The sequence below is a fragment of the Prionailurus bengalensis genome, chromosome D4 (genome assembly GCF_016509475.1).
Source record: "Prionailurus bengalensis isolate Pbe53 chromosome D4, Fcat_Pben_1.1_paternal_pri, whole genome shotgun sequence".
Lineage (NCBI taxonomy): Eukaryota > Metazoa > Chordata > Mammalia > Carnivora > Felidae > Prionailurus > Prionailurus bengalensis.
Genome location: NC_057359.1, coordinates 45740768 through 45811731, shown reverse-complemented (window position 1 = coordinate 45811731; position 70964 = coordinate 45740768). Strand labels below are relative to the sequence as shown.

Below are 70964 nucleotides of genomic sequence, written 5' to 3'. Positions count from 1 at the left end.
ATTTAGAGTTTGCCAAAAGTAATGCCTTACACATAGAGTTGTAGGTGTTAGTTAAATAAAAATTTTATTTAATTTTCATCCAAGTTAGTTAGCATGTAGTGCAATAATGGTAGTTAAATAAAAATTTTAGACAATCATGGGGGTGTTGTCTGCTACTAGAAAGAAAATTCTACCACTAACCAACAGTAAACATACTTGGAGTTCGGAGGACATGCAAACAATTTCTTAACTTTTCCCACTGAGATGCTTTTCAGTTTATAGAGACCATCTTTCATGGTTGTACAGGGTTCCGTCTCTCTCCTCTGCCCTTCATTTTCCCTCTGTCTTAAACTTCTTGTCCCCTCCCTGCCCAATTACCCAGTTCACTCCTGGCTGCGTGATGAAATATTCTCAAAACCATGATGCCCATATTTGCCTGCATCTTTGAAGAGCTTTGGTGTATCTTTTCCTGTTGATCTCCGAAAAGCTTAGGTCTTTTAATTTTGTCAGAACGGATCCTGTGTAGCAAAAATCTTTCTCTTGTTATCTGGACCACTTCTTATGACTTTGATATGTTTGATGTGCTAACAGTCTCTGTTGCTTTACAATATTTTACCGAAGAATCCTGCTGAGGGTTGGGGGTGAGGGGAAGAAAAGAGGAGGTGATAAATTACAAATACATAAAGCTTTACAAGAAGTATTTCATATGTAGTATATATTAAGTAAGTGGATATTGCCATGTGAGTGGATACACAAGTAGCATTGTTATCTAACCAAGTATAAATATGAAGACTAGAGAAAATAGGAAGTCAATTGTGAAGTATGATCAGAGGGGTGTAGGTGGACTATATTGCCCCTGAACTTGATCATTTAGGTATGATCATTTAGGTATAATCCAGACTCGCCTGTAATCAGTTCCAGAATTCAACACTTCCACCGCTCTCTTTCTAGTATCTTAGAGTCCCTTGTTTCATTGTTATTCAGTTGAATACCACCTGGCGAAGTCCCAATCCTGGGTGGACTGTGGACCTTCTCTGCTTCTGTTCAAAGCAAGGTAAATTGATGTCATTATTACCTTAGGGGTGACTAAGCAACTATGCACTATATACCTGGTGACTAACCAGGTATATTAGCCAAGTAATACATGCATATACATTAAATATGAAATATATATGTGAATATAATTTTATATTGACACCTAGTCTTTCTTCCATCCTTCCTGCTACAGACCAAGCCTGCCATGAGTTCCATCTCTTTCTCCTCTCTCCACTGGCCTCATCTAGTCAACAGGTTGCCATTACCACCTCAAAAACCAAAATAAAATATCAAAGCCCTCCAAGATCGAATATTCCATTATTGCTTTCTTTTGGTTTTTCTCCTCCATGTAGTGATCAAACTTTTGTTGGCATCACCTACATTGTTTTTTCCATTTCATCTTAAAAGCAGTGAAATCTGGCTCCCACCCAGACTGCTCTGTTGAAAATTCTGTTTACGAAAGTCACTAATGACTTCCATGTCATTAACACCAATGTCTGCTTTCAAGTACTTTCTTTGCTTATCCACTCAGCAGCATGGGACACTGTTAGACTACCCTTCTTTCTTGAAAGACGCTTTCCCTTCTACTGATCCAGACACTCTATTTCCCTTTGTGGTATCCTTGTCCACTCATTCCTTAGATCCTGGTGTGCCTCAGGGGGTGATCTCAGGCTACCTGGTTTTCTTGTTCTGTATATGGAAGTTCGACAGCCAGGCAGTCCATAAGTAGAAAGAGAAGATGCTCCCAACTGATCTCATTCTGATCTACTTTTATGTCATGCTATACAATTTGATTATACTTCACTGTTTTTCCCTTCTCACCCTACCTAATTCAGTTAAGCTTCATTCCTGGGATCTTTATCACTGGCCCACTGAACAGGCCTAAACAGTGATAAGAAGATAATAAGCAATTAATAAAAATTTGTTGGCTGAATTAATGTCGTGAGGACCACTACATGTTGTCTAAGTGCTTTTAGAGCATGCGCCCTCTTGATCCTTCTTTCTTTGGATTAATTGACATTTACTGGAAAAAAAAAAAACAAAACACTGATGGAAGATAGGCTTCATCTTATTTTCAGCTGTGACTGATTAATAGGGGACTGAGCGGGGACTGAACTTGGAGAGCTATGTTGAATGTACTTGTCCGGGGGTCAATGGAAAAGAGTGTTTCAATCTATTGATACTGTCATACCTCATACAAATAACATACTAATATCATTTATTGAGTGTGGACCATCTGCCAAACACTGTGATAAGCACATTGTTTCAACCAGAAGTCACAACAGCTGCATGAGATACTGTTGTTACCCTTGTCTTTACATTGATGTAATGGAGACGCAGAGATGTTAATCGCTTGGTTAAGAGCACACAGCAAACAGATAGTAAAGCTGGGCTGTCACACTTTAGAGCCCATGAGCTTAAGCATCATGCTATACTCATAATGCAGAGTGGTGGCCTTTTCTTTCCCTGTATTTTTGCCATTCTTGGCCTCAATTAAACTGTGAAGAGGGGACAAAAAAACAGCATAGGCGATGATAGTATGGAGAAAGAAGGGTACTCCGCCCTATGAGGCCTCAGTGATCACATCTCAAAAATGAATAATTTCACTAAAAAAATACATGCACATGCAAACACACACTTTTCCCCCCTTTTGGACTAGTCACAAAATTGCCAATATAAGAGAGAGAATCTTGGTTTTGAAACATTTCAGAGTAACTGCCAGTCTGATGCCCCAATATTCTCACGAACTTTAACGTGTATTTCCTATAAGCAGGAACATTTCTCCTGCATAACCATAATGTCATCATCAAAACTAAGAAATTCACATCATTACATTAGAAGAATGTAATACTCAGCCTTCATGTTTAGATTTGTCCAGTTGTACCAGTAATATCCTTAATAGCAAATTGACACTGGTGAGAATCACACTGTGTTCAGTTGGCATATTCTTTAGTCTCACGGAACCTCTAGCAATCTGCCAATTACAGTTCAGGTTTCCTGCTCCCACACTGTTTCCCACAATAGTTTCTGCTCATGAGCCTCTGCTTCAGTAAACTGTTAGTCCCTGGATTCTCCTGCCTCTCTCTCTCCAATCTGGGGGGCGTTGGTTTGCCCTGTGTCTTCCTCTGTCTTACGGATCCAAAAAGAGTGATTGATTTTTCAGTGTGTTTAGCTTTTTACTTAATAGGACAGAGTGATGCCTCGTAAGCTCCTCATTTGCAGAACTGGAAACCAGAGGTACCTTTAGTCTCCTTTAATCTGGAACGTTTCCTTGGTCTTTCTTTGACTTTCACAGCCTTGAACTGTTACAGGGCAATTATTTTGTAGAATGTTCCTCAATTTTGGTTTAAGTGATATTTCCTCATGATTAAATCCAAGTTATTTACATTGGTGGGAATAGCGCAGAAGGGATGTTATTTTGATTTGCATCTTATGAGATGGTGCATGATTTCAATTTGTCCCATTACTGATGGGGCTCACTTTGATCCTCTGAGTAAGTATGGCATCTAGGCATTTTGATGTGGCTGCCTGGCTATTCCTCTATTTAACTCATTAACACTAGTAAGTATTTACGTAAGCTATACGAACTATATGAGGTATATGTATTTAATGTTTGTTTATTTTTGTGAGAGAGAGAGAGGGAGAGCACACATGTGAGTGGGGAGGAGCAGAGAAAGGGAGGGACAGAGGATCCAAAGTGGGCTCTGTAATGACAGCAGAGAGCCCAATGCAAGGCTCGAACTCACAAACCGTGAAATCACGACGTGAGCAGAAATTAGCTGTTTAACCTACTGAGTCATCCAGGCGCCCCCGTTGAGGTAATAGATACATTAATTAGCTTGATTATAGTGATCATTTCACAATGTACATGTATACCAAAATATCACATTATTTACCTTAAATATATACAACTTTTATAAATAAACGGAGAATAAAGTTGTTGAGTAATTTCTATGGTGGTACTTAGAAACTTTCTCCATAAGAACTTTGCCTTCCTCCATAAGTCACTCGCCTTAGGCTATGGCTCTTTCCAGAAACTGTACCCCCACAGATACTCTACTCTTCTCAGGCTCCAACACCCCATGCTAGGTCAGCTGTCCATATGGAGGCTCGCCTCATCCTCTTTGAGCCCTGGCATCCCTCTGAACTACCATGCATCCCCACCTCTTCTGGCACAATTCTTACCTTTTTTCTGCCCAAATAGTGGTTTTAGGACTGGATTTTTCAGAAAAGGTATACGAAGCAGAGATTATATGTCATTTAAGATCACTTCTAACAGCATCCGATGACAGGTAAATTAATGTGGTTAAATTTTTGTAAATAGATGCTCAGAAAAAAGGGGGCAGAGGTGTGTTGAGATCATTGTGACAAATGACCATGCCCAAAATAATCACTGAGTCCAGGGAAAGTGAGGTAGTGAGTAGCCTGGATGAGGGCTAGATGTGTCAGATGGGGACGCTGGCCAGAAGCACAAGACCCAGGAGCATGCAGAGAAGTCAGGTTGTGCTGACCAACAGCCCTTAGAAAAGGGAGAAGTGATGTCTGTGAATAGTCAGGAAGCAACAAGTGTCCATTAAAGCGATCAAGGCAAGAAAAGGGAAAGACTTCATAATACTAACCAGCAAGTATCTTCATATGACTTAGAGTAATTAATGATCTTATGCATTGTGGGAACTGTTCATTTTGTCAAAGTAATGTGTTGCTGACCACACATTATTAGACCACTAGGTGCCATGAACTTTTGGATTTCTCTTGCCAACAGTGCAAGATGATACCAGGCTCTAAGTAATTGATGTTATGCTGCCATCTTTTGGTTAAATGTAAAATGCTTTTCTTACAGGGGCGCCTGGGTGGCTCAGTTGGTTAAGTGTTCTGGACTTAAGCTCAGGTCATGATCTCACGGTTAGTGGGCTCGAGCCCTGCACCGGGTTCTATGCTGACAGCTTGGAGCCTGGAGCCTGCTTCAGATTCTGTGTCTCCTTCTCTCTCTGCCCCTCCCCTGCTTCTGCTCTGTCTCTATCCCTCAAAAATAAATAAACATTAAAAAAAATTTAATGCCTTTCTTACTAATGAGCTATTGTGGTATGTTTTGAACACAGAGAGGTAATCACGAGGTTTTTTTTTTTTTTTTTTGCAGCATCAATGTTTTTTAGATTGACAATAATGTTAAATAAATTTGTGGGAAAAAAGGTGAATAGATAAAAATGTATATTTGAGCAAATTTAAAAACCACTTACAAAGTCCATGCTAGTGAAAGATAGATTGCCACTGTTAGTTTATTCTATTTTTTCTTTCTTTTTTTAAATTTTCTTTATGTTTATTTATTTTTGAGACAGAGAGAGACAGAGCATGAACGGGGGAGGGTCAGAGAGAGAGGAAGACACAGAATCTGAAGCAGGCTCCAGGCTCCGAGCTGTCAGCACAGAGCCTGACGTGGGGCTCAAACTCATGGACTGTGAGATCATGACCTGAGCCAAAGTTGGATGCTTAACCCACTGAGCCACCCAGGCGCCCCTATTCTATTTTTTTTCAAAGACTTTGTCTTAATCAGTGATACTTAAGACTTAGCACTTTTTTTCATTGTCATACTTTTCCACTGTTTTTCTCTGAAGTATTATAAGCTGGCAGTAGATTCCCTTAATACTATCCTTAGATTTAGACAAAAGGGACCCACACACTAGGCTTTGCCATTTCATGGGCTCCATATGTCGTTCGTGACCCTCTACATGCACATGCATGTGTATAGGCACACACTCAAGTGCATGTACACATACACATGCACACACACGACTCTTTTTTTTTATGTTTTTTACTTATTTTTGAGAGAGAAAGAGACAGAACGTGAGTGGGGGAGGGGCAGAGAGAGAGGGAGACACAGAAACTGAAGCAGGCTCCAGGCTCCGAGCTGTCAGCACAGAGCCCGACGCGGGGCTCGAACTCACCAACCGCGAGATCACGACCTGAGCCGAAGTCAGACGCTTAACCAACTGAGCGACGCACGTGCCCTGCACACACAACTTTTTGTTAAGAATACCTAGTGTCCATGTCACTTAGAATCTCAAGACTGGGGAAAGAATACTCAGGAAGGAATCGGCCTCGGTGCTTGGGTGGCTCAGTGGGCTGAGCGTCAGACTTTGGCTCAGGTCATGATCTCACTGTTCCTGAGTTCGAGCTCCACGTCAGGCTCACTGCCGTCAACCTTTCAGCATAGAACCCACTTTGGATCCTCTGTCCCCCTCTCACTGACCCTCCCCTGCTTGTGCTCTCCCCAAAATAAATAAATAAATATTTTTTAAAAAGGAATGGGCCAACTATCCCCAGGGTGGACACAGGGCTGGGAACATCTCCTGCTTCCATCAGCCAGAGTGCAAAGACTTCCTAGTACAGGGAACAGTGAGTATAGTCCTTATAAGGATGGTCCCTTGGTAGTGAGATGACATTACCCTAGACTACAAAGTCTGCTCCATCCATGCTACCAAAGTTGAATAACAAGCCCCAAACAAATCAAACAGATTCCAAGTAATTCAACTATGTCCTAAAACAAAGCCCGGCGTATATGTAGGGCTTAACAAATCCAGTACCCATGATGTAGAACTTAGAATGTTCTGAATCCAGCCAAAAGCCATCAGGCATACAAAGAAACAGGAAAACAGGACCCATAAGCAGTAGAAAAGATAATCATGAAACAAGGCCCAGAAATGACACAAATGACAGAATTAGCAGAGAAGGAAGCTTAAACACCTATCATAAATAAACCACATAAGCTCAGGAAGATAGGAGAAAAGATGAACGTGATGAGGAAAGAAATGAAAGATATCAAAAAGGAACAAAATAAACTTCTAGAGATGAGAAATATACTACCTAAAGTGATAAATATACTAGATGGGATTAACATTCAGATAAGATAAAGCAGAAGAAATTATCACTGAACCTGAAGACATCGCCATAGAAATGATCAAAAATAAAAGAGAAAAAGCTAAACGAACAAAACATGAGTGGCCTGTATGATCATACTGGATGGTCTGATATATCTGTACTTAAAGTCCCAGAAGGAGATAAAAAATGTTGAAAAAAATAAGGCCTGAAACTTTTCCAATTTAATTAAAATTATCAGGGCGCCTGGGTGGCTCAGTTGGTTAAGCGCCCAACTTCAGCTCAGGTCATGATCTCGCGGTTCGTGAGTTTGAGCCCTGCATCAGGCTCTGTGCTGACAGCTCAGAGCCTAGAGCCTGCTTTAGATCTGTGTCTCTCTGTCTCTGCCTCCTCCCTGCTCATGCTCTGTGTCTCCCTCTCAAAAATAAGTAAATTAAAAAAAATTATAAACTCACAGATTCAAAAAGCTTAGGAAACTCGTAATAGAAGATACAAGAAAATTGCATCAAGGCACATTATCATCAAATTGCTGAAATATAATGGTACAGAGAAAACCTTAAAAGCAGTTGGGGAAAGAGAAGACATATTATGCAAAAGAAATAAAATTAAGATGACAGCAGTCTTCTCTTCAGAAATCGTGCAAGCCAAAAGACAATGGAACAACATCTTTACAGTACTGAGGGAAAAACTATCTCAAATTAGAATTCTATACTCAGCAAAAACATATGTTCAAACTGAAGGCAAAATGCTTTTTCAGACAAACAAAAAGCCAAGAGAATTTGTCACCAGCAGAACTGAGATACAAGAATTATTAAAGGATTTAAGAATAATAATAGTTATTCAAGAAAAATGATAGCAAATAGAAATTTAGATCTACTGAAAGGAAATGAACAGCACCAGAAATGGTATGTTGGTAAATGTATGATAATGAGTAAATATAGAAGAAAGGTTTCTTCATTTAAAAAATCTCTTTAAAATATATAATTGACTATTTAAAATAAATATAGTATCAATGTTTGTGGGGTTTAAAACACATGAAAATGTATAACAACTAGAGCACAAAGGATGAGTGGATGGAGAAGAGTATATTGTGATATCCTTTAAGCCATGTGTAATATTATTTGAAAGTAAATTGTAATATGCTAAATAAAGATATATATTCTAATATTTTTTAAGTTTTTAAATTTATTTTGAGAAAGAGAGAAAGCACTCGAGCATGGGAGGGGCAGAGAGAGAGGGAGGGAGAATCCCAAGCATTCTCCACACTGTCAGCACAAAGTCCCACATGGTGCTTCATGCCATAAACTGACCATGACCTGAGTTGAAATCAAGAGTCAGATACTTCACCGACTGAGCCACCCGGGCACCCCAAAGACATATATTTCACACCCTAGAGAAACTACTATAAAAATAAAGTGGTATAGCTAATAAACCAATAGTGGAGATAAAATGGAATCATGTTTTGTAATCAATCCAAAAGAAGGAAAAAAACCATATGAACAATTAGAAAACAAATAGTAACATGGTTAGATATAACCCTGCTATATGACATTAATCATACTTACATACTCACATAAATGTAAATATGACAAAAATATATAGCCATGCATAAGACAGAACAAGAAAAGTGTTTTTAAAAAGGTATGAAATGCTGTGAGGATCCAGAAGACAGATTATAGCTTCGTAAAAGAAATCTACATCCTAAAGAAGTAACCCTTAGTCCTTGCACAGACACATATTAGAGGTGAAGGAGGTAACACCATGGGTGATATTTCTGAGAGAGAAGACACACACACACACACACACACACACACACCTCTGCTAGGTGTATTAAGGAAATAGTGAGTCATTAACTTTATCTGAAATTCAGTTTCCCTTACCTTATATTTGGAGCAACAGTGGGAGATAAGATTGGAAAGGTAGATTGAGGGCATATTTGGGAGGACTTAAAATGTGGAACTGGGTATTTGTAATTCAAGAGGCATTATTAATGTAAAGAGAGTAGTTTTGGTTTACCATAGTTAGTGGTACCCTAGGGAATGTACACCAGCCAACTGCCCAACCTTTTCACATATAACTTTATCATTTATAATGATTACATGGCATTTAATTATATGGATATACCAACATTTATTTAACCATTTCCCTATTATTGGACCTATAAGCCATTTCTAATATTCTGCAGTTGTAATAACTTTATAATGACCTTCTTTTGCTAATTTTTTTCTCATTCACATTACTTTCATAGGTTAGAAACTTAGATATTGAACTACTTTAGTAAGATATAAAACAATTTGGGATGCCTGGGTGCCTCAGTCTGTTGAGCGTCCGACTCTTGGTTTCTGCTCAGGTCATGATTTCATGGTTTGGGAGTTGGAGCCCCATGTCAGGCTCTGTGCTGACCGTGAGGAGCCTGCTTGGGATTCTCTCTCTGCTCCTCACCTGCTCTCTCTCTCGCTCTCTCTCAAAAATAAATAATGAATAAACATTAAAAAACAATTTTAGATTGCTCATACATATTTTAAGGTTAATTTGCTCAAGCATTTGCACAAATTTACAGTTCTACTTGAGTTTTTAAATTTAGTAGTCTGTATAGATTTTAATTCCCTGCCCCCGCCCCGTCCAAGCACGCTATAGGTGCTGCTAAGCCTCTGATAAATATTACTCCATGAAAGAGTACTCCTTTAAAAAAATACTCTCAATAAAAGAACTTTAATAAGCTTGACTAAATATTTAGAAAGCATATTGTGTTGAGTGAAACTTTGTATCTAATACATAATAAGAGTAATAGAAAATCATATTGGGTGACTAGTCTGTAATTATCCAAGGAACACATACAATGAAACAAGTTCTTTTGGTTACTTCGTTAAACAGCCAACACAATGGGGAAAGTGGAGGAAATGTCCCATAAACACTATGAAAAGGGAACCAGAAAACCCAGTATGTAATCTCGGAGTAATGACAGCATCAGAAAACAAAACCAACAAAAGAGAACACCTTCCAGAACAATCTGAGCTGCATGAAAGGCAAACATTCACTAAAGTTGGAGCTTTCCTAACTAAGTCTGCCCAGAGATAAGTGGCATATTTGACCTTCACCATGATTAACAAGCATTTCTTTGAAATTGTGTCGGTGCTGTTGGCCTCTTCTACTATCTTCTCCCTAGAGTTGAAACTGGCTCTCTTCCAACAAAGAGTAAACAGAGAGAGTTTAAAACTCTTGAGTACATTGCAGAGCTCATCAATTCAGCAGTGTCTGCCACACAGGAAAAACTTCCTGCTTCCCCAGCGTTCTGTGAATCCTCGCCAGTACCAGAAAGGACAAGCACTGGCCATTCTTCACGAGATGCTTCAGCAGATCTTCAACCTCTTCAGGGCAAATACTTCTTCAGATGGTTGGGAGGAAAGCCACGTGGAGAAGTTCCTCACTGAGCTTCATCAACAGCTGGAATACCTAGAAGAACTCACAGGCCCAGAAGCAGAGCAGGACAGCTGCATGTTGGGGAGTGAGAACGTTAGGTTACAGATTAAAATGTACTTCCAAAGGATCCATGATTACCTGGAAAGCCAAGAGTACAGCAGCTGTGCCTGGACCATTGTTCGAGTAGAAATCAACCGGTGTCTCTTCTTTGCACTCCAGCTGATAAGAAAGATAAGCAAACGAGGAATGCATTCCTCGAAGAATGTGGAGCATGAGCCGAGGGCAGACTTTAGAAGCATAGGGTAGGTGGAGGCCCGGGAGGACTGTTCCAGAGACTATTATTTCTTCTTGTCATTAATCGCTTTGGTTTCGTGTGTGTAGATATATGTATATTTACCTGTCCTTTAAGGTTATGCGTAGTGACTACAATGGTCTTTGTTTTGTAATGTCACTTTGTATTTTCCATTCATCTTAAATTTTCATGAGATAAAATAGATTCATCAGTATTTCATACTTGGTTCTTCAAATGGGTTTATTTTCCTCAAAGTAAATGAGGTATGTCTCCACCGAACTTATTTCTTAACTTACCACATCCATTCCAATGATTTCTTTGCCAGAAATTGGTAGAAACATTAAGAAGTACAAGGAATAATGTGCATTGCCAGATTTGAAAATGTCAATACACACTGAATATCTGTTACAGGTGACACAATAGAAATATGGCCAAAGGTCATGAACAGCAGATTGCAGAGGGAAAACAAATGCATGAAAACAGGTTCAACCTCACTTATAATGATAAAAAATACAAATTAAAAGTGAACAGCATGCCATTCATAACAGCTGAAGGCCCACCCTTTTGTGGAGATTTTGGAGAGGGATGCTCCTATAATTTGCCAGAGCACTGGAAATTGGTAGGATCGCTGTAGAGGCAATATATTGATATCTGTTAAAATAACCATCTTTGATCCATAAATTTGAAATTGATCTTATAAAAATGCTTGCATATGTGTCTGATGGCGTGCATACAATACTGTTCACTGCAGCATTATTTATAATATCAAAAGACAGGAAACCACTCAAATTCTTTTAGTTTGAGACAGTTGAAGTATAGTCACACAAAGGAACACCACCCGGCTGGAGAACAGACTGAGGATGCTCTTCCTATACGGAAAGAAAAGAGTAAAAAAAAATAGGCAAGATGAAGAACAGTGTGTATAAAGTGCTGTATTTGACATTAAAATGTAAAACAAGGGGCGCCTGGGTGGCTCACTCGGTTAGGCATCCAATTTGGCTCAGGTCACGATCTTGCGGTTCGTGAGTTCGAGCCCCACGTCGGACTCTGTGCTGACAGCTCGGAGCCTGGAGCCTGCTTCGGATTCTGTGTCTCCCTCTCTGTCTGCCCCTCCCCTGCTCGCACTCTGTCTCTGTCTGTCTCTCAGAAATAAATAAGCACTAAAAAAAATTTTTTTAATAAAATGTAAAACAAATTTTCTACTTGACCTAACTTGTGCATGAACAAATAAAGAATATATAAGAATAAATTACAATGATAACTTGTGTTTTGGGGAAACGAGACTAGGGGAAGAAGCAGGGGGAGGGAGGTTTTCCAGCATATTTTTGTATTTTTAATCGTGTGAACATTACAAATTAAAACAATAAATGAAAATGTACCTAACAAGTCAGAGTTCTTAGAAATACGCATGAAGGAGTCTTGCTGGCAAAAGGAAGTGTTAGTTGAAGGGTAGAAGAAACAGGACTGCTCCAGCCTTCCCCTGGAGGGGAGGGGAGTGGCCAGGAGGAGGAGGAGGGCTGCACAGAAGGGCACTCTGCCAACCAAGGCAGGGGGGTTTCCACTCATGAGAGCTGCTAGGGATGAAGGGATTCCAGCTCTTCCAGCCGGGAGCTCCCCGAAACCATGATGGAACAAATGCGGGGCCAGAGAAACTGAAGTTCAGTTGAGACTTGGTGGCTTTCCCACGGCCACGGTGACCTTCACCCAATGTAAGAAGCAGAGCCATGGTCCAAAATTCTGGGGCTAATTCTGCCACTTTACGTCATGCTCTGTTTTTGACTCATTGTACAATTCGAGATGAAATCTATCACTTAATGCGAAAACTTGCTGAAGAACAAAACACATTTCATTTCGGTTTAATTAGTGTTAGTAAGTGTATTCGTTGTTGGCCTGTGCTTTCGGATTTGGCTTCAGAGGAAGGAGGATGAGCTGAATAGGCTCCTGAGTCTGAGGCAGGGCCAACTGCCAGAGAGGAAAAGGGCAGAGAAGCAGAGGCAGTCTTGGTCAACGTCACCTTTCAACCCCTGTGTACCTTCAAGTTCACCTAGAGGTAGGGAGGTGGAGAGAGGAGAGGCATTTACCACACTTGACTGCAAATACAGGTCATTTGCTTCACATGATCAGTAGAATTTTTGTTTTCTTTAAACCAGGAAGTTTTCAGAAGCAAATCCTTCATTTAACACATTATTCGATTCTCAAGTTAACCTAGCAAGATAGTTTCTGTATTATATTCTTTTCTGAAATGAGAATAACAAGACTTTAAAGGTGAACTAACTTGCTCAAAGGAATGTAGCAAGTCACGGAGCCAGTATATGCCAGAGCGGAGATTCTCCACCAGATCTGTCTGACTCAAAAGAGTTCACTCTGTTCTAGACCCCACAAACCCGAATGGCATTGTGCGAGATCTCTGCGAAATAATAATGATAACAAGCATGACAACAATTTGCTCCTGGCTTTCCTTATTCAAGTTCACATAATGTCCGCAGTCTTGAATTAGAGAAAGAACATTTTCTCCCCCTGGATATTTTTTTCCTAAGAACTGAAGAGAACAGAATGGAGAAGAGGCCAAGTAGAAATTTACAGCAGTTAATATGTACTCCTATCTAGAAGCTAAAAGCAATACTGTACATGCTAATGTTTCCCCAAACATTTAGCTTTATTAGGTTGACATCCTACTTGTATTACTGTCTTAACTGCTTCATACAAAATAAAAATTGCTTGCTTTTAAATATGTGTGCTCTCTTAAAACTTTAAAAGCAGAGTTCTAAACTTGGAGATATTGAGGAAGATACATATTTTATTTTTTTATTTTTTTGTGTGAGCTTTTATTTATTATTTATTTTTTATTTTTTAAATATGAAATTTATTGTCAAATTGGTTCCCATACAACACCCAGTGCTCATCCCAAAAGGTGCCCTCCTCAATACCCATCACCCACCTCCCCTCTCTCCCACCCCCCCATCAACCCTCAGTTTGTTCTGTTTTTTTTTTCTTTTTTTTTTTTTAATTTTTTTTTTCAACGTTTTTTATTTATTTTTGGGACAGAGAGAGACGGAGCATGAACGGGGGAGGGGCAGAGAGAGAGGGAGACACAGAATCGGAAACAGGCTCCAGGCTCTGAGCCATCAGCCCAGAGCCCGACGCGGGGCTCGAACTCACAGACCGCGAGATCGTGACCTGGCTGAAGTCGGACGCTTAACCGACTGCGCCACCCAGGCGCCCCTCTTTTTTTTCAATATATGAAATTTATTGTCAAATTGGTTTCCATACGACACCCAGTGCTCCTCCCAAAAGGTGCCCTCCTCAATGCCCATTACCCACCCTCCCTTCTCACCCACCCTCCATCAACCCTCAGCTTGTTCTCAGTTTTTAAAAGTCTCTTATGCTTTGGCTCTCTCCTACTCTAACCTCTTTTTTTTTTTCCTTCCCCTCCCCCATGGGTTTCTGTTAAGTTTCTCAGGATCCACATAAGAATGAAAGCATATGGTATCTGTCTTTCTCTGTATGGCTTATTTCACTTAGCATAACACTCTCCAGTTCCATCCACGTTGCTACAAAGGGCCATATTTCATTCTTTCTCATTGCCACGTAGTACTCCATTGTATATATAAACCACAATTTCTTTATCCATTCATCAGTTGATGGACAATTTTTTTCCAGAGCGGCTGCACCAGTTTGCATTCCTACCAACAGTGCAAGAGGGTTCCCGTTTCTCCACATCCTCGCCAGCATCTATAGGCTTCTGGTTTGTTCATTTTAGCCACTCTTTCTGGCACAAGGTGGTATCTCAGTGTGGTTTTGATTTGTATTTCCCTGATGAGGAGCGACATTGAGCATCTTTTCATGTGCCTGTTGGCCATCTGGATGTCGTCTTTAGAGAAGTGTCTATTCATGTTTTCTGCCCATTTCTTCACTGGATTACTTGTTTTTCGGGTGTGGAGTTTGGTGAGCTCTTTATAGATTTTGGATACTAGCCCTTTGTCTGATATGTCATTTGCAAATATCTTTTCCCATTCCGTTGGTTGCCTTTTAGTTTGGTTGATTGTTTCCTTTGCAGTGCAGAAGCTTTTTATCTTCATGAGGTCCCAATAGTTCATTTTTGCTTTTAATTCCCTTGCCTTTGGGGACGTGTCAAGTAAGAAATTTCTGCGGCTGAGGTCAGAGAGGTCTTTTCCTGCTTTCTCCTCTAGGGTTTTGATGGTTTCCTGTCTCACATTCAGGTCCTTTATCCATTTTGAGTTTGTTTTTGTGAATGGTGTGAGAAAGTGGTCTAGTTTCAACCTTCTGCATGTTGCTGTCCAGTTCTCCCAGCACCATTTGTTAAAGAGACTGTCTTTTTTCCATTGGCTGTTCTTTCCTGCTTTGTCAAAGATTAGTTGGCCATACGTTTGTGGGTCTAGTTCTGGGGTTTCTATTCTATTCCATTGGTCTATGTGTCTGTTTTTGTGCCAAAACCATGCTGTCTTGATGATTACAGCTTTGTAGTAGAGGCTGGGATTGTGATGCCTCCTGCTTTGGTCTTCTTCTTCAAAATTACTTTGGCTATTTGGGGCCTTTTGTGGTTCCATACAAATTTTAGGATTGCTTGTTCTAGCTTCGAGAAGAATGCTGGTGCAATTTTGATTGGGATTGAATGTGTAGATAGCTTTGGGTAGTATTGACATTTTAACAGTATTTATTCTTCCAATCGATGAGCATGGAATGTTTTTCCATTTCTTTATATCTTCTTCAATTTCCTTCATAAGCTTTCTATAGTTTTCAGCATACAGATCTTTTACATCTTTGGTTAGGTTTATTCCTAGGTATTTTATGCTTCTTGGTGCAATTGTGAATGGGGTCAGTTTCTTTATTTGTCTTTCTGTTGCTTCATTATTAGTGTATAAGAATGCGACTGATTTCTGTACATTGATTTTGAAAAGACAAGGTTGGGGGCTCAGAGTAAAGATAAGCTCATTTGTACTCATAGGCTGGGTCATCTGAGTTATCCTTGTCACATATACATGTATGAGCTAAATAGATTATTAAATCAAAAAGCACGTTACAAAATAACTAGTACGATCATAATTTCTATAAATAAAAATGCCTGTAAAATGTCTGAAAAGAATTGAGCTAAAATGTTCACAGCAGTACTATCTGGGTAATAGAATTTCCATTCTCATATTTTTGAATATTATTTTCTTTTATTAAACTTTATTTATTTTGAGGGAGAGAGCACACATGAGCAGGAGAGGGGCAGAGGGAGAGGGGGAGAGAGAGAATCCCAAGCAGGCTTCACACAGTCAGCCCAGAGCCCAACGCGGGACTTGAACTCACAAACCGTGAGATCATGACCTGAGCTGAAGTCGGGCGCCCCGCCAACTGCACCACCCAGGCTCCCCTAAATATGGCTTCTTGTAGAGATTTGGCTTAGGATACTTATCACCTGCACTAAATGAAGCCCCATCTCCAGTGTGTATCAGAGTCATCTGGAGGGCTTGTTAAAATACAGGGGGCATGGCTTCACCCCAGTGTTTCTGATCCACTAAGTCTTAGAGTGGGGACTGAGTATTTGCATTTCTAACAATTTCTAGATGATTTTGATGCTTTTGGTCCTCGGACTCCACATTACAGCCCATGCCTCTGTTTCTTGATAGCCTTGGTAGACTGTTAACAGCTGAAGACATGGTCTCTTTGAGGTTACTGATCTCATATTTTCCCATAATACCTAGAGAGAAGTGAGCCTCTCAGGTGGGAGATAGTTGGTAAGGATAGTTTTTTTTTCTTTTTTCTATCACTGCCTTTTCACAGCAGCGGATTCAATGGTCTTTCTCCTTCTTAAAGAAGCTGGATGTAAAGACTCTAATACGCCAGGTGACAGTAACTGTCTCTTCAGGAAGATGATCCAACCCAAGTTTTGTTTCTGTAACCGTGTCTGTTCCTCATGCCTATGATCGTGTGACATCAAAACTGCAACCATAACAATATCCGATTGGATGAAGAATATGGTGTGAACACAGGGAAATCAAACTTGTGAAAGACAGAGGATTCCAAGGTGGAAGATGGCAGACGGTTCAGTAATCTCTTCTGTTGAGAAATGTAGATGTTTGGTAAATACAGAGACTTGGGAGTCATTCTTGGAATTGCCTTTGGCTGAAATGAGTCATTTAGCCCCAGTTTTCTCCCCTCTATCCAAGGACTGGATGTGGAGGGATAAAGGCTCAGACCCCTCACTCCACCCCTGAAGGGTCACTGCAGTCTCAGAGCCCCTTCCCCCACCCGGGTTTTGACCGAAGCCACACTGTGACTGCACAGCAGCTCGGGTTTTCCTCCGTTCCTCATCCTGCCTGCTCTTCTCACATGCGTTGAGCCCGTAGCACTCCCTACTAAACTCCTCACATGGCACTTTTTGTCTCAGAGTCTGCTGTCTCAGCACCTGACCTCCGAAAGCATAACACACAGACCTTCCATCTGGGGCCACAGAAAACCCAAACTCACATGCTATTGCCTTGGCCGTGTACAGATTCGCTTCCTACTATGTGCTGATATCTCATTCTTGCTCTTTATGACTCCTTAAAATTTTTCACAGAAAGCCCTCCGAGTCCAATCTGTCTAAATCTATCTGCCCCTCCAGAGCACAACTTCTATCACGTCCCAGACCACACTGTACAATGATGGGTTAGTTCTCTTTCAACTAAGGTATGACCTACTTCATGGCGGGGAAATGGCTTCTGAACTCTTTGCCTAGCACACTCCTGAACACATAAAGGGACAATCTAAGTACTGAATGAGTAAGGAAATTTAAAGTGCAGCATTAACAGAGGGGGGCACCAGGGTGGCTCAGTTGGCTGAGTGTCTGACTCTTGATTTTGGCTCAGGTCATGACCCCAGGGTCACGGGATGGAGCCCTTCATCAGGCTCTGCGCTCAGTGCAGGGCCTGCTTGGGATTATCTCTGTCTCTCCCTCTGCCCCTCTCCCCTGCTTGTGTGTGCTCTCTCTCTCTCAAATAAAAATAAATAAATAAATTTTTTTAGATGCAGCATTAACAAAGAGAGAGGAAGAGAGAGATAAGTACCATATCGTCATGGCCAGTTATACACGTAAGGAGATACTCTACCTACAGGAGAGGAAGTTTTGTTTATGTGTCTGCTAAGAGGTTATATTCTTACTTTTGTTTTTCAGTTTCTCTACTCTTCCGGGATGGACAACTTGGGTAAGTGACTTCGTGCACTAAAAAATGAAGTATCTTTCTTTCTCTAATGACAGGGTGGTTTTTATCCTTGTATGGTAAGAGCACAATAAGACATGACATGTAGGACAGAAGTGCCGGTGGGAGCCCCTCTCGCAACTAATTGTTCTGCTCACCTGAGAAAAATCCTTTCCTGAACCCGCTCTTCATGGCCCTTCAGTCGCTGTCTGCCGGTGACCATTAGTCACACTTTCGACCGCCGAGTAATATAGAAACCACTGACACCAACTTGAGGGTTTCCTATTTTTGGTGCAGTTTAAGAAACACTGAATATAGCAGATATACATAAAACAATACATGAAAATAGCGTAAATGGCTCACTTTTATAGTTGTATGGAGTGTAACACTCCTCCCATTGTTGTATTCAAAAAGCACTTGTCTTGTTACTGTCCAAAGTGGGTGGCCGCTGAATTAGTTTTTCCACCCACTATTAGTAGACATTTGATGGAAAATGTCCTTATGTCTTTGGCTTGTACACTTGAAATATTATGGGTAAGCAGAAGATAGCCAGCAGGTAGTATCTAGAGACAAGTAGCCAGAGTCACATTACAGTGATGCAGGGAAATGATCATAGCACAAAAATGGTCCCATGGTTTTACCTTCAATTCGAGAAGAATCCATCTTCTTGGAAGTACAGAAACCTGGTCAGACACGTTTTAGTCACTGAAGGTGGAGATGTGTACCTGTTGGGAAGGGTGGAGCAAGGTTTGAGGAGAACAAAGAACAAGGTTACCCTTGACCCTCTACATAAGAGATCTAAGTGTACCTTGTTGTAGTGAAATTTATTCCAAGTTTCTGTATTCGCCTTGTAATAAATAAAATATTTCCCTGGGAGAGACTTTAATTATTCCAAATAACAGAAATTCATTTGGGCTCATGCCAGATGAACAAAGTGGTTATCAATGTGGATAAAAATATTTACGATCAAAAGGGAGTTAGTTTGAGAGCACTAAAAATTGGATTCTTAGCTGGTATATTATTCAGTATAGTGGACTTTTTGTAGTAACAGCTCCCCATTTATTCTCATTCCTTGGGAGGAAGGAAAGATGCTCAATGGAACTGGGAAGAAAATAAGCATATTTCCAGAGCAAATTATGGGATTACACGAGAAATACCTTGAAGGACCCATTTGTGCCTACTGAGGGTTGGGGGAGAAAGAGGATGCATTCTCTGTGGGTGGGTGGGTTTCAGGAACTGAAATAAATAAACCAACAAAATTGTCCTCAAAATTCTTCTGGCTGGGTGGATTTCTTTTTTTTTTAACGTCTATTTATTTTTGAGACAGAGAGAGACAGAGCATGAACAGGGGAGGGGGCAGAGAGAGAGGGAGACACAGAATCCGAAACAGGCTCCAGGCTCGGAGCTGTCAGCACAGAGCCCGACGCGGGGCTCGAACTCACCGACCGTGAGATCATGACCTAAGCCCAAGTCGGACGCTCACCGACTGAGCCACTCAGGCGCCCCTGGCTGGGCGGATTTCTACCATGAGTTGAAATTAGAAGGGCAAAGAGAGGTGTTCGGATATTTCAGGGTTTCAGCCATAGCCTTCTACAGGGAGATTGTCTCAGAAGATACACAATCAAGGGTCCTGTGCAGAAAGGATGTTAGAGATCTCCCCAGCAGATTCATCTCTAAGTCCTAGACACCAAGTTCCTTGGACCACTTGGGCCCATATCTGAGGCCTTAGACATCAAAAACTACATGCGCATTATACACACATGGGTAGAGGGCTCAGTTCTGGAGGAAAGATTTCTTTCCCTAAAGCATCTCTCTCAGGTTACTGTGTGCAACAAATGCCTGACATATTAAAAATAAACGAATACAACAAGAACAATAAAACACCAACTGTCCTTCTCTTTCACATCATTTAGATACAGAATTTTAAGGGTCAGGCCAAGGGTGATCCTGGTGTCATCATCATGGCTTTATCAGAATTGACTTTCTATTCCCAAGCTGGGTAATGAGAATTGGACCAGGTTGTGAATTAACTTTCTTCTTCCTCAGAATGGGTTCTTCTTAGGATGTTCCTTGTCATCTAATGTAAATGTGAACGCACTCTAAGACCCCTGCTGGTGTGAATAAGACATAAACCCCTGCTGGTGTGAATCCAAAGGCAGTGCTATTTTAGGCTCAAATTAGGTATCTTCCCTACTTAAGAAAAAATGTAAAATATAATACAGTATGTACATATGTTGAGGCAATTCAGATGATGAATCAAATGCTGGTTTTACATCCAATAAACTGTGAAACTCAGACCTAATAAAAACATGTTTTTCGAGAGATAGATACACCCCTACCTGGGTCCTAACTCTGCTCCAGCCCCACTTGCTTCCTGGGCGGGGTTCAGACTTGAGGGTAGAATTTGGACAGGAAGGGGAGCTTAACACTTCTGTACCAAATGAGAATTTTGCTTCTGTCACTCCCAGAGAATAGGAGGGACCTTCAGAGTCCCTCAGTAGCTGATGGAAGAGAGCCAGGCACTGACAAAAGACCAAGCCATCGTACCCTTCATGTGAGGTGCCAGCAGGTTTTCAGCCTCGCGGCACAGAGGATCTCGTGTTATTTGGGACGAGACCCGGATGGAGCAACTCCTCCCCGGGCTTCATCGGCAGGTGGACGTAGTAGGGGTGGGGGAGGAGAAAAAAGAAGTTCCCCTCCTGAGCAGTGAGGCACTAACAGTGGGAATTAAGAGAATTTCCCAAGGAATAAGCCTCTCTGTTGAAAGCAAAAGAATACAGCCCCTGGCCCGGGAGGATGTCAGGGTGAAATCAGCAGGTGCTATCTTTCCATGAAAAAACCTGCTGAAAATTTAAGAGAATAAGGAAAATTGAGGAAACGAAGAAGGCGATGCAGCGTCTCTCCATGTGGAAATGTTGAACATACCTGGTGCCCACACAAGCGATATGGTTTGGTAGCCCCTGGGTTGAAAGGTGATACTTATTAATGCAGTACTACTGAGACTAACACTCAGAGGATCTGTTCTCAAGAGCAGAGATCGAGTCACAGAAACTGGGGCCCATGCCATGTCCTCTGAACACAAGGGAACCAAGATGTTGCTATCTTTCCTCAAGCATCCTGAGCAGTGCCATTCCATGGTGCCTGTGGGTCAGAATCATCAGGAGACCCCCTACACCCTCCTCCCTCATCAACTCTTAAGTCCTGATTTGGTTTTGTATTTAAATATATTATACAAGCGATCGTCACACGCATTGAAATATTCATAGGAGCAAAACAAAAAGCAAATGCATGTGTATTCACAGCTTCTTCCTCTCAGGTACCCTGTAAGGAAGATTGTGCCTCTCTCTGCTTGGTCTGGGGGTCTTTTGTCATGCTCCATTATATGCATATATAAAAGTGTAGAAAGTGATGCAGAAGTGGAATGATCTCCAGAAAACAATAGAAAGCAATTTTTATAATATATAGGAAGAAAATAATTGTGAGATGGATAGAAGAATGGATCCAGCAGAGCAGGGGCAGGGATCAGAAAAAAAGGCAAACATTCCATGTAGTTAGAGACGATTTGAGGAGAGATCCCCTCTTCAAATTTAGATTTAGAAAGAGAGGTAAAAGGAGAATCCTAAGGGGTTCCACGGTGCAGAGGCTGGGGGAATAGGGTGCAGGATGGGTGAGCAGAATCCAGATGGAAGAGCCTGGGAAGGAGTTATGCTTTCCGATAATAATTTGAATTGAATTTTCGTATATCTTGGCAAAAATGGGTATTTTTTTTTGTTGACACATATGTAACCTCTACTTAAAGAGAATTTTAGAAATTGGAATTTTTAAAGTTGATACTGGAACAAAAACAAATAAAATTGCTTTACGATCCCTGGCAGATACGTATAAATGAGGACTGATAATAGAATAATGGTTGTTTTCAAAATAAATAAGGGAAGGCTGACTGATTCAATTAACGTTGTTGGGAAAATAGTCTCCTTGGGACAAAAAAAAAATGAGATTTCAAATCTCCTATAATATGCAAAATGAAATTTGATGTTTAAGGGATAAAAGGAAATGAGCAGGTTGGCTATAAAGGGAGATCATCTGGGTTTCGATAGCAGCTTTGACATACAGGGCTCTGTGGCCAGGAGCATGTCACTGCCTCTCTAAGACCACCCAGCTGTTACGTGAGTACAATAAAAATTGCTAAATCACTGAACGGTTATGGATATAAATATATGAAAGGAGAAAAAACCCTGTTAAATACGAGGGAAAAAACCATGTATGTAAAAAGCTTTAGGGGTGCCCTGGTGGCTCAGTCAGTTAGGCGTCTGACTCTTGATTTCGGCTCATGTCATGATCTCACAGTTGTGAGATCAAGCCCCACATTGGGGTCCGTGCTGGGTGTGGAGCCCCCTTAAGATTCTCTCTCTCCCTCTGCCCCTCCTTGGCTCAAATTAAAAAAATAATGAAATCAAAATAAAATTTGAAAACATTTTTTAATCTTCAGATGGGAAAGTTCTTCTGAGTGATATGAAAACCCAAGGCCAGAAAAGAAAAGAGCAACACATTTTAATATGTGATTTTTTTAAAGTCTGCCCGATAAAGAACTATCAAGAAATTTAAAGATGTATGAAAAAAAATCTTGAAACATATGATTGATGCTAACATTTTCATTTTAAAAAGGACTCAGAAAAGTTTAACAACTCAGTGCCAACTACAAAAACAGATAGAGCTACAAGTAGATAATATACATATATCAAAAAACCATGGGGCGCCTGGGTGGCGCAGTCGGTTAAGCGTCCGACTTCAGCCAGGTCACGATCTCGCGGTCCGTGAGTTCGAGCCCCGCGTCGGGCTCTGGGCTGATGGCTCGGAGCCTGGAGCCTGTTTCCGATTCTGTGTCTCCCTCTCTCTCTGCCCTTCCCCCGTTGATGCTCTGTCTCTCTCTGTCCCAAAAATAAAAATAAACGTTGAAAAAAAATTAAAAAAAAAAAAAACCCAGCCTCCCTGGAGATCATTTATATAAATGAAAAATCTGATAAACAAGATGGTTTGGTGATGATTGGGGTAAGAGCACATACCTATACACAGTAGAGGTGTATAATTCTCAAACATGGGTGATTAATTTGGTAAAATCTACCAACATTTTTGAACCACTGAACCCAGAAAATGCAGTTCTAGATATTTATATTACAGAACTACACCTGTCCAAATGTGTGCCCAATTTTTTATTGCAGCATTTTTTATATAAAAGATGATTGCAGCCATAATAATGTGCTGTTATAAAGGATTAGATAAGTAAACAATGGGCCCTCCATTTTACAGAATACTGTAATAGCCATTAAATTCACTTGGGTAAAGAATATTCACCTGCATCCAGACTCATGTTAAATAGTGATGAATAGATTGTTTTGAATTTTTGCCAGTACTTTGTTAGCCTTAAAAAATAAGACTGCTATGGGGCACCTGGGTGGCTCAGTCGGTTAAGCAGCCGACTTCGGCTCAGGTCATGATCTCGCGGTCCGTGAGTTCGAGCCCCGCATCGGGCTCTGTGCTGACAGCTCAGAGCCTGGAGCCTGTTTCAGATTCTGTGTCTTCCTCTCTCTGACCCTCCCCCATTCATGCTCTGTCTCTCTCTGTCTCAAAAATAAATAAACGTTAAAAAGATAATAATAATAAAACTGATACATTTTTGCCAGCAATCGATGGGTTTGTTTGGGAATAGCACAGAATTGCAATCGGGCACAGCAAGGTATAGAAAACAGTAGACAAGTTTGGAAAAAAAAAAAGAGGAAATGTTCTTTTATAGAGAAAAGTGGGAGAGTGGGGTTGCCGGGGAGGGTAGCTGTTATAAACAAAAAGTCCATTGGAGTAAACTAGGAGGTCAAATTATAGTGGCTTACCATTGGCTGAATTGTGACTATCTCTCACTGGCTGGACTATTGCCAATAGTAAAGTAATATTGGCTCGCAAGGCCCATGTCTTCCGGTTGGATTCGCAACTGACTTTGATTGGTAGGGCTGGCAAGGCAGGAGCGTTCCCCTTGCCCAACCTCCTGACTCCATTTTATTGAGGTTTCTATTTATTAATTTTCACAAGTTGGTTTGAAAACCCATGTCACTGATCACATTATTGATTGTGATAAATAGCTTATAAACAATATGTACAAAAGTGTTCCAACTGTCATTTTATTTAAATAGCAAATATATTTATGGGAATCTAGAATAAATAAATAATGCAAAACAAAGGAGAAAGGCAGGCTTTAAAATGATGATGTCAGCCTAACACCAGTTCTGTGTTGTTATTTACTGTCTAATCTGACTGCATCACACCATCCAATATAATTGGCTTCTAAGGGAATTGGGGGTAATTTTTCCCATCCTGATTTTAATAACTTTATCACCTGGTATCACTTTGCTAAGAAGTAAGAAGCATATTTGAATGGCTGAATGCTGGTAAAAACAAAAGACAACAACAATGACAACAACAACAAAGCATTAGCTGTGGTCGTTAAGGATGAACATAGCCTGGTGCTACGTTAATTAACCAGATGCAGTAAGACGTATGAATACCTAGAATTACTTTGCTTTTTATTGACACACTGAGCAGCCTCTCTAGTGACTGATACTATTCTGTCCTCTAGTGGTTCGAATTGAAAATCCTTGCCTACATACATTCTGGGAAAATTGCTATAAGGTGGAAACTTTGTGAAATTCTCCCCTTAAAAGGAAAACAAACCAAAAATGAAAAACAGCCTGGAAAACTTGATGTATATACATCATCAAATAATCAGAGCAGAAATAACTTGATCTCACTGTAATTCAGATTTCCATTGTTTTGCCCATTACGTCATTCAAAAGTTTTCAGAACTACGACATTTCAACTCGATTTTAAACATTCACAACCAACGGTGGAGTTCAATAGAGTCTTTTCCATGCCATTTTCTAAAGAGTACCATATCTTCAAGCCTTAAGAAAGTAACATTTTTCAAAGGCAGGAAAAAGGAACCATGTAACATACCCAAACACAAATAAAGCTGACAAAGTCTTAGTATTCTAAGTACTTTTTATACACTATTTCCTTGAAGACTGTAGGATCTTTGCCACTTTAGCTCAGTAGCTTTCATCTAGTTCACACACACACACACACACACACACAAGCACACATGTGTGAATGACACAGAATAGCTTCTGGATCAGTGAACCCAGATTCTCCCAGTGCTCCACACGTTTCAGCCAAGGTTATTTGTTGACCATCTGCACAGTCAAATGGCCATGACTACATCCCCTATTCTCCAGCACATTCTTTCTGCAGGTTGTTCTCCTATACGAAGCATTTTCTCACTTAGGATGGATGTGGCTATAAACACATGTGCTATTTCGTAGTGCTTCCTAAAATCTCAGCTTGTCTGAACATATTTCCATCCTTCTTTTATGGATATGACCAAAGGAATAGTTTAAATAAGAAGCAATATCAGAATAAGATCGATGTACATCAGATGAGAGCTCCCCAGGTCTGTGACTTGGGGTGTGTTGTTTTATTATGCATAGTCTCATTTTCTAGCTCTTGTCTATAAAAGCATATACAATTGTTTACTGGGCCATGTTCCCAAAACTGTTACAATAAAAATGGGGTCTTATCATTCTTTGACTTATTTCAGCCAAAATCCAGTCAACAGCTTGGGGAGTATGGACAAGGAAGCTGGGAAGAAGGAAAGTATAATCACTATTGACTCATCTACTTTATCTTATTACATGGGGAAAGTGTAAGACTCAGAAATCAAAATATTCTTTAAATCAAAATTCAGTCATCAACCAGAAATTTGCTCTGTGTGAATTTTAATTTAAAAAAGTCAGCATTGGGGCGCCTGGGTGGCTCAGTCGGTTAAGCGTCTGACTTCAGCTCAGGTCACGATCTCGCGGTCCGTGAGTTCGAGCCCCGCGTCAGGCTCTGGGCTGAGGGCTCAGAGCCTGGAGCCTGCTTCCGATTCTGTGTCTCCCTCTCTCTCTGCCCCTCCCCCATTCATGCTCTGTCTCTCTCTGTCCCCAAAATAAATAAACATTAAAATAAAATAAAATAAAATAAAATAAAATAAAATAAAATAAATAAGTCAGCATTAACTCATAATTCCTTGCAAATTTTACTTCTTCCACCAGGCTTAAAGTTTACCCCATTTTTTTGTCACCCCCCTCTGCCTACATGCATACACCTTCTTTGGGCTAATAATTACAAATTTACCTCAAGAAATATCTTACATTCTGTATGTATCAACACCAACCTTGGAAGGTCACCTTATTTTAGTTCAAGGAAAAAGATAAACATAGGGTTCTTCACCCTTGGGTGCTGGATCTCCTGCCCAGGGCACAGGTGAGCATGCCCAGCATGCCCTTGGTCTCCTGGATCCATTCTTCCTACCTCTTCACCCAAAATGTTCCCTCCTGTTCAGTATAAAAGCCCAGTGGTTTGCTTTAGCTCTGTTCCAGTTCTGCTTCCCTTTCTATACAATATATCATCCTTAGCACACAGGAAAAACAATCAATCACACAAATGCAGGATTTTCTTTAGAGAGAGTCCCTGAGAAAAGAAATACAGTGAATGAATTTTCCCCTGTTAGTAATTTGTTTCTGTTGCTGTCTAATAAGGTTTTTTCCCCTTTGTATTTTTTTATGTGCATGTGTTTTGTTTTTTGTATTTTTTTTTTTTTTTGAGAGAGAGAGAGAGAGAGAGAGAGCGCGCACGTGCACAAGCAGGGAAGGGGCAAAGAGAGAGGAAGCCACAGAATTCCAAGCAGGCTCCAGGCTCTGAGCTGTCAGCATAGAACCTGATGCGGGGCTCAAACTCATGAGCTGTGAGATCATGACCTGAGCCGAAGTCAGATGCTTAACCAACAGAACCAGCGAGGTGCCCCCTCTTTCAATAAATCTTTTACCTCTGCATGATTTTGGTCATTTGGAAATTATTGGTTCACTGAATTATATCGTCCATCCAAATGTTGACACATTTCATTTTATAATTTTTAATGTTTTTTTTTTTTGTTTTTTTTTTTGAGAGACAGAGACAGGAGCGACAGCAACGCAACATGGCAGCCACCACGGACTCGGGAGTAAAAGTCCCTCGCAACTTTCGACTGTTGGAAGAACTGGAAGAAGGCCAGAAAGGGGTAGGAGATGGCACAGTTAGCTGGGGTCTAGAAGATGACGAAGACATGACACTTACAAGATGGACAGGGATGATAATTGGGCCTCCGAGAACAATTTATGAAAACCGAATATACAGCCTTAAAATAGAATGTGGACCTAAATACCCAGAAGCACCCCCCTTTGTAAGATTTGTAACAAAAATTAATATTAATGGAGTGGTGGACCCAAGAGCCATATCAGTGCTAACAAAATGGCAGAATTCATGTAGCATCAAAGTCGTCCTGCAAGAGCTCCGGCACCTAATGATGTCTAAAGAAAACATGAAACTCCCTCAGCCGCCCGAAGGACAGTGTTACAGCAATTAATCAAGAAGAAAAACCACAGGCCCTCCCCCTACCCCCCCTCCCATTTGATTTAAGCAGTCTTCATTTTCCACAGTAGTAAGTTTTCTAGATACGTCTTGTAGACCTCAAAGTACAGGAAAAGAAGCTCCCATTCAAAGGCAATTTATCTTAAGATACTGGAAATGATCCTAATTTTTTTGTCCATCTAAAATATATAAGTTGTGCTATAACAAATCATCCTGTCAAGTGTAACCATCGTCCACATAGTTGAACTTCGGGGATCAAGAAAGTATATTTAAATTGATTCCCATCATAACTGGTGGGGCACATCTAACTCAACTGTGAAAAGACACATCACACAATCACCTTGCTGCTGATTACATGGCCTGGGGTCTCTGCCTTCTCCCCTTCTCCTCCCCCTGCCTCCCTGCCTGCCTCCCTCCCTCCCTCCTTCCCTCCCTGCAACAGCCCTTCAGCTTGGGTTGGCTTGCTAGAGTAGGTGTGAAGGTTTCAGGTCACAGCCTGTGGGACTACTGCTGGGTGTGTGGGGGTGCTCCAGCTGCACCCCTGCTTTTTTTAAGTCTTAAATGATGCCCCCCACCACACCCCCCCCCAAGCGATTGTCCCTTCTTAACTTTCCACCACCACCCTTGGCCGAAGCATAGATTGTAACCCCCTCTGCTCCCCTCTGAAATTGGCCTTTGGTGAGGAATTCAGGGCTCTCCCCATATCTTCTCCCCCACCTTAATTGAGGGGTGCTGCTTTTTCCTTCCTCCTCCTCAACTCCCTTTTTGTACCATCACCACCCAACACTTTCCACAGTACTTCCTTGCTTTGGCCAGAAGCCATCAGGTAAGGTTGGAAAGAGTCTCTGACTTCCCTCGTTTAGTTTTGGAACCACAGTTACTCACTCTCCACCAGCCTGGGAATGAATATTGGGTCCCCAGCCCTGCCACCCTCTGCTGTCATCGTCAGCTGATGCGGTTTTTTAGCTCAGGTTCTGATAAAGTGAAAAGAACAGTCACCAGGGGTACTCACACCCGCCAGCTCTCAAAGTTCTTGGTGGTTAAACTTGGAGAAAGGCCACAGAAGACACTTGTAAGCACACACGATCCTTCTGAATGAATTTCCTTTTCCTGTAATTGCTTTTGCTTTTAAAAATTGAAGACGTTTTACACAGGGTTCTCATGTGGTCATCTTGCAATCCATTTGGGTCTAGTTTGGAATGTGGCAACTGGAACAAAAAGAACCTTGAATTCGGTGCACACTTTGGTTTTGGTGCTGCTGTTTCTCACGGTCCTCAGCAGGGATTGAAAAAGAACCCGGTGTGCACAGCGGATCCCCGAAATTGGCGGGCTTGACTTCCTGGCAAATTGCTGCATTTTTCCACTTTTCTGCTCAGGACCACTAAATGCTGAGATGTGGATGCATACCGAAATAAAAGCGATTCAATTGTGTTCTAAAAAAAAAAAAAGAGAGAGAGAGAGACAGAGACAGAGTGCAAGTGGGGGAGGGGCAGAGAGAGAGGGAGACACAGAATCTGAAGCAGGTTCCAGGCTCTGAGCTGTCAGCCCCGAGCCCAACACAAGGCTCAAAGCCACAGACCATGAGATCATTACTTGAGCAGAAGTCAGACGCTTAACCAACTGAGCCACCCAGGCACCGCTGTGCATGTTATTATAACTAATTAATTAATTACTACAAATAAATCAGGAGTATCAGGATCTTGGCAAGAGTGGCGGTGATTAGGTACTGTAGATGAACTGACATGCCTTTGAAGGCCACTACTTGTAGATGCTGAAGATACTCTGGGAGATTTTTCTAGTAGTCGGCACATGTTCTCTGAGTTTTCAAAGCATGAAGGGAGGTTGGTCTGTGTGCTATATCTTTGGGGCTACATCTTTGGAGCTTCTCAAGTGGTGGTGACATTCTTGGAGTTGTCAAAATATCTATTTATTTTATTTATTTTAGAGAGAGAGAGAGAGAAGGGGAGAGGGGCGGGGGGAAGAGAGAGAGAGAGAGAGGGAGGGAGGGAGTGAGAGACAGAGAGAGAGAGAAAGAGAACCTCAAGCTGGCTCCACACTCAGCATGGAGCCCGACACAGGGCTTGATCCTAAGACCCTGGGATTATGACCTGAGCAGAAATCAAGAGTCAGATGCTCAACTGACTGAGCCACCCAAGAGCCCCAATCTATTTTTGCCTTTAAGTGAGTTCAATCCTCATCTTCAAATAGAGACAATAATAGACTTAAAGCTCTCTTAGAGCTAGAATATTTTGATATAGAGTTTCTGTCAGGTGCCCGGAGACTCTCCCTCCTCCCAAGAACTTAATGTGTCTATGGGTCCTGAACAAAAATGCCTCACTGAGATTTGACCCCAGAATCAGTCTGGGAAATACAGGTATTTCCTGTTTCTAGTGTAGGTCTCTCCTAGAAAAAAACTTCTCCTCTCTTCAGTGTGTGTTTGCATCGGCTTAGATATAGAAATTGAGCACATCACTTTTGATCACTTTTGAGAAGTTTCATGTGTTTTTACAGAACAAAGTTGTTATACATTATAATGAAAATATTGTTCTATAAAATATAAATACCATGCTCAAGCTAAAATCCATAAAAATAAATTTAAACCTGTCAGACTGATCGCTGAACAGAATTCATATTTCTCTGATTAAGGCCACTATTGTTGATTCCAAGCTTCCGTTTTCAGTTTTTTGAGCAACTTCTAAAATGCATGACCACCTGGACTTGTACGAATCATTTGTTGTTGTTTTACGAGAGCTTACTTCTCTTCCTTTTTCCCTTAGGTTGTTTTTTTTTTTTTACCAGTTTTTAATGAAGAGGAAGCACCCGCTGATTTCCACTGTGACAATCTCTTACACACAGAGATGGTAACCCACGTTTCCCTCGAAGTAATACCTTATTTCTCTCAAGCGTATAAAGATAATTTCTTTACACAAACAAGCGTATAAAGATAATTTCTATACATGGTATCCCTAATTCTCGTTCTTGTGTTTTCTCTTCCACCTACTCCTATCTGGCCTCTGCCCCATTAATTCCACTAAACCAAAACCATGCTAAGGCCACCAGCCCCATCTGTTTGCAGGTCCATGGGGACAGTTCATCCACACCTGCCCTACAAAGCACCACCCTGACCCGTATTCCCTTCATGGTCAAGTCTTGTCCCCATGTGTCCTTCCAACTGCACTGGCCACTCTGCCTCAATGCCCTTCCCAGACTCTCCTCTGCCTGACCTTTAAACATTGAAGGTACGCAAGACTACATCTCATTGTCCATTCTACTTATACGTGACCACATTCATTCCCATGCCTCGTTCCCAGATACTCAGTAAGGAATCCCAAACTGACACCTCCCTCATGGCATTTTTGTAAATTCCAGACCCACATTCCCAACTGCAGGTAAGACTTCAGCACTCACATGTCTCCCAGGCGCCTTAGAAAGCATATCTAATATCACTCTTCCTTGCCAACATCCTTTGTACCTAAAGCTTCTTGTGTAAGAACATCATTTTCCTTTGCTTCCCTTTGTAATTTTTAACATAATTGAAATAAAATAAACATTAGTACTGTTTTTTATGTCTCCTTCCCTATAAGGCTGAGTTTCAACACAGCAGAAACTGTATATGCTTTATTGACCTCTAGATTTTTTTTTTCATTTTTTAAAAAGATTTTACTTCTTTCAAATATAATTTATTGTCAAATTGGCTAACATACAGCGTGTAAAGTGTGCTCTTGGTCTCCGGGGTAGATTCCCGTGGTTCATCACTTACATACAACACCCAGTGCTCATCCCAACAAGCGCCCTCCTCAATGCCCATCACCCATTTCCCCCTCTTCCCCACCCCCACCCCCATCAACCCTCAGAATGTTCTCTGCATTTAGGGTCCCTTTTGCTTTGCCTGCCTCCCTTTCTGTTTGTAACTATTTTTCCCCCTTTCCTTCCCCTATGGTCTTCTGTTAAGTTTCTCAAGATCGACATATGAGTGAAAACATGATATCTGTCCTTCTCTGACTGACTTATTTCACTCAGCATAATACCTTCCAGTTCCATCCATGTTGCCGCAAATGGCATGACTTCATTCTTTCTCATTGTCAAGTAGTATTCCATCATGTATATATATATATATATATATATACACACACACACACACACACACCCCACATTTTCTTTATCCATTCATCTGCTGATGGACATTTAGGCTTTTCCCATAATTTGGCTTTTTAAGTAATATCTACACCTCCAATTTATAAACCGGAAATCAAGAGTTGCACGCTCTACAGACTAAGCCAGCCAGGCGCCCCTTTCATTTTTTAAAAAGTGAGGTCCATGCCCAACGTGGAGCTTGAGCTCACAACCCTGAGATCAAGAGTTGCAGTTCTACTGACTGAGCCATCCAGGCACCCCAGGTGACCTCTAGTTCCTTGACCACAATTACACAGTTGTCATTTAGATACTCCCGTTTTGACATATACTCTGAATGGAATGAATGAGTAAATAAATTTTACTATCTGTTCCTCAATATCATTTACAATGATGTGGATTTTGATTTTAGAACAAACATTCGAGAAGTTCTCTTTGATAAGTATGTAACATATAAAGCAAAATGCAAATTTAATAACACGGAAAGGTAAATATGTTTTGTAAATTTTAATGCAATTTAAAGATGAACATTTCACTGTATATAATTTCTGAATTCTATAAATACGACAGATGCAAGAAGGAATACATATAAATAAATAAATAAATAAATAAATAAATAACTTTTTTAAAAAAGGGAAACCAAGCATCAGAGAAGTCATCTCTTAGAGACTAACAATCCTGAAGTTGAATTTTTTAAAACCTCTTCTTCATACTATTCACAAAGTATTTGTTGAGTTAAATTCAATGAATTCTCTACTAAAGCAGGAATGAGTCTCTTGAAGTGAGCAGACATAGTGCAGGGGTGATGTGGCATGTGAGTCATTGAGAATCACTTCAAGGTGACCCCAGGTCTCCATCCTTGATGGCCAAGCTGTCTTGCAAGGTCGCCGAGGAGGACAAGGCTCTCATGATTTCCAGCCTGACAATTTCCCAGGCACAGTCACTGTATCCCTCGTCCTCCAGGTAGACGCGGATGTCCTGGAAGTACCTCTTGATGGCCAGGGCAGGGCCGTGCATCCCCGGGGCGCGCTCTCCCTCGCCCGTGGCCTGCAGCAAGCAGGCGTCCAGGGCTTCCAGCTGCCGGTGGAGGCCAGAGCGGAGTCCGTGCAGCGGCGCGGGGCTCCAGGCCGCCGAGGAGCGCTCCGTGTGCAACAGGTTGAAGGTCTGCTGGAGCAGCTCCCGCAGGACGGCGGCGGCGGCCTGGGCCTCCCGGAGCTGGCCGCCCTCCAGCATCTCCCGGGGGAAGCGGAAGTCTTTTCTGGCCCGCAGGCACAAGAAAGGGGACAGTCTCCGCATCTGGCCCAGGAGCACCAAGTTGTCCCTGCTAACCTGCGCGTGGCTCCCAGGCAGGGCACAGCCCAGAGAGCCTCCAGGGCGGCAGGCGAGCAGCGCCAGGGCGGTCAGCAGAGGGCGCAGGAGAGCCATGGGGAAGCCGAGGGGGCTGCTGGCAGGGCTGAGCTGGGCGGCTGGGGACCTCGGGGCCCAGGTTCTCTGAGGACCAACTCGAAGCATGGCTCTTAAATACGGAACGCGGACAATTTCATTTTCTGAACATCCTCTCCACTTTTACTTCCTTTTTTTTTGTTTTCATTTATGCATTCTCCTTATTGTGTAAGAAGATGTCATCCATCTAAAATACTACGTTGGCAATGGAAGCTTTATTTCCCAATAAACTTCTGATACGTCCATCCCAATGGACACTTATCAACCAAACGAGAAACGTCTTTGTCCTAAAGACTGGAGTGATGTAGGCATGTAGGTACTCATACACACACCTGCTCGCATATGTTTTCATATATGAACATTGCTCTTTGTATTAGAAAGAAACTTTGGCCTTGATCGTGGACTAGGTTTTTACCCTCTTTACTTCATACAGAGACAGACTCCTTCATTCCTATGGGTTTTTGTATCTTGCTAGGTTCTGACCAGACCACGTATGGTAAATAAGCTCTTTAGAACCAGGACTGGGTTTTAATTACTGTTGTACTCACATTAGAGGCTTGTGGTGATAAGTGAATGAGTTTCTTGGATGTTTCTCTTCATTCTAGAAATAATTGATGCAGGTCCATGCAGTTATGCTTCACTGGAGCCTCAGGGTCAAGACTAATAATACAGACACTATTCTTCTGCCATTTTGTAACCCGTCTACAGTGCTCCTCAGGCTGTGCCAGTGTCCCCAGCAGGAAGCCCGGTTCTGGTCTGGGACATGTAGCTGTGAAGATTCTAATCCCAGATCATTTTATTTTCTCAGCAACCCCTCATGCGCAAGGTTGTTATCACCTCTACTAACATGTTCCTCTGGAGTGACTGAGTGTCCTCAACCCAGCCTCTCCTGGACTCACTCCCTGAGGGCAGGCTCACCTTGTCCTGAGGACATTAGAATTCCCCTGCTGTGGAGGCGCTGGTTTCTTTGTTAGCAAAAGAGTTAATGCCCCTTATTCCTTCCCTCCACCCCTGGAGTGTTTGTGTGAGGGACCCTAGCTCTCAGTGTTGACCTCCTCCTCTCCTGAGCAGGTATCAAAGTGTCAACAGCCCTCAGATGCCAAGGGCAAAAGTTTGTTTCCTCTAAGGAGGGGAGTGACCCAACTGTAATCATTTCACCTTTAGTAAGCAAATACTTGTCATTTTGCCACCACAGCTTTTATTGTTCAATCTTTTACTTCAATCATTGAACACTAGTTAGACTCAAAACTTCAGAGCTGGGCTCAGGGGACTCACTGATGATGTCTCTCAGTGGAATCTTTCAGCACAGAAACTAGCGATTCTCAGGTGTTCATTCAGTCTAGGCATGTCTGTTTAGTTTCTTAGTCTGTTCCTCCCTCTTATGCTCAGAAGGAAGGGGGTGAGGCCGAGGCTGTTATGTCAGAGAGAAATGTCTTTTTTCCTTTATTTATTCGTGATCTTTCATTTTAAATTAAATGCAGATAACAACAAAAAGAATTCTAGTAACTTAGTTTTTACACAGTGGTGACATAGGCTGTCTTCCTCCTCCTGCGTCGTGTTCTACATCATCCCGAGGTTAATACAAAGGGAAGTTAAAGAAAGGCCAAGGGGCTGCCCCATTTTTCTCTATCATTTTCAAAACATCAGTTGTGTTGTTTCCCATTTCAACTTTCCTAGAAAGCAAAACATGACAGTTCTGCATGGGCAAAAACAAACAAACAAACAAACACCTCACAAAGGTTAAGTCCAAATGTTACGAAAGTGAAAGAAGTCACCTTTCTGCTGAAAAATGTAAGTGAGCACGATTCGGTGCACAGAACTGGGGACTGTGCACAGCAAAAGAGCTGTGTCAGCCTGAGGCTCAGAGAAGACCAACTCCTGGATCCATGGACGGCCCTCAGCTCTGCAAGACCAGCACCTGATTTTACTTTCACTTAATCTACATATGATCAGCTCTGAGGAGAGATGACAGGGGTCGCATCAACCAGCTCACAAGAGACTGGCAAGCAGACCCCACCTGCTAACCCCGTGTGGAAGAATCAGGATCACAGATATTTGCCTTGCCCGAGCACGCTACCTCGTTAAGAAAGCCACTCACTCAATGGCAGTATTGCCCTGAGAAAGGGAATTGGATGGTCCTAAAAGATTCTGCTCTTCATCTGCATAATAATAAGGATGATGATGTTTTATGATGATAACACCGGGGTTGATTGGATGCTAACTATTCTAAGATCTTTGAAATTATGAATTCAGTCTTCTCAATGGACCCATTGGGATCGCAGTCGTTTATACAACGGTTTAGAGAGAATATAAATCTGGAGGAATAAATTATCCTGATGGGACGAAAGATCCAAGGCCAAAACCATAAGGAGAATTGAGATAATGATTTGTCTGGAAGCACCTCTTAAGGGAATGAAGGATAGAAAAGGACATTGGAATTCAGAACCAGGAAAGGCTAGGGCATGAAATCAGTATGGCAGGGAGGGTGAGGTGATCAAGGATTCCAAATCCCACTTCAGATGCCAAAGGGTTGTCGTCTATGTTTTGGACGGCAACAGGGGCTGTGGTATGAGTCACCTAAATGGACTGACTTGACATTCTAAGGACAAGGTGACAAAATCCCTTTTAAATAGTCATAAGGCAGTAGATTTTTCTGCCAGTTGAGACAGAAGTTTGCATCTGGCACTGGAGTAGCCCCCCCTCCCTTCCAATACCCTGCAGGCTGCTGTGATGTCATCGCCACCCCTGCTGGGGACACTGCTAGTGGCCACATCCACACAGGAGAAGTCTGTGCTCCCAATGTCCACTTGAATCTTCTCAGGGTCCGGAACTGAAGGATCTGGAGAGCCTGGACTCAATGCTGCCCTTTGGTGTTGTTCCACCCCCTGAGGACATGTCACTGATCCCACGGACCCTTTTACATTTCTCTTCTCCTTCCATGTTCCCCAGTGGCTGCGGGCTTTCGACACCTTTACGTTTTCAGATGCGCAGCTGTGGTTTTTTGAAGAAACGAGCCTCTTGCACCTGTAATCAGAACATAGTCATGCCCAAACACAGGCACAGATGAGCGCCTGGGTGTAGATGTGTGGGCAGGGTTCCCCGAGTTTTGTGTTTCTGTGCTGGACTGGACATCTGGGGGCCTTGACCTCCGCAGCCCAGCAATCAGCCGGCAGAGGGTGGAGCTATGGCCCGATGCACACTCTGACTTCTGAAGCTGGAGAACGTTGGCTGCTTCCGCTGCTGCTGCAAGTGATCTTGCCAAGCCCATCAGTGGGCACCTGGCAACAGGCCCTGCCTCCTCCGTGTCCCCTGTCAGGTTGGCCAGAAGTGCCTGGGGATGGAAAGTTGGCAGGTGGGGGCTCAATCCCCTGGCCAGCGCCTCTGGCCCTGCAGCTAAGTTCTCCAAAACTTTTGAATATTTAATATTTTGAATATTTGAGTCCTTTAAGTCCTTTAAGTCGTAGCTTAAAGGAACAATTTCAGGAAGAAGTCCAATTTCTGCATGCATCCCAAACCCTTCCCCCAGTTTTGGTCGCTGCCCCAGTAGCACATGGCCACCAGGGGGCGGCCTTCCCTGAAAGGAGCTTCATTCGCCCACCCTTCAACGGGATCCCGCTTTCTGTTTCCTTTTAACCTCAGTTGCTATTACATCACATTCAATGGAAATTAAAAGAAAGTCTCTCTTGCAGGTGTTTCTGAAAAACCTAGACGTTTCATTTGGTTTTTGCTTTCTACTTGTGATGTGCTGCTCTTAAGGGAAACTTTAAGCTGGGACCGCAACGGAACAGAAATAGGCTGACAGGTCAAGGGAGTGAGCGACCACGGTGTGTGGGAACTTCCGTCTGGGACAGGGAGGAAACCCATAGGGCAGGGGAAAGTGTCCTGGAATGCTGGGGGAGGGGCAGGTGCCAGAATATTAAAGAAACATCATGTTCTTCTGAACTTCCACCTAGATGTTTATTCTCGACGCTCAGATATTAACACAAGCCACCGTTTCATCACTGAATATAAATAAGACACTTTTTCGAAATGAGGAATGAATCAGTCAGCCATCTCTAGAATTCACGATAGAATTCTGGTTTAGGCTGCCTCCTTCGAAGGTCAGTTAGTGCAAGGTAGGTAGGACAGGAAAGCTTGCTAAGAATTGTGTAGAAAGAGACAAACACTATTCTCATACATAGCTGTCTGAAGAAAACTAGGAAAATACCGGCCATGTTTTTCGTCATTACTCTCAGGAAGATGCAATGCTCGGTGCCTTTCATGTGCATGACTTCATGCATAATATTCTACTATCATAAGGTTTTTTTTAATGTTTATTTATTTTTGAGAGAGAAAGAGAGACAGAGTGTGAGCAGGGGAGGGGAAGAGAGAGAGAGGGAGACACAGAATCCGAAGCAGGTTCCAGGCTCTGAGCTGTCAGCACAGAGCCCAATGCAGGGCTCGAACTCACACACCGCGAGATCATGACTGAAGTCAGACTCAACCAACTGAGCCACCCAGGCGCCCCCATAATATTCTACTATAATTACTCCTGAATTATATACGACGCTCTTGTGCTCTATGGATTTTCCTTCTTCGTGTTGTATTTTCAGCTGATTTTAACTAAATTTTTCTTTGCCTTAAGTATTAACAAAGAGAATGCCTGACCCAGCTTCCCACTTTCATTTTAAGAAAATCTGTCTGTCTTCATGTCCATAATAATTTTGCTATTTTGGGATCCACCAATGATTGTAGTAGTTACAAAATTAGGGAAAATTACTGGTGAGTAACATAAGAGAATTCTTATCATATCAAACTCTCCTAGAAAATGAAACATGGCAGAAAACTGTTGCAGTAAACCAATGTCACAGTGATCAAAGTTAAGTAACTGAATTCATGAAGCCAATAATTCCAGGAAGCATTATTGTGTCAGTGGTAACAGATGTTTTCATGAAGGGTTGAATTAGTTATCTATTCCTGCCTAGTGAATTCTTAAGATGAATAGCTTGCTGATATACAAGGTAGTAATAACTAAGGATAAACCATTGAAAGTAATTAAGTAAATCATGAATCAAAATAAATGCAATATTAAACACATGAACATGCCAGTGCATCGATTTCATGAAATCACCCAGAGGAAACCATATGGCATAAAAGGCAGAACGACGCACAGAAAAACTACCCCACAACATTTTCCAGATGCCACGCTGTCTTCTCCACTTCAGAGGCACTAACTTCTCTTATGAAGGCTTTCATCCACTCCGGTGTGGTTTCTGCTTATTAATTCCACCAAACCAGCTCTCATGAAGGTCACCAATGGTATCTATTTTTCTGACGTAGCAGGCAATTAAATCCACATCGTCCATGAATCCACTGACACTCTTCTAAGCACAATGTATTTCCTCAAATACGCTCCTCACCATCCTCTCTTGTTATCTTCCTACTGAATGGTCAGTATACTTGTGTATCCTTTGTGTCTCTTCTCTCTCCTCCCTTGAATGCTTGAGGATCCTTAGAATCCAGTTTATGTCTTTTTCTCACACTACACTGTCTCCCCCCATGTCCACCTCTGTTTCTGGCTTCCCATTGTCACGTATGGACCGCTAGGCATGGCGTTACCTGTAAAATGCAAGCTCACTTGTCCTCTGACAATGGTAATTTGCACTCCGATGTCTCCCAGTCAACTGTAGAGATGGGCAGCTTTTATTTTTATTTCTTGACATACTTCGTTCTAGCACCAGGTGAGAGAATTCACTTATTTGCCTTCTTCATTATAACATTAAGTATGATTATTGTTTTTATTATTTTTAATGTTTATTTAGAGAGAGAGAGAAAGCATGAGCAGGGGAGGGGCGCAGAGAGAGAGAGACAAAGGATCCCAAGCAGGCTCCATGCTTCCAGCCCAGCCCAGAGCCCGACACGGGGTTTCATCTCACAAACCGTGAGATCATGACCTGAGCCCAAATCAAGAGTCAGATGTTTAACTGACTGAGCGACCCAGGTGCTCCTGGTTATTGTTTTTAGATCTATCCCTAGAAAAATGAAAGATAAAGACATTAGAAACTGTATCTGTGGGACGCCTTGGTGGCTCAGTCCGTTAAGCGTCCGACTTTGGCTCAGGTCATGATCTCACAGTTTGCGAATTTGAGCCCCATGTCGGGCTCTGTGCTGACAGCTCGGAGCCTGGAGCCTGCTACGGATTCTGTATCTCCTCTCTCTGCCCCTCCCAGACTTGTGCTCTGTCTCTGACTCTCCAAAATAAATAAATGTTAAAAAAAAATTAAAACAAAAAAAAAAAGAAACTGTATTTGTTAGGTCCTACATCCTCGGGGCAAAGTACAACTTGTCTTATAGGAAGTCAGTTGCTACTTCTGATGTTAACATAATATAATAGGTAAATGCATTTTGCCATCCATTTTTTTTTATGTTATTTATTTATTTTTTTTTTTTGAAGGAGAGAGAGACAGACTGTGAGTGGAGGAGGGGAGAGAGAGAGAGAGACACACAGATTCTGAAGCAGGCTCCAGGCTCCCAGCTATCAGCACAGAGCCCGACACAGGACTCAAACTCACAAACCGCGAGATCATGACCTGAGCCAAAGTTGGACGCTCAACTGACTGAGCCACCCAGGCACCCTTTGCCATCCATTTTTTTATTTTATTTTATTTTTTTAATATTTTTTTCAATGTTTTTTTAATTTATTTTTGGGACAGAGAGAGACGGAGCATGAACGGGGGAGGGGCAGAGAGAGAGGGAGACACAGAATCGGAAACAGGCTCCAGGCTCTGAGCCATCAGCCCAGAGCCTGACGCGGGGCTCGAACTCACAGACCGCGAGATCGTGACCTGGCTGAAGTCCAACGCTTAACCGACTGCGCCACCCAGGCGCCCCATGCCATCCATTTTTAAATCAAGTTACAAAACTAGGCCTGGATTTCTTTTAAACACACTTCCTATAGTAAAATTGAATAAACAAAAAACAAACACTAAATTGACAAAATTTAAACAATACATTTTATTATATTATCACAATATAAATGTGCACATATTATATGAAAAAATTTGATCTTACAAATAGTTAAATAGATAAATATATAAATAGATAAATAGACATCAGCATGGTCATTGATAAGTGGCTAGTGCTTGTAGAGTTGACATGATGTCATTTAATACTCCTGAAAACATTGGACAAATTGATTCCATTCATGTCACAGCAGAATGGAGAAATGAGAGTCTTTGACATGGCAGGACAGGTGGAAAGTGTGGCATGATGAGTCAGTGAGAATCATTTCCATGTTGAACAGGTCTCATTTCTCGCTCCTTAATCTTTTCTGCAAGGCTGTTGATGAATAATACAAGGATCTCATGATTTCTGCTCTGACGATCTCCCAGGCACAAGGGCTGTATTTCTTCTCTTGCAGGTAGAGGGAGAGTCTTTGGAAGTAGTTCCTCAGGATGGAGTCCTCGGGATGAACGTCCTCGTTCGTGAGGGGAGCCTCTCCCTCCCCCACCTCCTGCACGACACAGGCTTCCAGGCGGGTCAGCTGCCAATCAAGTCCCGTGCAGAATTCCTCCAGGAGGGTGGTGTTCCAAGCAGCAGACGAGGACGCCTCTGTGCAGAAGAAGTGGAAGATCTTCTGGTTCGTCACGTGGGCCACCGAAAGGGCTTGGGCCTTGTGGGACTGGTCTCCACCAAACACGTCCTGGGGGAAGGCGAAGTCGTTTCTGTCCTTCTGGCAGGAGCTGGCAGGGAGTCTCCTCATTTGTCCCAGGAGCGTCAAGGCCCTCCTGTTCAGCAGGCCGTGGGTCTGAGGCAGGTCACAGCCCAGAGAGCAGATGGAGTTGCAGCCCAGCGCCACCAGGGCCACCAAGAAGGAAGAGGGCAGCGCCATTGGGGATCTTGCAGATGCTGTTGGCCCGGCTGGGGTGGGCGACTCTGTGACCCGTGGCTCTAGGTTCTCTGAACATCTTCCCTTGTGCGTGTGGCTTAAGTAGGGAACATAGCAGTTTTCACTTTCTGAACGTTGTCCTTACTTTCTACTTCTGTTTTTGCTTTCCTTTATGCACCTTCTACTTGGGTTTAGAGCATGGGTTCCACAACCATTTTTTTTTCATCATTACCTCTTGCCTCCAGAGTTTTTGTACATATTTATCTAATTGAACCTTCTAAGAAAATTTAATAACACAGATACCCATTATGTGTAATTATGTACTACATATTTAACTGTACTTTATACATAAAAAATCATAAAAAAGGAAATATAAAGTTTACTCTATTTATCCAATGCAGGGTTAAGAATTACTAAAAATTTTTTAAAGTTAAAATTTAAAGCCATTGATGCTTAAGTATGGCCCTAAATTTGATTTTTTTAAAGTTTGCTTATTTAGTTATTTATATTTTTAATATGAAATTTATTGTCAAATTGGTTTCCATACAACACCCAGTGCTCATCCCAATTGGTGCCCTCCTCGATACCCATCACCCACCCTTCCCTCCCTCCCACCCCCCATCAACCCACAGTTTATTCTCAGTTTTTAAGAGTCTCTTATGATTTGCCTCCCTCCCTCTCTAACTTTTTTTTCCCCCTTCCCCTCCCCCATGGTCTTCTGATAAGTTTCTCATGATCCACATAAGAGTGAAAACACATGATATCTGTCTTTCTCTGTATGACTTATTTCACCTAGCATAACACTCTCCAGTTCCATCCACGTTGCTACAAATGGCCAGATTTCATTCTTTCTCATTGCCAAGTAATATTCCATTGTGTATATAAACCAAAACTTTATCCATTCATCAGTTGATGGACATTTAGCCTCTTTCCATAATCTGGCTATTGTTGAAAGTGCTGCTATAAACATTGGGGTACAAGTGCCCTTATGCATCAGTACTCCTGTATCCCTTGGGTAAATTCCTGGCAGTGCTATTGCTGGGTCATAGGGTAGATCTATTTTTAATTTTTTGAGGAACCTCCACACTGTTTTCCAGTGTGGCTGCACCAGTTTGCATTCCCACCAACAGTGTAAGAGGGTTCCCGTTTCTCCACATCCTCGCCAGCATCTATAGGCTCCTGGTTTGTTCATTTTAGCCACTCTGCTGGCGTGAGGTGATATCTCAGTGTGGTTTTGATTTGTATTTCCCTGATGAGGAGCGACGCTGAGCATCTTTTCATGTGCCTGTTGGCCATCAGGATGTCTTCCTTAGAGAAGTGTCTATTCATGTTTCTGCCCATTTCTTCACTGGATTATTTGTTTTTTGAGTGTGGAGTTTGGTGAGTTCGTTATAGATTTTGGATACTAGCCCTTTGTCCGATATGTCATTTGCAAAAATCTTTTCCCATTCCTTGGTTGCCTTTTAGTTTTGGTGATTGTTTCCTTTGCAGTGCTGAAGGTTTTTCTCTTCATGAGGTCCCAATAGTTCATTTTTTGCTTTTAATTCTCTTGCCTTTGGGGACGTGTCAAGTAAGAAGTTGCTGTGGCTGAGGTCAGAGAGGTTTTTTCCCTGCTTTCTCCTCTAGGGTTTTGATAGTTTCCTGTCTCACATTCAGGTCCTTTATCCATTTTGAGTTTATTTTTGTGAATGGTGTGAGAAAGTGGTCTAGTTTCAACCTTCTGCATGTTGCTGTCCAGTTCTCCCAGCACCATTTGTTAAAGAGACTGTCTTTTTTCCATTGGATATTCTTTCCTGCTTTGTCAAAGATTAGCTGGTCATACATTTGTGGGTCCAATTCTGGAGTCTCTATTCTATTCCAGACCTAAATTTAATTTGTGACTCATAACTTATTTACTTATATAAATTTTATATAAAGTACATAAATTAAAATTTCTATAAAGACATAACTATTTCAATGTACTTAAATATTTAAAATAATTCCAAATTGCTAAAAGCAACAAAAAATTTTAATTATTCACTTAAATTATTCCCTGATTTATTTTCAGTGTACTGAATTTTAATGTTGCCTCATGACAAAATAATTTTTTTCAGTTTATTTATTTATTTGGGAGAGAGCACAAGCAGAAGAGGGGCAGAGAGAAGGAGAGACAGAATCCAAAGCAGGCTCCACGCCATCAGCACAGAGCCCGACACGGGACTCAAACTCATAAACCGTGAGATCATGACCTAAGCCGAGATGAAGAGTCAGACGCTTAACCGACTGAGCCACCCAGGCGCCCTGACAAAATAATTTTTAACTTAACCTGCTGCTAGATACTCTTGAAGGTATTGTCACAATATTTTTTCTGTTTCTCACTAGATAATTGCTGATGTGTTGAATGAGTTTTGTAGAATTAAATCATAAAATATAATATATTTGTATTTAATTCCCAAAGCCCATATCACATCGAGGCTCAGACAAAAGCAACATGCACAAGACGGCCAATAGCAGCTCACAAGTGAGCAAAAGCCACCTCTCCCAGAATGACTTTGAGATCCAAGAAACAATGGAGAGAAACTCTTCCAATCACAGAGACGGGTTAGCCCCAGGTTTGTCACACTGATCTTGCAGATGTTTTGTGTATATTCCACAAATTCAATGTCCGTGCTTCTTGTATGATACCCAAGAAAATCCAATGAGAGAAAATAAATATTAAGGAATAATGTTTTGTTAGACTGGCCCAATGTTGAGCTTTGGAGTGCCACAGACCACTGCAATATTTCAGGCTGGTTCACAACCCTAGGAACTTACTGTTATACCCTTGGAAGCAATTGTAACAACTATTCCACCTGGTGTGGCAATGCTGATAATGGGGGAGACTATTCATATACAGAACCGGGGAGTATGTGAAGTCTCGATATCTTGCACTCAATTTTGCTGTGAAGCTAACGGCTCTTGGGGGCTCAGTTGGTTGATCATCGACTTCAGCTCAGGTCATGATCTCACGATTCATGAGTTCAAGCCCCACATCAGACTCTCTGCTGTCAGCACAGAGCCTGCTTCAGATCCTCTGTCCCCAGTCTCTCTCTGCCCCTCCCTTATGTGCTCACTCTCTCTCTCTCAAAAAAAAAAAAAAAAAAAAAAAGAGAACACTTGTGTTTTTTCAAAACTATATCCAAGGTAAGGAAATTGGCTTATTATGTTATTGGAGTCAGTTCTTTCCAGGAAAGAGTCATTTTTCTCTGTAGAAAAGACTCCTGCCTGGGAACAGACTTCTGTAGACCACAAGCCAGGTCTCCAGATCCGGTCATTGTCTTTGTCCATCTTGGCCAGTAGCTGGCACTCTTCCTTTGTAAATATGTTAACAGACCCCTGACTAAAATGATCCTGCTTTCTCTTTCCTTTTTCCCTACAGCTAGTTACATCATTGCAGGAGGAACATTCCCTCATGGCCAAAAAAGGTCACGAGAAGAAAAAGAAGAGAACAAGAACTCTCCTATGAGAGTTTCCAAAAACCTAGAACTTTCACACAACTCTTGATTTCAGTTAGTGACTTTTGTACTTGGCCGGAAACCACAGCAGAAAAGGAAGCAGCTGTGTGAATGGGCAGGGCAGGTTCAGGAGGAGAGACTGAGAAGAGCAGAGCTCGCTGGGGGTTTCTACACTGGGGCAGAAGGAAACACTGTGAGATGCACGTGAAAAATGAGATCTGGGGAAGCGGGAGGAAAGGGGAACGTGCTAGTGTCAGAATACATAGTACACGTGTATATACATAGTATCTATGTGTACATAGTATATTAGTATGTATATCATTACATTGATGAGCCACTTGTTCCCAATTCTGTTTTTTTAGATTCTCAGCATTTTGCAGTCAGTTACAGAGAGAGGGCTAGGAGAAGTTACTTATGCTCTTATAGACCTCTATGAATAAATAAGAACATGATGGTAAGCCTTCATTCAGTGGAAAATACTCCGCTAAGCGCTTCTAAATGTTCTAACGTGACCACCCCGCTAAGGGACACAGGAAAGTTAGAGGGGCGTGCAGTTGTGTCTTTCCTGTCCCCCGAGTGGAAGAGGAGAGAGGGCTGGACTTCCCTTCCCCCGGTGGGGGCGGGGGGAGGCTCTAGGAAAATCATTTCCCTGGAGAGCAGGCCTTTGTTGAGGGGAACAGAAGACTGAGAGGATTCCCAGCCAGTGATTTCTCTTTCCTTTCCTCTGCTGGAAGCACCAGGAGTTTGTTTTCTCATCTTCACAGTGAGAACCTGGTGAAGGTTTCTCCCGAAGGTAACACTCAGAAAAGCGTGTGGCCCCCAAAGACAGGATATCTTGCAGTTTTTCGATCTCAAGCTCGTCCATATGGACCCGCCAGTAATTCTTCCATTTCAGCTTCAGTGTTCCTACCAATACGAGCTTCAGCTGTACTTTAAACTCTTGCATTTCTGCTCCCAGTCATCCAGGGTCTCTGTCTGGATCCCCCTCTTTCTGCAGAGCTAAGGGCGGCAGCTGGCACCTTGACCCCCAGTTCTCTGATGGATCTAAGAAGAGTTGTTGCTTTTCAGTTTGTTTGGCACTTGTGTTGTAGTTGATGGAAGGTCAAGGCTGACGACCAGCCCAGCGGATTACATGTTGGATGGGAACCAGAATGTTCGCCAATACATGAATACATATGTCACATCATTAGAGGTAAGTGTCTCCCAAGGAAAGAGGCCCCGAGAGATAATCACTGAAGAAGAACATTGGAGCACACTTTTGAACAATTTAACTCGATACATTCTAAGACGAAAGCAGAAATAAAGTCAGTGAAATGACTAAATACCTGGGAATGTGACTTCATGTATTAAAGAGAATCATTTTGGGGTCTCTTTCCTTCCTCCTTACTAATTGTTACGAATTTGAATATGCAGACAACGATCACGTGATTTGCACTCAGGCATCTTTCTAGAGGCACAATCACTTCATTGCTTCTCTTTAGACTGAGATGAAGTCCCCGGATGGAACTTTTGTCCTCTAGTGAAAGGTTCTTGCAGGAGTGTCCGGGTGTGTGCATTTGAGGCAGGTGTCCCGGGTTCCGGCTGTCCCTGGAGCCCCGGGCAGTTTGTCCAGCAGGATCGGGTTCCAGGCAGCAGATGGCACTTTGTGAGGAACTTAGAAGGTCTGCCGGAGCAGCTCTTGAGGACAGAGGTGGCCTGGGCCTCCTGCAACTGGCAGCCACCCACCCTCTCCCCGGGGGAGATGCCCCTCAGTCAAGAGAACTGAGACGTCCTCCTGATCTGTGTCAGAAGCAGTAGGTCTTCCTGTGAAGCTGCCCGTGGCCAGGAGGCAGGTCAGAGCCCAGAAAGGAGATGCGGCCACAGGGATCCAGCAGGAAGCCCGCAGAAGGGGTGCGCGCTGGGCACCTGAGGGGTCTGGTGGCCTGGGTGACGAGCAAGGGGGGCGTCTTGGGCCCTAGTTCCTCTCAAGTTCTTTCTCTGCATGTCTTTTAATACAAAACCGTTTTCATTTTCTGAATGTTCCTGTATACATTTTATTCTTCTTAAGTTTTTTTCCTTTCTTTATGTAAGCCTTAGATTAGAGTAGATTAGATCGGAAAACATTAACCCTATGAATTACTCATTTCACTATTTCCGTGAAGTTTAATTTGCCGCAGTACTTCAAATGTTTCAGCGTAAAGGGATCCAAAGCTTTCAAATGACGGAAATCTTTCGTGTTACGATCAAAAGTAGGTAGGTGTTGTCCTCCTTGCTCAGGACATACTTTGACCTCCAAGCCTGAGCTCTGTTGTTGTGATTTTTATTTTTTGTGCATCAGTCAAGATGCCTGGTCCCTTTGGGTCAGCGTGCCCATAGCCCTGTGTCTGGCACCTGGCTCCCCTCGCTCACTCTCTCTTTCTCTGTAACTGGCCGCCAGGAGTCAGCTCATCATACTTCCAGCTTTGAGCAAAATGTTATTGGAGGGTGGCTGCTTTTGTCCCCCAAACAATCAACTGTCTGCGACCCAAGCTTGTTTCTGTAACCAATTCCTTCTCTTTCTGTCAGGTGCTCAAGAGTCAGATTTTTCCATAGCTTCCAGAGGACACAAACGTTATGCACTTCATGTGTGTAGGGGGCACTGGTGTGGGTAAACTATCCTTTTTTTTTTTTTTTTGTAACGTTAAATAGCAACAGGAATTTTATTTTGCTAAATATTGATCTCTATGTGGAGTTCAGTCTATTAACCTGTGGAGTCCTTCTCACGCTCTCAGTTTCTGAGGCCGCAGGGGACTCAGTGTTGATATTCCTGCTGGTGGAGGCTTGCGCTGAAGTAACGAATAAGGCTTCCTGGGTTAGTGAGTCAGTTCTTTTCTCCTGAGCTATTTGGTTCATTGTGATCCATCTCACAGCGAAGATGTGGGGCAGGGAGGCCACATACTAGAGAAACTAACCCCTTTCTTTACTAGCTTGGAGTTTTTAAAATTGAATATGTTCTTTTAATTTAGTAATTTTATAGGCACGGGTGGACTTCTCTTCTGAATTCCTTTCTACTTCGTCTTGAGGTCAGTACCAAAAGAGGGAAACAAGAATGCAAACGGGAAGGGCCCCTACCGTTATTTCCCATCAGTTTTGATACAGCATCTTTTTCTTTCTCCACTCAGCTTTCCTAGAAAGCTGTCACGGCATTGGGATGCACCGAGGCACCAGGAAATCAAAGGCAAATCTGACCGTGACGGCCGTGGAAACACTAGGGTGGCTCCCAGGTGAGGGGAAGCCAGCGGGAGCCCTTGGCTTCTGCTCCCACCTTCCACCTGCTCACTGTGGTGCCTGCTTGCGAACTCCGCCCAGCCCTCGCTAAGGTCAGTTCCATCTGCTTCCCCACATACTGGATGGTTTCCGTCCACAGAACAGCTTCCTGACCTTCCGCATAGTACGCATCAAAATGATAATAGATTATCATGGTAAGGAATGAAAGGTGCCATGCTTTAAAATAAACACAACATTAAGCATATGAACATGATTTGCCAATACATCCAATCCATGTATCTATCCAGAGACACACATAGCGCAAAACGGAGAACTCTGCAGGAAAAAAAAAAAAAAAAAACTTCACGTAATTCCCAATTCCCATTCTATTCTCCTGTTGTTGCATTTCAGCAGGCACATCTCTCACAACTATTTGCTCCTTATACCTGAACTTCTCTTCTCTTGTTCACTCATTCCCTCCCACCCTCCAATATGGTTTCTGTGAGTTCTTCCAAACCAGCTCTCACCAAAGCTTCAATGCCCCCTTCATCCCAGTGCGGCGGGCACTTTACATCCACATTTTACAATGATGCAATTCTTTGAAGCCATTTCAGTCCTTGAAATCGACTTTTAGCGATATTCTCTCTTACCCTACTACCTCATGGCCATTCTGTCTCTGTTTCTGTTGTGGCTCTTTTCTCCCTTTACCATCTGAAGTTTCGAGGAATCGATCTGAAGTTCTTTGCTCATGCTCTCCTCTTCCCGTGTGACCGCTTCTGTTTTAAGGCTTTCAGTTAATGGAGTTGCTTGTAAATTGCAGACTCAAATATCCATTTTCCAAAGAATATTCGCACTTGGAAGTCCACCAGTCAATTCTAGGAGATATCTACGGCTTTTGTTTCTGTTTCCTGGCATGCTTTCCTGCAGATCCTGCTGAGAGAACTCCATTTTTCCCCTTCTCCTCATTATACCGTTTAATATAACCGATATAAATTCAGTGTGATTATTGTCTTTAGGTTGCTTTCTCCACAAAACTCACTGGTGCAGAAGCAGAACTGGATTTGTTATGTCCACCCCTATCCTGACAGCCGCATACAGACTGGCTTAGAGAAAGTCTATTTTTAATGTATAACGTGAATAACTAATGAGTAAGTGAATTGCACAATCCATTCTTTCATCAGAGTTGTTTCTTTTTTCTTTTTTTTTTCTTTTTTTTTTTAAATTTTTTTTTTCAACGTTTATTTATTTTTGGGACAGAGAGAGACAGAGCATGAACGGGAGAGGGGCAGAGAGAGAGGGAGACACAGAATCGGAAACAGGCTCCAGGCTCTGAGCCATCAGCCCAGAGCCTGACGTGGGGCTCGAACTCACGGACCGCGAGATCGTGTCCTGGCTGAAGTCGGATGCTTAACCGACTGCGCCACCCAGGGGCCCCAGAGTTGTTTCTTTTTTAAATGATAAACAAAGACAAGAATTTTTCTATAGAAAATATTTAATAAAGAAAATAGTAAGTTGAATAAATATAAAGAATATATTTTTTCTCTTAACCACAAAGGGAAAGTACATCACTATTATTCAAATATGATTTAAATCTTATAAATAGTTAAGTAAATAAATAAATTGTGAAATAGATCAGCAAGGTCATCAGAAAGTGACTAGTGCTTGTAGAGTTGCCATGATGTAGTTAATACTCCTGAAAATATTGACAGATTGATGCCATTCATGTCACAGCAGAATGGAGAAATGAGAGTCTTTGACATGGCAGAACAGGTGGAAAGTGTGGCATGATGAGTCAGTGAGAATCATTTCCATGTTGAACAGGTCTCATTTCTCGCTCCTTAATCTTTTCTGCAAGGCTGTTGATGAATAATACAAGGATCTCATGATTTCTGCTCTGACGATCTCCCAGGCACAAGGGCTGTATTTCTTCTCTTGCAGGTAGAGGGAGAGTCTTTGGAAGTAGTTCCTCAGGATGGAGTCCTCGTTCGTGAGGGGAGCCTCTCCCTCCCCCACCTCCTGCACGACACAGGCTTCCAGGCTGGTCAGCTGCCGATCAAGTCCCGTGCAGAAATCCTCCAGGAGGGTGGTGTTCCAAGCAGCAGACGAGGAAGCCCCTGTGCAGAAGAAGTGGAAGATCTTCTGGTTCGTCACGTGGGCCACCGAGAGGGCTTGGGCCTTGTGGGACTGGTCTCCACCAAACACGTCCTGGGGGAAGGCGAAGTCGTTTCTGTCCTTCTGGCAGGAGCTGGCAGGGAGTCTCCTCATTTGTCCCAGGAGCGACAAGGCCCTCCTGTTCAGCAGGCCGTGGGTCTGAGGCAGGTCACAACCCAGGGAGCAGACGGAGTTGCAGCCCAGCGCCACCAGGGCCACCAAGAAGGAAGAGGGCAGCGCCATTGGGGATCTTGCAGATGCTGTTGGCCTGGCTGGGGTGGGCGACTCTGTGACCCGTGGCTCTAGGTTCTCTGAACATCTTCCCTTGTGCGCACCTCCTAAATGGGAACACATGAGTTTCCATTTTCTGAATCTCCTCTTACTTCCTACTTTTGTTTTCTGGTTTTCATTTTGCATTCTCCAAATGGGTTCAGAGCAGTGCTTCTCAACCGTTTTATTTAATTATTGCCCCCTTTCCCCTGACCCCTGAGCCCTTTTAGATTTTTTTTGCTAATTGAACCCTTCATGAAATTTTAATGACACAGTTATACTCTATATCTATTTATGTACTCTCTCTCTATCTATCCTTTATACATAGAAAAAGAGAGTGCCAAACTTCCTTTTTGATCCAAGGCAGGGTTAAAATTGATAAAAATTTTAAGCTAAAAGCAAATTTAAAAGTTATTACCATTTTATTTATCTCTATAGCTAAGTTTGCAGAGCAAATGTTAACATATTTACATGTATAAATAGTAATGTATTAAGTTACATATTCAAATTAATAATTATACAAAGACAATAATAATATACATGTAATGATATACTTAAAACGTTTTTAAGAACTTCTAAAAACAATTGAAAAATTACAGTATTGTCTTAACATGTATTTTTAGGCCTTAACTTTTAATTGTGCTTCATATCAAAAAACAATTTTTAATTTCACTAGCAGCTAGATATTCATCAAGATATTCTCAACATCGATTTCTTTTCAGCAATTGACATAATTATAAATGAGTTGAATAACTTTAGTAGAATTAAATGATCAAATAGAAACTACTCGCATTTAGTTTTAGAGCCCAGTTCACGCTAAGGCTCCAACGTAAGCACCGTGGCGTCTTCTAAGGGAAGCCCACCTCTCACAACACAGCTTTGAAATCTAGCAAATGATGGAGGGAGAGTCCTCTGGTGATCCATCTACTGGATGTAAGTTTTATTGCTCTTAACATGCATACATTTTGTATAACGTCCATGAACTCAACATCAATACTTCACATAAGATACCCAAGAAACACCGAGAAGATACAAGGTGATGAGATAATAAATCCTAAGGAATAAGATTTGGTTGAATAGGGTTGATTTGAAGAGCAACGATCCATTGTAATACGTAAGATTTGTTCACTCTCCAGGAGCTAATTTTTGCACCGTTGGTAATGATATCGCCTACGAAAATAGGCAAGTAAGAAAACGTATTTGCAGGCGCCTGGGTGGCTCAGTTGGTTAAGCGTCTGACTCTTGGTTTCAGCGCAGGTCATGATCTCACATTTTGTGAGTTTGAGCCCCTCGTCGGGCTCTGCGCTGACAGTGCAGAGCCTGCTTGGGGCTCTCTCTTTCTCCCTGTCTCTCTATTCCTCCCCGCTTGTGCTCCCTCTCTCTCTCAAAAGAGATAATCTTAAAAACCATATATATTCAATTTGAATTTTCTTTTATATTTGCATTTAATTTCAAATTTCCCAGAGGACTTTCAGAAGTCCCAAACCAGATCTATTCTTAAAAAAAAAAGAAAAGAAAAGAAAGTTGTTTGTCCTAAATTCAGAAGTTTGTAAATATTGATTATTATCATGTGAAGAACTTTCTCTTTGCTCCCATCCTTAACTCTTTGGATTTTGCATAGGAAGTTACCCGGCCTAAGCCCTCCATAGACCAACTCTTTAAATGGAAGGTGTGTACCCATCTTGGACACACCAGCTCCTAGTCACGGACTCTGTTACATTCACTCTGTTGTCCTCAGCACCGGGCCCTGAATACTGGCTCAGTAAGTCACTTTTACTGCAGGCGTCTCACTGATTTTCTCCTCCTACCAGAAGGCATTCGTGAATGACCATGCTAGTTTGCTTCATCAGGGCCATAGGTGCTGAGACTGTAGGAGACGATGGCTGAAATTTCTGCTCTACTCTCCTGCTGTCCACGTGGCCTACTGAGATTATTGCTGAAACCACTGGGATTTTATTTGCTTTCCTGCACACAGGGCTCTGGGATTCAGGCTGCCAAAACAGCACTATTTTCAGCCTTTGCCCAGCACGAGGAAGAACCCCCAGGTGTGGCCTCATCTCAAATCGCCCCTCAACGTGGTCATCACAGAAAACTAACCAGCCTGGTGTCCTGCACAGAACAACACATCGAAACTCCAACTCTCTCGGATTCCCAGAGCTCACAGCCACCAGACCGTTGATCCCCAGACTTGGTGGTGGGTCTTTACCGAAGCGCCAACGATCAAGCCTTCACCCTGAGCTTCTCTGGAGACAACTCAGAAAGAACATGAACCATTAGCTGTATGCTCCTATCTCCGTCTATTTGTGGGAGAGTAGGCTCCGTTTCAGTTTGATATGTAGAATTCGGGGAGGGCAGGGTGGGTAATAATCAGAGCTTCCCTTCCGGTCAGAAAGCAAGGCTTTGGCTTCCTAATTCTTGGCGCCCTGTCCTTGCCTGCCAACCTGCCTCCTCACTCTTGTCCCTCGGCACAGCTGTGTTCTATCTTCTAAATGGCGGGCATGGAGCCTTTAAGGAGCCGCTATGGTCAGACATCCAAACAGGATGTTATCTGTTGAAGTCCTAACTCCAAAGTGATGGTATTAGGTGGTGGGGCCTTTGGAAGGTAGCGCGAGAACAAGAATATAGCCCTCATGATGGAATTGGGGCCTTTATAAGAGACACCCCACTCTTGGATTTCCAGCCTGTAGAACTGTGACCAATAAATTACTGCTTTTTTTAAAAATTTTTTTAATATTTATATTTTGAGAGAGAAAGAGACACAGACAGGGGTGAGTGGGAGAGAGACTGAGAGAGAGGGAGACACAGAATCTGAAGCAGGCTCCAGGCTCTGAGCTGTCAGCGCAGAGCCCGACGCGGGGCTCAAACTCACAAACCACGAGATCATGACCTGAGCCAAATCGGATGCCCAACTGGCTCAGCCACCCAAGCACCCCAATAAATTACTGCTTTTTACAAGCTACCCAGGGTATGCTATTTTTTTAAGGCAGCCCAAACAGATTGAGCCCTGACCTGCTCTGTTTTCTCCTTAGAATACCTCCCTCCAGGGGTCTGTAAAATACTTAAGGGGAGAGACATCATCTTAGCCGGCTGTTTTTCTAGGCACCCAGTCTGGTCCACATCATTTCCAGAGCACAATCAATATTCATGAGGAAAACAAGCATGGTAATTACAGGAGAAAGAATACTACCAACAGAGGCTACAGAGATATGAATCATGTGATTTGCAAGGACAATAGATCTGAAGATCCTATATGAATTCCTCACGGTCCTACAGGGAACTTATAATGGAATAGCCTGTGAGGCATTTAAAAACAAAACAATACAAGAAGAAGAAGAAGAAGAAGAAGAAGAAGAGAAGAATGAAAGAAATAAAAGAAAGAAAGAAAGAAAGAAAGAAAGAAAGAAAGAAAGAAAGAAAGATTTCTGTGTGTGGAAATTTCCTTCAAGTTTGTATTTTCAGTATTTAGAATATTAAGACGAGAATCACGGGCCTGGTCATCAATGGAAGACTCACTCTCCTCTTTTATTTCAGGGAGCCTCAAGTACCTGCAAGGAGCTACCTCATCATACCTTGCTCACCTCCCTCACATAATGATAACTGAATTTTACAAAGTGTTCCAAGACCTCATCTCCACCCTTATGGCCACTTTCCAACATCGGCCTCTGGCAATCGATTGCAATGCTTCTTTCAGTGGATCAATGATGCCGTCAAGTCTAAAGAGTGACATCCATTGGACTGAATCTCCCCCCGGTTTAAACTGTGGAGTCAGACTTTGGGTCAGTCGTTTTGAGCTTTTCAAGAAAAAGTGTGCTGCCAACATATTGGCTATTGTTCCCCTTGAGAAAAGCATCAGTACTGGGGTGCCTTGGTGGCTCAGTCAGTTAAGCGGCTGACTTCGGCTCAGGGCATGATCTCGCAGTCCGTGAGTTCGAGCCCCGCATCAGGCTCTGTGCTGACAGCTCGGAGCCTGGAGCCTGTTTTAGATTCTGTGTCTCCTTGTCTCTGACCCTCCCCCATTCATGCTCTGTCTCTCTCTGTCTCAAAAATAAGTAAACGTAAAGAAAAAAAAAGCATCAGTACAAATAATGTAACAGTGAAAACTCACTTTCACTGGACTCCTCTCTTCCACAGTCACCAGAGTAGAGTCTGTTTCCCAGTGGACGCACTTGATATTGACACTTAGGCAGCCCATGAGAATACATTCGGACCAGACAAATGGTGGTGGAAGTGATACTGTCCTGTGGGGTCTAGCCTTGACCCTTGAAAACCTCCCATGTGATCTTCCATATTGTTTCCCTTTACAACTAACTGGAATAGACTCAAGCATCTCACACCCATTTGGAGTCCTGTGCTGAATATGGTCAAGTCACAGAATGGAAGGGCCTCGTGTCCTTGAGTCACTGTTTGAAGATGAGCCAACCAGAAGAGACATCTGAGCTGGAACTCCTGCACGGTTCTCTTCTAGTTTTCTATAGATCTGGTACAACAGCTGGCATTAACTTACTGACAAATGTCTTTCAGAAAATACTATCCCCAAACACCTCTCCACTTAAAATTTGGACTTTACATTTTGGAAATCGCAAATACGCCCCAAACCTTGATCAGATTTTAAAATTACATCACAAGATCATTTACTTATGGAAATAGATCATGTTCTTCTCCTAAACATGTCTTCTATACTATTTTTTTTTTAAGTTCATGATTTTGGAGACCCTAGGTGGCTCAGTGGATGAAGCCTCCCACTCTTGGTCTCAGCTCAGGTCATGGTATCAGACTTGACTTCCAGGTCCCCCTCTGGCTCCGTGTGGGCAGGGCAGAGCTTACCTGAGATTCTCTCTCTCTCCTATTCTCTCTGCCCCTCCCCTGCTCCCGCTGTCTCTGCCTCTCTCAAAATAAATAAATAAACTTAATTTTTTTTTAAGTTCACGGTTTTGGTTTCAGATATTTCTCACCTGCTACCCAGGTAGAACGACTGTGTGTCTTTTCCTTCATATACAGATGGATGCTTTAGAAATACTTCTAGGGCACAATTCCCAAACACCGGCCGGGTTGTCTTCTTCCGGGGGCTCCAGGTGTTCCAGGCTGAGATCCAGGCTAGACAGGAGGGTAAGGAGGTGGGCGTCGCCCCTAGCAGCGCGGCTGTTGTCTGTGCTGAAGAGGCTGAGATCTGCTGGAGCATCTGATGGTGGAAACAGGTGGTTTGTGCCTTCTGCACTTGGGCGATATAGCCTCTTTCCCAAGGAAGTCTGAAACAGGAGGTTCTGTCATTCAGGCATGTGTGAGAGGGGCTCCTTTTCAACTGTCTCAAAAGTAGGAGGATGTCCCTGTTTCCTGGGCTCTGGAGCCAAGGCAGGTCTCCAGCAAGGGAGCAGGCAGGGATGCTGCAGAGCAAGGCCAACCACAGATCTGGGCCCTTGACGATTTCGGTGGTTCTCCGGGCGGCCGGCAGGTGGCGCTCGGCCGTCCTTTTCGGAAGTGGCTTTAGGGCAAAGAAGCTGTGACTTTGAAACAGAAAGGGGAGCGTCGGGGCAGCTTCTGGGCAGCTTCGGGGGACTCCAGGCTGAGCCCTTCCAAGAGCGCCAGGGCAAAGCGAGGGCTGAGGCGCTCTGGGCGCCAACTGTGTGCTGCTTTTATAGTCCCTGCAAAGCCCTGCTTCTCCCCGCCCTTAGCGCCTGGCGGGCACCTCCTCTGTGCTTCCTCCGCCAGGAACATCCTCCACGGGGAGGGAGGCGTGGACCTTGAGTTTTCTGGGCTCCCTGTGTCCCGAACTCTCCTTTTGCGCCGAGAGTGCAGCCGGGCCATTTTTTCCAACAATCGTTTCCTAAACGAACTGGAGGCTCCGAACCCACGTGAGCGCGTTGAATCGCCCTGTCAGCCTAGGGTAGCGTGTGAGCCTGAGGCCGTGGCCGAGACCGGCTGGGACAGGATTGGGGGGTAAGAGGGTACGGAGGACAGGGCCCGAAGGCAGGAAGATGGGAGGGTGGGAGGAGGGGGCAATGGAGAGACGGGATGAGCGGACAGTGGGACGTTAGCGCGATGGGACGACGGGGTGATCAGGCGTCGGAATCAAGGGACAACGGCACTGTGGGACGATGGGACGATGGAGCGATGGGGCTATGGGACGATGGGACGATGGGACGATGGAGCGGTGGAGCGGTGGGACGATGGGGCGATGGGGCGATGGGACGATGGGACGATGGGCGATGGCTATGGGGCTTTGGGACGATGGGACTTTGGGACGATGGGACGATGGGACGATGGGGCGATGGCGATGGGGCTTTGGGACGATGGGCTTTGGGACGATGGGACGATGGGACGATGGGGCGATGGCGATGGGGCTTTGGGACGATGGGGCGATGGGACGATGGGGCGCTGGAACGATGGGACGATGGGACGAAGGGGCGATGGGACGATGGGACGATGGGGCGATGGTAAGTTGGGACGATGGGCAATGGGCGATGGGGCTTTGGGACGACGGGACGATGGGAGGATGGGACGATGGGAAGATGGGACGAAGGGACGATGGGGCGATGGAGCGATGGGACGGTGGAGCGATGGGACGGTGCGGCGGTGGGGCTTTGGGACGATGGGAGGATGGGGTGATGGGCGATGGGACGGTGGGAAATTGCGGCGGTGGGGCGATGGGAACATAGGACGATGGGGCGATGGGACGGTGGAGCGATGGGGCGGTGGGGCGATGGGACGGTGGAGTGATGGGACGATGGGACGGTGGGAAGGTGCGGCGGTGGGGCGATGGGAACATGGGACGATGGGGCGATGGGACGGTGGAGCGATGGGGCGGTGGGGCGATGGGGCGATGGGACGATGGGGCGATGGAAAGTTGGGACGATGGGACGATGGGCAATGGGCGATGGGGCTTTGGGACGATGGGACGATGGGAGGATGCGACGAAGGGAAGATGGGACGAAGGGACGATGGGGCGATGGAGCGATGGGGCTTTGGGACGATGGGGCGATGGGACGATGGGGCGATGGAAAGTTGGGACGATGGGACGATGGGCAATGGGCGATGGGGCTTTGGGACGATGGGAGGATGCGACGATGGGAAGATGGGACGAAGGGACGATGGGGCGATGGAGCGATGGGACGGTGGAGCGGTGGGACTTGCGGCGGTGGGGCTATGGGAACATGGGCCGATGGGAGGATGGGCGATGGGACGATGGAGCGATGGGACGATGGAGCCATGGGGCGATGGGACGATGGGGCGATGGGCGATGGGACGGTGGAGCGATGGGACGATGGGCCGATGGGACTATGGGGCGATGGGACGATGGGGCGATGGGGCGATGGGGTGATGAGACGCGCCTGGACCAAAGCACGGATACAGTCGTGGGAGCCAGTCGCGCGCCGCCAGAATCTGGATGCTCTCTGTGAGGAAGTCAGGCGCCCAGTAGCCTTCTGCTGACTTCTAGCAACAGTGGCCAGCCTCGGAATCAAGGGACGACGGGACTGTGGGACGATGGGATGATGAGACGAAGGGACGATGGGATGATGGGGCGATGGGCCGATGGGAGGATGGGCGATGGGACGATGGGACATGGGCCAATGGAGCGATGGGACGATGGAGCCATGGGGCGATGGGACGATGGGGCGATGGGCCGATGGGACGGTGGAGCGATGGGACGATGGGCCGATGGGACTATGGGGCGATGGGACGATGGGGCGATGGGGCGATGGGACGATGGGGCTTTGGGACGATGGGGCAATGGGAAGATGGGACGATGGGACGGTGGGACGATGGGCGATGGGGCTATGGGACGATGGGGCGATGGGGCGATGGGACGATGGGGCTTTGGGACGATGGGGCGATGGGAAGATGGGACGATGGGACGGTGGGACGATGGGCGATGGGGCTATGGGACGATGGGGCGATGGGACGATGGGGCTTTGGGACGATGGGGCGATGGGAAGATGGGACGATGGGACGGTGGGGCGATGGGCGATGGGGCTTTGGGACGATGGGGCGACGGGGCGATGGAATGATAGGAAGGTGGTGCGATGGGCGATGGGGCGATGGGACGATGGGACTATGGGACGATGGGCGAAGGGGCGATGGGACAGTGGGGCGATGGGATGGTGGGAAGATGGGGCGATGGGACTATGGGATGATGGGAGATGGGGCGATGGGAGGTGCCTGGACCAAAGCACGGATATAGTCGTGGGAGCCAGTCGCGCGCCGCCAGCATCTGGATGCTCTCTGTCAGAAGTCGGGCGCCCAGTAGCTTTCTGCTGACTTCTGGCAACATTGACCAGCGTCGGTATCAAGGGACGACGGGACTGTGGGACGATTGGGCGATGGGGCGATGGGACGATGGGACTATGGGGCGCTCCTGGACCAAAGCGCTGATACAGTCGTGGGAGCCAGTCGCGCGCCGCCAGCATCTGGATGCTCTTTGTGAGGAAGTGTGGCGCCCACTAGCGTTCTGCTGACTTCTAGCAACATTGGCCACCCGGAAGTCGGTGCGCAGGCCTGAACAGATTGCACTTTGCAAAGGAGGAATTGAGAATCTCGCACAGCACTGTCGTCAACTGGGTCACCATGACGTATTTGATAGTAAATATTACATTAAAATATTAGACATAAGATAGTAAACATTCTCATATTAAGATATTCAACCGCTGTTTTCGTGAACTTTTTGCAGTGGGATTGAATGCATATTTACCGCAAAACCACAATTGAATATAACTTTACTCTTCCACCATTGATGGAAACAAACTCAATATAGTGGAGATTACTTCTTCTTTGCAGTTGGTAGAACTGTACGTTTGACAATTTCTTGTGTCTCCCTGACAAACTTCATGTCATTTTTATGTAACTCCTGGTTAATGAAACATCTCTCCCAGCATTCCAACTGGACTCTATGGTTAAAGAGGAAGGGTGGTGTTGTGCACAAGCATTCAGCACATTTAGCAGGTGAGATCTTTGTATTTTCTTTGGCAAGAAATTCCTAGACTGAATGGAATTTGCCAAAATTTCATATGCACTGTGGCTCCTCTGAAGACTCAGGAACTTGCACGTGCAAGGTCAGTTCTCCTCTGTATTTAACATGTTGATATTTTGTACCACATGGATGTTCTGCATTAACTTACATTTTAAAGTATTGCATTAAGGTATTTATCTTGATCACTTAGACTTGGTGCCTCTTTAAATTTAGTACTTGAAGGAAGTACTCACCTACTTTACCCAAATACTGACCCAAGAAGTAGCTTTCGAATTAGGGCTGTGAATTTCAATGGCTGAAAATCTAGGAATGTCCCATTTCTCATCACCCTCTCCTTCATAATTTTTAAAACTGGTCTCCTCGTTTCTACAGATTTTGTCTTCTCCACTGTGCCTTCAAACTATCACCAGAAGTGGTCTGAAGGTGAGTGAGCCTGAGGGAAGGAGCTCTGACCACTTTATCCTATTCACAGAGCAGCCATTTCTGTCAGACAACTTTCAAGAGGCTGGTTCCCCGCAGAGACCTTCTTTGCGCTGTGAGATCTCTCTCCTTTATGTTCCAGGTACTGACCCCAGAGGGGAAACTTGGGCTCTGCTCCTTCACGGTCCTGCAGACACTGCCCTCTCCAGGAGTGTCCAGGGTGGGGGGAGGGGCCCCAAGCACACCCCTGAGGGTGTTAAGGGAGCTGCACTGAAAGCTTGAGCTGGTTTGGCTGAGTGTGGACCCTACCCAGTATTGGATGTCCTACTAGCCCTGCAGGCAGCGACCATTTACTGCGGTCAGGTGGACTCTCATCTGTGATCAGCCTAAAATTTGCAAACTTTACCTCATTTAATCTTTACACTTTCCTGTGTGACCACTACTAATGTCTCCACTTCTTTTTGAGGAGGAGATCAAAATCTGGTGTCATTTATCCTCCGGAGCCACAGGTGTCTTCAAAAGTGGGGCTTTCTGCCACCCTCCAGTCCGTCCTCTTCCTCAGCTCTTAGTACGTGCCCTTAGCTGCACTGACTGTGCTGGTGCCTCATTAATCTGAACCATGTCTTTAATGTCTGCCTTCCTTGTTCCCTGGAGGGCAGTCACCATCCCTGTCTTGCCTTCTGTGAGACCACATGGCCACACACTACCTTCCGCGTGTTGTGCAGGCAGCACCTTCTGGGGGACAGGATGCAGAGAACTCTGTGAGTTAACCCTTGAAGTTCACCTTTATGCCTCTATTATCTTCAGACTGTGTCAGAATATATGAGCCATGTCTCCTGTAAAGAGATAGGGGAGAACTCAAACTTAATGGAGAGCCCCTTACAAGGGAAATGCAGAGGGTTGGGGCAAGTTGTCTTCGAGTGCATTGGGAGAAGTGGAAGAATGGTACCTGGATCAAACCACTGAGCGTTCTTTTTAGAATTGAAAAACAGACATGGACGGAGAGTCGGGTTTTTACTTCAACCTGGGGTCTCATTTAGGTGAACGTATCCTATTGGACTGAGACTTCTATGATTTCCATGAGTGTGTTTGATCTGCAGCGTCACAATACAAAGGAAGTGTTGAGGTCATGACGTGGTCTGAAGCCCTGACAAAAAGTGGAAAGAAGATCGGGATAAGAACCGAGGCGGCAGTCCCGGCCTAATGAAGAACCTCATGTGCAAGGTGTTCAGAGCAGCTGGGTAAAGTCTCCCCCGGGTGGACTTGTGCGTCATCACGCCCGCCTGGGGCCTGCCAGCCTCTTCATGATGACACTGGAGACGATGCTCTCCAGCTCTGTCAGCGCCCTCCGCGGCGACCTGGCCCAGAACCGTGGCCTGCCCGCGCTGGAGACCGTCACAGTTCTGCAGTATGTGGGGAGGATCGTCCTTGCTGTCGTGCCTGAAGGACCGAGAACATTTTCAGGTTTCCCCAGAAGCAGGTGCGTGGCAGCCGGTTCCAAAGAGCGCAGGCCACCTCTGTCTTCAGGAGATGATGATCCAACTTCACGACGATCCAGCACGAACCGCTGAAAGTGCTCACTGGACTCGATGAGAAGGTGGACGACCCGGTGAGTGTTCGGTGCAGGAGATGAGGAAGGAAAAGACCCTCCCGAGCAACGAGGACGCCAGCCTGCCTGTGGGGAGCTAGTTGCAAAGAATCAGTCTTCTCTGGCAAGAAAGTACATAGCTGCCCTGCCCGGGACGTTGTCAGACTGGAAATTCAGAAGTGGAAATCAAGAAGTGCTTTCCCTGTATTAAGAAGCTCATCAGAACACCCGGGAAGTTGAAGAGGAGACTCGGACTCAACCTCCCACAACTGAGCTTGGGAGTTAAGATGGCAGACGGTGACCTTAGCTTGTCTACTCCCTCAAACACAGCTAGATAGTTATTACATCATTCTGAACACCAAAGATATCAACCGGAGGTCTGAATGACAAAAACTGCAAGACTACATATAGAAAAGGGACCACCTTTTGGAAGGCAGGAGGGGAGGAGGCTTTACTGGGAGAGCTATTGCCCTGGGCCTGGCCGGTGGGGAGGGAGCTGGCTTAAGGAGGCTATCGCCAAGTAGTATAAGCAAAATCCGACCTTTTAGCAGTCCACTACCTTGGCGGAAGAACATGGCTTACAGGTACTCAAGCAGTGAATAGAGGCAGAATCCCAGGAGTGACAGCATGGTCTCAGGATCCCTTGCTTCACAGAAAACGGGGTCTTGCCAACCATCCACAATTGAGTCTCATCAACGCCTAAGTGGCTTCCACTTGTGAATAGTCACCCAATTCAAAGATGTTTTTTCTTCCTTCAGCTGTAAACTGTGTTCAGTCATTTTTGACAGTTTCATTTTTTCAATAATACGGGGACTCTACTTTGGAATGGATAGATACTACATTTTTACATGTTTAAGAATTATAATTTATGCATTTATGCACAGCAAGTGTTGTATTTACAAAATGTACTTGTCATATTATTGTATGACCGGTTTTGTCTTCTGTGTTCATTTGCTTCAGGGATATGAAATCTAGCTGCAACGTTACGTCTTACTCATAATGAGATCCAAGTGTGCTTAAATGCTTAAGGTGTCTTTAAATCCAAAGGGAACATAAACAGTTTGACTCATTTCATGGACTCATAAAGAAATATTTTGAAGTATCTCAGTAATTCACTTGTGTTGGTGAATGTGTTGGGAAATAAAACAAAAATATTATTTTCTTTAGTGAAACACTGTGGCAGAGAAGGCTAACCATAAGGAGTAAGTAATTACGTAGGAATCCTTTCTACAATGATGAAGGAGGTGCAGTGACACTCTGACAGATTATAGCAGCTGGAGCTGGTCCACTGGACTTAAAAGTTTCTTGGAGTGGGGCGCCTGGGTGGCGTAGTCGGTTAAGCGTCCGACTTCAGCCAGGTCACGATCTCGTGGTCCGGGAGTTCGAGCCCCGCGTCAGGCTCTGGGCTGATGGCTCAGAGCCTGGAGCCTGTTTCCGATTCTGTGTCTCCCTCTCTCTCTGCCCCTCCCCCGTTCATGCTCTGTCTCTCTCTGTCCCAAAAATAAATAAACGTTGAAAAAAAATTTTTTAAGTTTCTTGGAGAAATCATGTCTAATGATTGTTGATTCCATTTCAGCGATTGCATGAACTACACACCAAAGTGAAAGATATTACAGAATCTTGGAATTTCACTTTCAACAACTAAGTAGTGAATACATCTTCTATCCGTGGGTGCTGCGGTGGGTGCCCGATACAACGAAATAGTGGACACACCGCCTGCTGTCACAGAGCTTCCAGTCTGGTGGTTCTGGGTCATTGAGCTTTCAAGTAATGTCATTCTGTGGCCAGGACAGGGAACGGACAGGACGCTGGGAGCACAAAGGAGCATGAAAGGGGCACAAACTCTACAAGCAGCATCTGCCAAGCTGGCATCCAAGGATCTGTAGGAGTTCGCCAAATAAATGCATGATATGGTCAATTCTGAACATGATCAGTGGAGATATTGTAGGAGCGCAGATAGAAATAAGAGTTTGGAGATGATGACTAATGCTGGTGATACGATTCTGGGCAAAGACACGCACCTGGAAGTCATATCTCAGAGATGACACTCGGAACTATTTGGGAGGTTGAGTCTGTATGTGCAGAGAGGAAGGAGTGTGGCACCCAGCATGGATTTTGAGGAACACCCAGATTGCCCCAAGATGAGAGAAAATAGTCAACAGAGGAAAGAGCGGAGCAGGAGCAGAAAAGCAGAAGACAGTAGAGACACAGAAGCCACATGGAGGTCAGACTTGAAAGTGGAGGCGTGACGAAAGGGCTCAGATGTTTGGAAATGGCAGCCAGGGCTGACTGACAGCAATCTCTGACCTCAGTAAGATGCGGTTTAGTGTCAACCTGGGCCGAGCAGTTTCAGGAGAACAGGGAGGCTGAAGCCACGTTACAGTGAGGGCAGGACGACCTGACCGCGAAGTGGGAACAGACACCGCAGAGAACTTCAAATAGTGGGTATGAACAGAATGACAGAAGCAAGATAATACCTACAGGTGGTTGTAGGGCTGGGATGAAGAAGATGAAAATGAGGCATATCTGATGCTCACTTTTTTTTACGTGGAAAGGAAAACACTGTCAGGAGAGAGGAGAGGTCACTGATAAAGTATAAGCATCTTACTAGAGCCTTCTCTGCTGTGCGTCAAGGAAATCTGTCCAAAGCTAAGCCTTCTGGAACTGTCCCTCTGTTTGGGGTCACAGAGGTTTTGCACCCAGGGGAAGGGCACCATGGTGAGGCTTGGGATGAGGGAGAGGGAGGCTCTCAAGCAGGGGAAGGTGGAAAAGTGAGTAGGGCCTTTATCAGTAATCTGACTCTGGGCTCAAACTCATGAACTGTGAGATCAGGACCCAAGTGAAAGTTGGGCACCCAACTGACTGAATCACCCGGGCACCCTGGACTTAGGTTTTAAGAAGAAAGAGACTCAACAAGTTGTCTTTGATAAGAATTTATTAAGACAAAATGCATATTTAATAAAATGAAAAGGTGAATACGTTTTATAGATTTTAACACAATGTAAAGACAAAAACCTTTATATGGAAATATAAATATAAATTAAGCAAAAGAATGAATGAATGAATAAATAAATAAATAAATAATAAACAATAAATAACATCAGGGCAATCATCGCTTAAGGACTGATGATCCTGAAGCCGGATTTTTTTTTAAAACATATTCTTGCTTAATACTACTCACAAACTATTTGTGGAATTAAAGCCAATAAATTCTGTAATGAAAGCTGCAGTGAGAGTCTCTTGAAGTGAGCAGACATAGTGCAGGGTGATGTGGCACGTCAGGCAGTGAGAATCACTTCAAGGTGACCCCAGGTCTCCATCCTTGATGGCCAAGCTGTCTTGCAAGGTCGCCGAGGAGGACAAGGCTCTCATGATTTCCAGCCTGACAATTTCCCAGGCGCAGTCACTGTATCCCTCGTCCTCCAGGTAGACGCGGATGTCCTGGAAGTACCTCTTGATGGCCAGGGCAGGGCCGTGCATCCCCGGGGCGCGCTCTCCCTCGCCCGTGGCCTGCAGCAAGCAGGCGTCCAGGGCTTCCAGCTGCCGGTGGAGGCCAGAGCGGAGTCCGTGCAGCGGCGCGGGGCTCCAGGCCGCCGAGGAGCGCTCCGTGTGCAACAGGTTGAAGGTCTGCTGGAGCAGCTCCCGCAGGACGGCGGCGGCGGCCTGGGCCTCCCGGAGCTGGCCGCCCTCCAGCATCTCCCGGGGGAAGCGGAAGTCTTTTCTGGCCCGCAGGCACAAGAAAGGGGACAGTCTCCGCATCTGGCCCAGGAACACCAAGTTGTCCCTGCTAACCTGCGCGTGGCTCCCAGGCAGGGCACAGCCCAGAGAGCCTCCAGGGCGGCAGGCGAGCAGCGCCAGGGCGGTCAGCAGAGGGCGCAGGAGAGCCATGGGGAAGCCGAGGGGGCTGCTGGCAGGGCTGAGCTGGGCGGCTGGGGGACCTCGGGGCCCAGGTTCTCTGAGGACCAACTCGAAGCATGGCTCTTAAATAGGGAACGCGGACAATTTCATTTTCTGAACATCCTCCCCACTTCTACTTCCTTTTTTTGTTTTCATTTATGCATTCTCCTTATTGTGTAAGAAGATGTCATCCATCTAAAATACTACGTTGGCAATGGAAGCTTTATTTCCCAGTAAACTTCTGATATGTCCATCCCAATGGATCCCAATGGAGAGAGGGATGCTCTCTCATCAAGTGAGGGAAGGTGGAAATGTGAGTAAGGACATGCGAATGCAGATGGACCAAACTTCCATTTCTCAAGCAGATCAGTTTCACACAAGCATGTTCATCAGTGCTGAGGATGTTAAAAATCTAAATTTAAAAGAAATAATATCCTCTTTCTGGTCTATTCAAGCATAATAGGAAAATAAATAAAAATAATTTTGTCCCTAGAATCAAGTAAGTATTCTTCATTTTAAAAAAAATGACAGGAAAACTCAGGAATTAAGGAAAATATTTCAACACTGGAGATACTGAAATTCACTGGTACATGAAATCAAGCAAGTGGCTAATTTCACCGCCCTCTTTCTTACTGGATAGTGATGAAAAGAATGGTTGATGGAAATATTTACTCCAGGTCATGGTTAGGGAACAATTGGCATGGCCTCCAACATTTTTTTCAAAACCTGAAGAATGAAAATTATTTTTTAAATGTATTTGGGATGATTCCCTGGGAGAAACCAAACACCAGCATCTTCTTTCTTGTAGCTTCATCCTACTCCTTGGTGTTTCCTTCCTCATTATTACTCACGCCTTTTAGACGGGCCATCTTTCTCTTCTTTCTTGGATTCAGCACTGTTTTTCTTCCTGTGAGCACAGATATCAGGTCTTTAGAAGAAGAAGAAGAAGAAGAAGAAGAAGAAGAAGAAGAGAAAGAAAGAAAGAAAGAGGGGTCAAGAGGCCCTGGGTGGCTCAGTCAGTTAAACATCCAACTTCAGCTCAGGTCATGAACTTGTGGTTCATGAGTTCGAGCCCTGCGTCGGGCTCTGTGCAGACAGCTCAGAGCCTAGAGCCTGCTTCAGATGCTGTGTCTCCCTCTCTGTCTGCATTCCCCAGCTTGCTCTCTGTATCTCTCTCTCTCAAAAATAAACATTTTTTAAAAAATTAAAAAGAAAGAGGTTGAAAATAAGTACACGTGACATTTCCTCTCTGTCCTATATGATTTGAACTTGAAATATTTAGGCACGATCTCAACTAGTGTATCAGAAGGGCTAAATGAAAGATGCCACGTGCCTTCATTCTGGTGCTAATAAGAAAGCACCATGGACTGCGTCTTGTAAACAACAGCAATTTGTTTGACATGATTCTGGAGGCTGGAAGTCTAACGTCAGGGGGCCAGTGTGGTTGACTTGCCGTGGGAGCCCTTTTCTGGGCTACAGACGGCCATTTCTCTTTGTATCTTCACCCGGTGGAGAGCAGTCAGGGGAAGCAATCTCTCTTGTGACTCTATAAAGGCATTAATCCCTTTCATGAGGGCTCCTCCCTGCAGCTTCATCCCATCCCAATCATCTTCCAAAGACTCCACTTCCTAACACCGTTACACCGAGGGGTAGGGTTTCAACATGAATTTGGGTACAAACATTCAGTGCATAACAAGATCCTCAAATATTGTGGTGATGGCAAAGTTTTACTAGAATAGTTTTTAATTTCCACATTTATTTGGAACAAAGCACACATTCTTTGATGCTGACTCCGTTTTCTTTTGGCACATTAATCCTAATTGTTGACTCATTAAATGTTACAGTGCTGCTCTCTGATCACGATCGCCAAGGACCTGCCAAATTCCACAGATTTCTTTCTTTCAGTCTTATCCAGAAGGATGGTGCTGCTGCTGAGGACCGAATCTGCAAATTACGTTACCTCTTGTAAGGGATTCATTTAATCCTTTCAACATAGTTGTTGATATTATTATTTCCAAGTGCCTGCTAAGAGTTAGATAAATAAAACAATGTAATAAGTCAATGGTAAATCCCGTTTTAAACACCTGCTGTCTCACATTCCGAACGCCACCCCCTTATCCACGACATTAGACACCTGTGCAAACTGCATGCGTTGAACCATCACTTACTTTCTGGAAGGCCTACACATAGATGTTCCTTTATTGTCTCATACCTCCCTGATCACATGTTCTCTCTGTTCCTTAAATTGTCTTCCGCCTGCAAATATGTTCATGCACTGACCAAATAAAAAGGTGTCTTGTTTTGCATAATCAAAATTAAATGATCAATTGGCAGGGGCGCCTGGGTGGCGCAGTCGGTTAAACGTCCGACTTCAGCCAGGTCACGATCTCGTGGTCCGGGAGTTCGAGCCCCGCGTCGGGCTCTGGGCTGATGGCTCAGAGCCTGGAGCCTGTTTCTCCGATTCTGTGTCTCCCTCTCTCTCTGCCCCTCCCCCGTTCATGCTCTGTCTCTCTCTGTCCCAAAAATAAATAAACGTTGAAAAAAAAATTTTTTTTTTAAATAAATGATCAATTGGCAATCATTTCTCAGAGCCTAACATACGCCCAACAAAAGTAATAATTCTATTAATAATTTTAAAATAACCATATTTAATGCACCCCAGATGTGGCTCATAGAGATTGCTTAGTTAATTCTCACCATAAATTTGGTAGATGCGTGAGACACAAGCCCATATGAGTCACAGCCCCTGCACCAGAGAGTGACTGATTACAAATATTTCAGTGACTCTTGCGTAGAAAAGACTGAACTACTGACTCTTACGGATCAAAAGAACAAATACATATGCTACCAATTTAGGCGAATAGGGGAAATGATAGGAAAAATATAAGATGATACATCCTAACAGGTAAAGTGTGAGAAACGGAGCAGAGCAAAAGGACTGCCATTGGCAGAGAAACCAGGGAGTCAGAAATTCATGCTTCCCTGGGCCACGGAGACACCCCTCACTCAAGGCCCCCTAGGTGCGCCCCAACGGCCAGAAGGGGGCGCGTGAACTCACCATAACCTTCCAATTGTCGCCACCCACTGTCAGCAGTATCAGCCCTCCCCCCCCCCAACCCCCCACCGAGACGGCTCGAGGCTCGGGAACACGTGGGGATTCCAGTCCAGTGAACAGACCCTCCCTTGTCCGGCCTAACCGTCCAGGGGAAGCTGTGCTGCACTTCGCATTGAGCCTGTCATGTTCCCGATCGGCCCCCGCGTGGATCCTCTCCTTTGTTGAGCAGTTGTTTCAGCCAGAGCGGTTTACAAAAGGGCGCGTCTCCTCGGGATGCGGGGCAGAACCGAGATCGTGCTTCGTGGGGTATGTGTGCAGATCCAGGATTGTTTCTGGGGAGAAGGACGCGAGGTCAGGGAAAGGGAAGATGTGTGCTTATGTACAGATGATTTCATTCCATTTGAAAGGTTAATTTTTGCTACCACGTTATAGTGGTGAAAAAAAGATTGTTAAATTTTAAGTATTTTTCAGCAGAAAGTTTCCAGGCCAGAAGGGGGTGGCACAGTATATTCAAACTGTTGAAAGACAAAAACTTCCAACGAAGAATACTCTAGCCAGCAAAACTATCATTCAGATGTGAAGGAAAAAGTTATTGCATAATAAATTTATGATCTGAGCGAGGGACAAATGTAACATAATCACCTTTGGGGGGACATGAAATAATGGCTTTTATACCTTTCTATATACCTGTGACAGAAACAACTATCAGAGCTATGTTTAGTATGTTCCTGATGTTTGTCCTGAAAAAGAAAACCAAAGTTGGAGGCAACACAATGACAGACTTCAAGAGGTATTACAAAGCTGTAATCATCAAAACAGTATGGTACTGGCACAAAAACAGACACATAGATCAATGGAACAGAGTAGAGAACCCAGAAATGGACCCACAAATGTATGGCCATAGTTGGCCGCACAGTTTTTGACAAAGCAGGAAAGAATATCCAATGGCATAAAGACAGTCTTTTCAGCAAATGGTGTTGGGAGAATTGGACAGCGACTTGCAGAAGAATGAACCTGGACCACTTTCTTACACCTTACATAAGAATAAACTCAAAATGAATGAAAGACATAAATGTAAGACAGGAAGCCATCAAAATCCTAGCGGAGAAAGGAGCCAAAAACCTCTTTCACCTTGGCCGCAGCAACTTCTTATTCGACATGTCTCCAGAGGCAAGGGAAACAAAAGCAAAAATGAACTCTTGGGACCTCATCAAAATAAAAAGCTTTTGCACAGTGAAGGAAATAATCAGTAAAACTAAAAGTCAAGCAACAGAATGGGAGAAGATATTTGCAAATGACAGATAAAGGGTTAGTATCCAAAATCTATAAAGAACTTATCAAACTTAATACCCCAAACAGAAATAATCTGGTGAAGAAAGGGGCAAAAGACATGAATAGACACTTCTCCAAAGAAGACATCAAGAGAGCCAACAGACACATGAAAAACTGCTCCACATCACTCATCATCAGGGAAACACAAGTCAAAACCACAATGAGATACCACCTTACACCTGTCAGAATGGCCAACATTAACAACTCAGGCAACAACAGATGTTGGTAAAGATGCGAAGAAAGAGGAACCCTTTTGCACTGCTGGTGGGAGTGCAAGCTGGTGCAGTCACTCTGGAAAACAGTATGGAGGTTCCTCAAAAAATTGAAAATAGAACTACCTTACAACCCAGCAATTGCACTACTAGGTATTTATCCAAGGGGGTGGTTTTTCTTTTTTTTTTTTTAATTTTTTTAATAAAAATTTTTTAATGTTTATTTTTGAGAGAGAGACAGAGCATGATTAGGGAGGGGCAGAGAGAGAGGGAGGCACAGAATCGGAAGCAGGCACCAGGCTCTGAGCTATCAGTACAGAGCCCGATGCAGGGCTCGAGCTCACGAACTGAACCATGAGATCATGACTTGAGCCGAAGTCAGACGCTTAACCGACTGAGCCACCCGGGTGCCCCAGGGGTGCTTTTTCAAAGTTGTACATGCACCCCAATGTTTATAGCAGTGCTATTGACAGTAGCCAAAGTATGGAAAGAGCCCAAATGTCTATTGACTGATGAATGGATAAAGAAGATGTGGTATATACACACACACACACACACACACATATTCAAATATATGTATATATATTTATATACATACAATTTATATATACATACTATATATATATATATATATAATGCAATATTACTCAGCAATCAAAAAGAATGAAATCTGGCCATTTGCAACTTTGTGGATGGAACTGGAGGGTATTACCCTAAGTGAAAGACAAATATCACATGACTTTACTCATATGAGGACTTTAAGGGACAAAACAGATGAACATAAGGGAAGGGAAGCAAAAATGATATAAAAACAGGGAGGGGGACAAAACGTAAGAGACTCTTAAATACAGAGAACAAACAGGGCTGCTGGATTGGTGTTGGTGGGGGGATGGACAGTTTTTGGGATGAGCACTGGGTGTTATACATAGGAGATGAATCATTGGAGTCTACTCTTTTTTTTTTTTTTTTTAATTTTTTTTCAACGTTTTTTATTTATTTTTGGGACAGAGAGAGACAGAGCATGAACGGGGGAGGGGCTGAGAGAGAGGGAGACACAGAATTGGAAGCAGGCTCCAGGCTCTGAGCCATCAGCCCAGAGCCTGACGCGGGGCTCGAACTCATGGACCGTGAGATCGTGACCTGGCTGAAGTCGGGCGCTTAACCGACTGCGCCACCCAGGCGCCCCTGGAGTCTACTCTTGAAATCATTCTTGCACCATATGCTAACTAACTTGAATGTAAATTTAAAACGACAACAACAACAAAAACACGTCCCTGATGCTTTCTGCCATTTATTCAATTTTGGTAACTTTGTGAGTTGTTGTCTTTTCACGGAACAGTACTTTGAATGGAATATGGTATTCTCATTATTCCTGTTTTGAAGCTGCAAAAACTATACAACAGGACAATGAAAATAATTGCCCCAATCATGCTGCAAATTGAGGGAAAGATTAAGAAAATGCCTTGTTATCAAATTTATAAGTCACCTGAGAAGACCAGAGTAACCCATGAGCAAAAAATGGAATAGGACAGAAGTGTTTGAACTTTCTTACTGGCACAACTATTTTTAATTTTTTATAGTTGTCACTTTTACTAGCAACCCTGAGGACCTACAAAATCTCTAACACTGTGCAGAATACTGGGTGGGAGTAAGAACTGTAGA

At 43.8% G+C, this 70964-nt stretch overlaps 7 protein-coding genes across 7 annotated transcripts; 2 read left to right on the top strand and 5 right to left on the bottom strand.

Annotated features, from left to right (window-relative positions):
- Nucleotides 1-9374: 9374 nt before the first annotated feature.
- IFNE (interferon epsilon) lies at nt 9375-10614 on the top strand. Its single transcript, XM_043565856.1, has one exon. It carries the CDS (start codon nt 9988-9990, stop codon nt 10612-10614), a length of 627 nt encoding a protein of 208 aa, XP_043421791.1. The 5' UTR covers nt 9375-9987.
- Nucleotides 10615-26814: 16200 nt separating this feature from the next.
- On the top strand, nt 26815-28562 carry LOC122474524 (ubiquitin-conjugating enzyme E2 variant 1-like). The gene has a single exon (XM_043565430.1). It carries the CDS (start codon nt 26846-26848, stop codon nt 27269-27271), a length of 426 nt encoding a protein of 141 aa, XP_043421365.1. The 5' UTR covers nt 26815-26845; the 3' UTR covers nt 27272-28562.
- Nucleotides 28563-32241: 3679 nt separating this feature from the next.
- Nucleotides 32242-32832, bottom strand: LOC122474394 (interferon omega-1-like). The gene has a single exon (XM_043565278.1). It carries the CDS (start codon nt 32830-32832, stop codon nt 32242-32244), a length of 591 nt encoding a protein of 196 aa, XP_043421213.1.
- Nucleotides 32833-39969: 7137 nt separating this feature from the next.
- On the bottom strand, nt 39970-40731 carry LOC122474333 (interferon alpha). The gene has a single exon (XM_043565209.1). The coding sequence runs from the start codon at nt 40718-40720 to the stop codon at nt 40136-40138; it is 585 nt and encodes a 194-aa protein (XP_043421144.1). The 5' UTR covers nt 40721-40731; the 3' UTR covers nt 39970-40135.
- Nucleotides 40732-49213: 8482 nt separating this feature from the next.
- On the bottom strand, nt 49214-50227 carry LOC122474338 (interferon alpha-like). The gene has a single exon (XM_043565224.1). It carries the CDS (start codon nt 49981-49983, stop codon nt 49240-49242), a length of 744 nt encoding a protein of 247 aa, XP_043421159.1. The 5' UTR covers nt 49984-50227; the 3' UTR covers nt 49214-49239.
- A 5662-nt stretch (nt 50228-55889) lies between these two features.
- On the bottom strand, nt 55890-58238 carry LOC122474392 (proline-rich extensin-like protein EPR1). The gene has a single exon (XM_043565277.1). It carries the CDS (start codon nt 58236-58238, stop codon nt 55890-55892), a length of 2349 nt encoding a protein of 782 aa, XP_043421212.1.
- A 5798-nt stretch (nt 58239-64036) lies between these two features.
- On the bottom strand, nt 64037-64800 carry LOC122474763 (interferon omega-1-like). Its single transcript, XM_043565863.1, has one exon. It carries the CDS (start codon nt 64692-64694, stop codon nt 64104-64106), a length of 591 nt encoding a protein of 196 aa, XP_043421798.1. The 5' UTR covers nt 64695-64800; the 3' UTR covers nt 64037-64103.
- Between the last annotated feature and the right edge of the window lie 6164 nt (nt 64801-70964).

What these genes read in the sequence shown, in the direction of transcription:
- LOC122474392 (XM_043565277.1), bottom strand. Translation starts at nt 58,238, where the DNA reads ATGCTGGCGGCGCGCGACTGGCTCCCACGACTGTATCAGCGCTTTGGT.
- LOC122474763 (XM_043565863.1), bottom strand. Translation starts at nt 64,694, where the DNA reads ATGGCTCTCCTGCGCCCTCTGCTGACCGCCCTGGCGCTGCTCGCCTGC.
- LOC122474394 (XM_043565278.1), bottom strand. Translation starts at nt 32,832, where the DNA reads ATGGCTCTCCTGCGCCCTCTGCTGACCGCCCTGGCGCTGCTCGCCTGC.
- LOC122474333 (XM_043565209.1), bottom strand. Translation starts at nt 40,720, where the DNA reads ATGGCGCTGCCCTCTTCCTTCTTGGTGGCCCTGGTGGCGCTGGGCTGC.
- IFNE (XM_043565856.1), top strand. Translation starts at nt 9,988, where the DNA reads ATGATTAACAAGCATTTCTTTGAAATTGTGTCGGTGCTGTTGGCCTCT.
- LOC122474338 (XM_043565224.1), bottom strand. Translation starts at nt 49,983, where the DNA reads ATGCAAAATGAAAACCAGAAAACAAAAGTAGGAAGTAAGAGGAGATTC.
- LOC122474524 (XM_043565430.1), top strand. Translation starts at nt 26,846, where the DNA reads ATGGCAGCCACCACGGACTCGGGAGTAAAAGTCCCTCGCAACTTTCGA.